The 53,876-nt window shown below is 52.5% G+C and overlaps 1 protein-coding gene, 1 long non-coding RNA gene and 1 pseudogene across 6 annotated transcripts; 2 read left to right on the forward strand and 1 right to left on the reverse strand.

The window, feature by feature from the left end:
- The first annotated feature begins 7,243 nt into the window (after positions 1-7,243).
- Positions 7,244-30,763, forward strand: L1CAM (L1 cell adhesion molecule). Of its 5 annotated transcripts, none has more exons than XM_086389565.1 (28): positions 7,244-7,369; positions 16,460-16,655; positions 19,285-19,299; positions 19,827-19,932; positions 20,114-20,316; positions 21,293-21,415; positions 21,540-21,710; positions 22,141-22,252; positions 22,412-22,596; positions 22,738-22,869; positions 22,974-23,117; positions 23,706-23,817; positions 23,947-24,113; positions 24,225-24,381; positions 24,575-24,699; positions 24,831-24,941; positions 25,086-25,283; positions 25,467-25,537; positions 25,672-25,894; positions 26,474-26,589; positions 26,792-26,993; positions 27,093-27,215; positions 27,311-27,484; positions 27,573-27,692; positions 27,799-27,954; positions 28,527-28,661; positions 28,854-28,926; positions 29,435-30,763. In XM_086389565.1, the coding sequence occupies exons 2-28, from the start codon at positions 16,580-16,582 to the stop codon at positions 29,664-29,666; spliced, it is 3,762 nt and encodes a 1,253-aa protein (XP_086245691.1). In that variant the 5' UTR covers positions 7,244-7,369; positions 16,460-16,579; the 3' UTR covers positions 29,667-30,763. The 5 variants fall into 5 exon arrangements, with proteins under 5 accessions (XP_086245691.1, XP_086245693.1, XP_086245692.1 ...); XM_086389566.1 differs by lacking the exon at positions 7,244-7,369 and adding an exon at positions 7,583-7,600; XM_086389567.1 differs by lacking the exon at positions 19,285-19,299.
- Positions 30,764-33,298: 2,535 nt separating this feature from the next.
- On the forward strand, positions 33,299-40,984 carry LOC147341050 (uncharacterized). The gene is made up of 2 exons (XR_015159801.1): positions 33,299-33,429; positions 40,492-40,984. It is a non-coding gene; the product is annotated as an uncharacterized LOC147341050 (long non-coding RNA).
- Positions 36,505-37,110, reverse strand: LOC147341051 (large ribosomal subunit protein eL21 pseudogene; annotated as a pseudogene).
- Positions 40,985-53,876: the final 12,892 nt, after the last annotated feature.

The raw sequence follows: 53,876 nt of genomic DNA on the forward strand, positions 1-53,876 counted from the left end.
AAGTCTCAGTGGGAGACTTAGGCGGTGGCCTGGAAGGTATCTCTCAGTCCTCCTTATCCTGACTTAGGATCTCAACATCCTTGTCCCTTCGACCTGGGGAGGCTCTCTCTTAGCTCTTTTGCCCCTTACCAGCCACCAACTAGCACTGGAAGGTCTGGAGTGTGGTTTCCCTCAGCCTAGCTGCCCTGTCTGCAAACTTTGTTGGTGAAGGTCATGGCAAAGGGTTGGTGGGTGAATGCAAACTCTATGTCTAAGGTTCCTAGGAATTCAAACTGTCACATCATCCCATACTCAACGTTTAAAAAATTTATCAAAAGTTCCTCTGTTTTCTGCTCACACTAGTGTCTGGCAGCTTCCTTCTCCTCCTGCTGCAGCTGCTGTCCAGGATAAAAGCAGCGATGGGTCTTTTTCCTGGGAAGGACTTGTCATTTTTCAGATTTTGGCCCACTTTTGTTGTTGTGATTTCAGATCCCTGATAGGCTTCAAAGAAAAAAACCTATGACTCTGTTCCCAGACAGCAGCAAAATAGCCATCTATTGACTTTGGAATTTCGGCAACTGCAGAAATCTCTCTTTGGTTCTCTGAATGTTCCTTTTTATGGCTTCTGTTCTCCTCTCATGGATATTCATCTTATTATCTCCCTGAGGAAGTTAAGGAGTTTTTAAGAAAATATTTCTTATTCCTCACAATCCTGTTTCCCATCAGTTGTTTTCCTCTTCGTTTTGATCTTTATTTTTCATGCTTTCATGTTGGAGGCATTCTCAGATGTTTAGTGAGCCTTGGTTGTCGTCTCATATTTAAGGATGGGATACTAAAGAGCTTATTGCAAGAGGCAGGCTTGTCAATATGAGCCCCATGGTAGGGTGAAGTACCTGGGCTGTTTTTGAGGGGAATCCCAATGTTCCTCTCTGGGGTCCCTTTCTTGTGGAATGTTCAAATGGTCCAGAGAAAGACCTTTAGTCTGATAGCTGTGGCTGGTTGTCAGCACTTGAAGAACTGAGTCATTGAGAAGGCCCAGATGACCCCATGTTCAGTAGTAAATAAACAGTCTCCTTGTTTTCAACATGGTAATCGCTCAGCTGTTCCTGGTGTTTTCTAATTGAGACACTCATGCTTTCATCATTCCCAAAGAATGAAGTTATTTTTCTTCTGGGATGGACGATGGCATCCAACTGACTCTTGTACAGTTTCATTCCCCTCCCCACCCCCATTTCTACTGAGTTCTAAGCCTGCGTGAGCTCTGTCCTGTGAATTCAGCTGGTGCTCAGTCGTCCCCACTGCCTTGGCTTTCTTGGATCTGCTACAGTGGTTACTGCTCTGCTATCATAACTTTGTTGCTGCTATTTCATCTCCTATTATTTTTGCCCTTGGAATTTTTGCTTTTAAAAAATCATTTACTGTCATTATCATGGGGCTTCGGCGGGGGGGTGGGGAGAGAAAGTAAATGCATGTGTTTAATCTGTCCCCTTTGTTTCCAAGTCCACAGTATGTGGAAAAAGTCTGGAGGAGCCACTGAATGGAAACAGAGTAAGGTTGGCAGTGGGTGTGTGACAGGGCTATGGTGCCCACCAGCCAGCTTGTTTGGAGCCCGTGAGTCCCTAGTGATCTGTCTACACACTGACTTGGTTTCATCCAGTAGCACTCTCTGCAGCCTGTTGGTGGGGAGCAAAGTCAAATAGGCAATTCTGTTCAAAACCTGGGGGTTTATAGGGAAAACAAGAGACTAGGTGACTTAGGTGTGGTTAGACTGGACAGGCCCAACAAGATGCCTCCAAAGACATAGCTCCCTGCTGTGGGAGCATCTCCAGCCAGTGATTTACACATAGCTGCTGTTTTTGACAACTCTCTTCCTGGCTTGTAAATGGTTGTCTTCTCACTGAGTTCTTACATAGCAGAGAGAGAGAGAGGGCATGGGGACAGGTGACTGTGGGGTCTGATGTGTCATCTTATAAGGACACTAATCCTATCAGATCAGGGCCCCACCCCTATGACCTCATTCAAACTTAATTATTTTCTCAGAGGCCCCATCTCCAAATATAGTCACATGGGAGGCTGGGGGTTCAACATATGAATTGTGGGGGGAGGGGGACACAAAATTCAGTCCATAGCAGATGACCAGACTATATATCAAATAGCCCATCCCAACTTTAGCCTTAGCTGCTTGGATCAGGAGCAAGCACTGGCCAAGAACAACCAGTCTGTATAGACTAGTTAGTTGCCTATCAGGTTACCTGGGATGAAGGTTCTTCCCAAATAAGGATAGTGAGGATTTGGGCCAATAAGCTCCTTTCTTGTAGGTACTTGAACTGCAGTGAGATTAGAAGCCAAAAGACATGCAGAGGAAAGGTCACATGTGACTTTCATGAAGCAGTCGAAGCCAATGGGGAGCAGAAACTAAGATTAGGGAGAAGCAAAGGGATGAAGAAGACAGCCACAGAGCAGAGGTTATATTGTTGGCTGGTGGTGGTAGGAGCTGCAGGTGCTGAGTCACCATAATAGCAGCTCAGGGGTGGGAGGCTAGGCATATAGATCAGAAAACCTGGTCCACAGAGCTGCTTAAAAATCTGGTTCAGATTCCCCAAAGCTCAGGTGTCGGGTTTTGCCTGGGGACCTATCCATATGTCTGAGGTTAACCTCGTCATGGTTAATTTTATGTGTCAACTTGACTGGGCAACGGGATGCCCAGACATGTGGTCAAACATCATTCTGGGCATGTCGGTGAGGGTGTTTGTGCATGAGATCTATATTTGAATAAGTAGATTGAATGAGGTCGATTGCCCTCCATAAGGTGAGTGGACCTCATCCAATCAATTGAAGATCAGAATAGAACAAAGAGGCTGAGCGAGGCGGACTCTCTGGCCAGACTGCAGGAGCTGGGACATGGGTGTTTTCCTGCACATGGGCTGGAATTTACACGGTCAGGCCTCCAGCTTGTCAACTGTAGATTTTGGAACTTCTCAGGCTCCATACTTACAGGAACCAATTCCTTCTAATAAATCTCTTTCCACACACACACACACTCATACACATCCTATTGGTTCTGTTTCTCTAGAAAACCTCTGACTGACACAATGGCCTTCGTCATTCTTACAGGAACCCTCCCTCAAGGCAGAAACTTGAGCGTGAAGAGATCTGCTAAAGAGCTGAGGTGGGATATGGAAGGGAGAAAAAAGTCAAATGGGATCCAATAGATTGGGTGCAGGGGTCAAGTGGAGAAGGCAATGGCACCCCACTCCAGTACTCTTGCCTGGAAAACCCCATGGACGGAGAAGCCTGGTAGGCGGCAGTCCATGGGGTCGCTAAGAGTTGGGCACAACTGAACGACTTCACTTTCACTTTTCACTTTCATGCATTGGAGAAGGAAATGGCAACCCACTCCAGTGCTCTTGCCTGGAGAATCCCAGGGACAGGGGAGCCTGGTGGGCTGCCGTCTATGGGGTCGCACAGAGTCGGACACGACTGAAGCGACTTAGCAGTAGCAGCAGCAGGGGTCAAGGGACTGGAAAACTTGGAGCTCAGCTCAGATGCAGGGGTGGTAGAAGGGTGGAAGCTAGAGAATGAGAAGGGAAGATTGAAGGTCATGCCCAGAGAGGTGGCATTTGGAACTTAACACCTCAGAGCAATTCTGTGGGTGGTGATGAGGCACAACTGTGAGACGGAGAGGCTGAGGTGAGGCCAAGAAGGTCTTTAGAGATAAGGTCAAGAAACTGAGAGGTGGGGATGTCGTATGGGTGAAGGGCAGGTTGGCAGAGTGATAGCACAAGAGGGAGCAGAGGGTGGCCAGGCCCGATGAGGAGAACCTCAAACAACAGGGTGTCTGACTTTCAGACAGAGCAACCCTGGAAGAGAATGGGAAGCAAGAAGCAGTACTTTTCATGACCTGCTCCCCAAAGTTGCCTGTTATCCCTTCTGTCTCTTTCTATTCATTAGAAATGAGTCACCAAGCCCGGCTCACACCTCTTGAAGAGATGAGCTTCAAAGAGCTTGTGGCCACAGGTTAAAATCGCCAGACTAACTTTAGACTTGTTAAGGAGTCATGTTGAAATGGGAACTACAGTGCTTCTAAACAAATAAGAGGGGAGAATGAAAAAAGAGCACATTCAGTCTGTCTAAAAGATGGCCCAGAGCTGAGGGAATGGCTGGGACAGTAGCTGGCGATCAGCTTTCAGGCCCACTTTTTTTTTTTTTCAGTTCAGTGCAGTTCAGTTGCTCAGTCATGTCTGACTCTTTGCAGTCCCGTGGACTGCAGCACGCCAGGCCTCCCTGTCCATCGCCAACTCCCGGAGCTTGCTCAAACTCATGTCCATCGAATCGGTGATGCCATCTAACCATCTCATCCTCTGGCATCCCCTTCTCCTCCCGCCCTCAATCTTTCCCAGCATCAGGGTCTTTTCCAATGAGTCAGTTCTTCACATCAGGTGGCCAAAGTATTGGAGTTTCAGCCTCAGCATCAGTCCTTTCAATGAATATTCAGGGCTGATTTCCCTTGGGTTTGATCTCCTTGCAGGCCAAGGGACTCTCTAGAGTCTTCCCCAACACCACGGTTCAAAAGCATCCATTCTTCGGTGCTCAGCTTTCTTTATAGTCCAACTCTCACATCCATACATGACTACTGGAAAAACCATTGCTTTGACTAGACAGACCTTTGTTGGCAAAGTAATGTCTCTGCTTTTTAATATGCTGTCTAGGTTGGTCATAGTTTTTCTTCCAAAGAGCAAGCGTCTTTTAATTACATTTCCCTTGTGGCTCAGCTGGTAAAGAATCCACCTGCAATGTGGGAAACCTGGGTTGGGAAGATCCCCTGGAGAATACCCACTCCAGTATTCTGGCCTGGAGAATTCCATGGACTGTATATAGTCCATGGGGTTGCAAAGAGTCAGACATGACTGAGCAACTTCCACTTTCTTTTAAGTAATTTATATTGGAGTATTGTTGACTTGGGGCTTCCCTGGTGGCTCAGAGGTAAAGGATCTGCCTGCCGGTGCTTCCCCTGTGACTCGCTCTGCCCACGGTCCTCTCTTATTCCTCCATTTGTGCATATGGCAGTCATACAGAAACAAGTGCAAATCCCAGCTCTACCATTCACCTTCTGGGTGATCTTGTGTCAGTCATTTGACCAGTGTGAAGCTCAGTTTCTTCATTTGGGAAATGGGAGCAATACTGGTGCTGACGTAGAGTGATGTGCTGAAGAGCAGGTGGGTGAATGCAGGCGAACTGCTCCATATAGCACCCCTGGTTGCTCAATTGCCCCCCTGCCCCTTGGGCCCCTCTCTTGGAGAAGGGGGTAACTTGTGGACACAATGAGCTAAAGAGATAAAGACACTCTTCCCAGCCTTGCTTCCTGGACACATTCCTTGAGTTGGTTGATGTGTTCCACAGTTGACCTCACTGGTTGGTGTGAAAAGTAAGTATGCCAAGACTCGACATGTGCTGAGAACAGTGGCAGGTCTGAGGCAATGGTCAGTAAATGGGATGTAGTGGAATAATAGTAATGAATATACTATGAGAAATGGAGACTGAGCCCATGACTCTGAGCTTAGCAGGAGCACACGAAATAGCTCTATCCCCTTCTTACTTCAGTGTGGTCATTCTCATCCCAGGGATCAGCATGGAACCCTAGGGTCCTTAATTGCAGCTGGCCGAAGAGTTTGGGAACTTGGGGGTGGGGGGGAGGGGAGGGTGCTGAGTGAAGGCACAGGCCAGGCCTATCAGAGGTCAGATCAGAGCCGGCAGGAAGCTAAGCCTATCGGAGATCAGATCAGAGCAGAGGCAGGAAGCCAACCGCAGCTCAGTGCCTCATGGAAAATACCCCGTCTTGGGTGCCCATGCCTGCCCTCTGCCCAGCTTCTTCCAAGCCCAGTTCCCAGCCTACTGGCCTAGTGCCCCAGCCAGCCCCAGCCTCCTCACAGCTCCTGAAGGGGCCGGCCGGTTGGCACAAAGGCCCAGCCAGCTCTCCTGCCCTGGGTCTTTTGGAATCGAAGGGTAGGGGGCCACTGGCCACCCTGGGACACACCTTGCCCCAGACTCCCTTGGTTCTCCCTGCCCCAGCCCCCCGCTTCACTCAAGATCCTGAAGAAGCCTGGCAACCTTGCATCCAGACATTCCCTGGGGGCACGAGGGACCACTCAAAGTCTCCCCTTCCAGGGATTGTGAGGTGGGATGGCGAATCGAGGCCCCCTACCACGAAGGCCTCTTGCGACTTGCACGACTTGCCTTAGGAGGCCGAGCTGAGGGACCGAGTATGCTTCACTGGGCCACAGGCATGCCCATAAAAATACCATGGCCACCAGGGCCGCAATCTGCCATCTGGGCCCTAGGCCTTCCTTGCCCTGCGGCTGGGCTCGGCTGGCTCCGGAATAGCTCTGCCCTCCTCGTGGCCTCAGAGGTCATGGCCGCCAGCCCTGGTAGGGGGCGCTGGGGAGGGGATGGTCCCCGGAGGCCTTCCAGAGAGGGGGAGGGCTGGGCCACCAGGAGAGGTCGGGATGAGGCCATTCCCCAGGACAAAGAAATCAGACCCCAGGAAAAGGGACAGAGAGCGGGGGAAGGGGGGGTGGGGGAGTAGTTCTGGGGATGTGTGATGGCAGCTCGACGGGAGACCCTCTCAGCCACCTCTGCACACCCCCCTTTCCTGGGCTCTGCGCTGCTCAGGAGCGCGCGCCCCGCTGTGCCTCCCTGGCGGGCTGAGATCCAGGCCCCAGCGGACAGAGCTCCTAGGAGAGGTTCCAGGAAGAGCTGAGAAACTCGGGAATCCTGCCGGAGGTCGGGGGAGATGAGCGGTCCAAACATCCCCCGGCCAGGGCGCGGCCGAGCCCGCTTGGTGTGTGGGTGCCCGCCGCTCGCCAGCGCCCTCGAAGGCCGGGTGGAGTCTGGGGGTCATCTGTTTCTCCTCCCCCCACCTCGCTCCCCGATTCCTCTCTCCGCCGCCCGGCACTACGCCTCGGGGGGCACACCAGCTCCGAGACTCCTGCCCGGGACCTCCACTGCGGAGCGGATGCCCGGCTGCGGGGCGCCGCCGGGCCAGGGACTCCAGGGCTACGGGTGCGGGTCCGGCGGGACCCGGCGGCCGGGATGCCACTGAGCTCCCGAGGGGGGTCACCGGGGTTCCCCGGCCTGCGCCGGCCTCGGTCGCCGGGTCCCGCTGGGACGAGGGGCACGACGGGGCGGGGCGGGTGGCGGGAAGGTGATCTCACTCCCCCCGCCCCCACGTCCCCCGCCCTCCCCGCGCGCACGCCCGCCCCGCCCCGCCCCCGCCCCCGCCCCGCAGCCGCGGCCGCCGCAGCATCAGCATCGCAGTCTCGCTCGGGCGGCGGGTCCGAGGCCGGCGCGTGTGGAGGCTGGGCGGGCAGCCCGAGCGGCGGCCGCAGCGCAGGTAAGGCGGCCAGGCCAGCCCTCGCGCACGGGCCGCGCGGGCAGCGCCCCGAGCCTCCTGTCCCAGCCCTGCCCTGGGGGGTTGGAGGGGTGGGCGGATGGGCGAGAGCGGGGAGCCCCACCCGGACCAGCCCGCAACCACCAGCGGAGCGGCCAGAGCCCCACCCAGGCCGGGCGCTCGGCTCCGGGCCCCGCGGAGCGCAGCGGGGCAGGGAAGGAGCATCCCCGACAGGTGAAGACTACCTGGGCGGTACCCCCAGTGCCGTCTCTCCGGGGGGAGTCGGGCAGGGTCGGTGCGGGCCGATGGGGGGCCGAAGTTGGCACGTCTCGCCGGGTGTGCGTGCGCGGGTGAGAAGGCGAGAGGGGTGAGACCCAGGGACCCCCACCCAGGCGTCCCCATCAGCCGCCGTGGGGTGTGGCCCTGGGCGTGGCTGCCCCCTTTCCCCGTTCAGGATCCTGTTTGGTGGAACATTCAGCTGCCCCGTGTGCTTTCGAGGCAGGTTGGACTCGGCCGCCCCTGGGAGGGGAGGGAACTGGGCTGGGCGCTGCCCGACTCTCCGCCCCAAGGTAGGAGAGGGGGGCTTTGTTCTCCTGCTTTCTAAACCTCAACCTGGCCTCTCCAGGGTTCTCCTCCCACCTTGTGCCATGACCAGTCTCCTGCCCTGGAGCCCGCAGGTTCTGCGGGCTCTCGGGACCCAAACAGGAAACCCCGAGTGAGGTGGGCCTGGGCACCCACTAGGGTGCCGCTGGGCGCATGGATGTAGACTGTGGCCCATCAGGTGGGGGGGTTGCAGGAAGGGGGGGCCGCGTTGGTCTGGTCGTGACTCGGCCCTGCCCACTGCAGGGCTTGCACCCATGGCTGTCTTCCTTCTGGCTGGCTGGTTATGGGAGGAGACGGCGATTCCTCTTGCCCTTTCCTAGGGTACATTTTCGGAGACTCTTGGTTGGCAGGCCTAGGGCCATCCGGTCCCCCCAAGATGTGGGGGGCCTGACACCCTCTTCCATGGAGGTACCCTACTTCAGTTAACTCCACCCAGAGAGCATGGGCTTCTGGGCAACTGGGTGCCATCTCTGCTGACTCACGTGGCCCTGAGGGTGAATAAGCCAGTCACCCTTCCCTCCCATGAAGTGCCCCGAGTCCCACCTTCCTGGTCCCCTGTGGGGTGGCTGGGGTGGGGTGGGAGGCCTCTTGCCTCTGACCAACGCCTTGCTGCAGGTGATGGAGCTCAGCCCGGCCTGGCCAATCACAGGGCCTCCATGCAACACCCACAGGTGCACCCACGGGCTCCTTAGCTCTCGTGGGGGGCTCTTGGCTAATCTATGGCCACATGGCAAGTCCTTATCAGTGCTGAGGCTGCGACACCCCTCCGCCTGACGTTTGTCTTTGCTACATCCTTTCTTTTCATGTGTGTGTCTCTTTCTCTTCACGTGTGTGTGTGTGTGATCCCCAAAGTAATACATCTTATTGTGGTAGGCTTGAAATATACAAAAAATAGAACAAAAGAAATTAGGGATCTTTGGGGATCTGATCACAGAGAGAGACCCCCGCTCAGCACACCCCAGCCTCAGTCTCCCTGCTTGGCTACAAACCACTCCCAAAAGGCTCCTCCCCCAGCACCCAGCCCCCTGCCACCGGGCAGTTGGGAGCTCCTCCCAGCTCAGGAGCTCTGGGGCCCATGGGGCGCACATTCATTCATGGGGCAGCATGCCCTGCCAGGTGCCGGCCTGAACCAGGCTCAGGCCCGCCCATGGAAAAGCCAGGGACACACTGGACCCGCACCTTCTTTGTCTCCAGATGGGTTTTCTGTTTTCCTTTGTGACTCCCTGCAGGGTAAGAGGAGGCAAGAATTGAGGCAGGGCCTTGTCCCGGGCCTACTCCAGTGGGCAGACGTGCCCAGGCTGTGTGCTCCTGTCAGCCTCCTCCTGTGCTGGGGTGGGTAGCTTCCATGGCATGCACTTGGGCGAGGCCAGCTGGGGAGGCGCCCCTGTGCCACACCCGCCATTCCATGGCCCAGCGATGCAGGCCCCTCTGCCCTTTCCCTTCTGAATCGTGGCGTTCTTGGCTGTCACGTGGGGTTTGGACCCCTTCATCTACAAGGTCCTTTTCAAGGCAGACGGTCCCTGGTGCCCCTCTCGATAGACAGAATGTCTCCTGGGGCACTCTTTCTGTCCAGGGGGCAGGCAGCCTTGCCGTACCTGGCCTGGCGAGCCAGGGCGAAGGTGCGATGGAAGCCTTTCTCCAACCCCTTCTTGGGGGTGAAACAGGAGTGGGTGGGAGCAGCTTCCCAGCGGGTGCTCTGGGTTGAGCAGGGGCCTGTTCTGGGGGAGAACAGAATAACGGGGCCCACTTCCCTCTTCCACCGGGCCCCCCCCACATGGCATCAGTGGCCATCCAGAGCACCGCCCACCCAGGGCTGTGCCCCACCCTGGGATGTGGACCGTGAGGGAGAGAGAGGATCTGAATCCCTGCTCTAGGGTCCCAGGTGGGCTGCTGGCTTGGCCCTGTCCCTCCTCCCCTAATTAGGAAGGCTGGGTTGAGGTCCCTGGGTGGGGCCTTACCTCCCCCGTCTTACCTCCCCCGTCTTTCTCCCTCCTGCTAGCTCTGACCTGGCCATTCCTGGATGCTCCCCCGCCCCCCGCCCCGTACCCTGTTCTCAGCTGTCTCTTTATACCCTCGCCCCCCACCTGTCAGCTTCCTCCTCCCTCTGCTTGCTTCCTGCCCCCTCGCTGTGGGGGGGGGGCATTCCACTGTCCCCCTCTCTTCAGTCCCCAGACGCCCTTGTCCCTTGTCTCCCAATTTCCCCTTTTGTCTGTCTCCCCTCTCAGCATGACCACCTCCCAGCCCGGTCCACTGGGTTGGGCCCCGGCCTCCCATGGAGCTTTGTCTGACCTGCAGGGTGGCCGGGGTGGGGGGTGGGGACGCCTGGTGGCCACCAGCAGAAGACTGGGGGCAATCAGCAAAGGCCAGCCCACCTTCTCCCCAGACATCAACAGGATCTTTGTGGCTTCCTAGAGGCTGTGGTCTGAAAGCGGGAGGGGCCGGGAGGGTGGTGAGTTCCTCTGCAGGGGGAGGGTCTGGATGGACTGCTGGTCTTTCCAGAAGCTTTTCTTTGTCCAGTGCCCCCCACCCAAGGCCTGGGCCTATGCCCCCACCCCCCACCGTGTTCTCCCCAGGTCACACAGCTGGGGGAGGGGGTCACAGACCCTGCCTCTCCCCTGCCACGGGGCAGTCCCTGCCAGCCTCTGGCCCTCAACTTAGCGGGGCCAACGGGGACAACCTCCGGTTGAGAGGAGCAGGAGGGCTGTGGTGTCCTAGGCCTGGCCCTTCCTGCCCTTCTGGTGTGTTCCAGGAGCCAGGCTTTGCTCAGAAGTGTTCAGAGCCAGGCAGCTGGTCTGGAGGTTTGCACCGGGCAGCTTTGTGTGTGTGTGTGTGTGTGTGTGTGTGTGTGTGCAGCTTCCCCATATTCCTATTTGCATGCATGGGCATTAGCCATCTCATTACACGTGTGCAATTGTGTGTGTGTGCGTGTGCTTGGGAGAGCGTATGCACACAGATTGTCCTGTACCCGCGTGGATCCTGTGCTAGGAAGGGGCGGGGCTGATGCTGGAGGTGGCTTCGGAGGAGGCTGTGTGTGTGTGTGTGTGTGTGTGTTTCCCTGCGCCCCTGTGCTGCAGAGGCTTCCTGCTGGGGGGCGGGGTGCCCTCTGGCCCCTCCCCTGGCCGCCTGCATTCATGCCTTAGGAATGCTGAGGCCCAGGGGACAACAGAGCCTCCATTGTCCATCTCCAGGCTTCCGGTGCCCCCTCTGCCCTTTAACCCTTTGGAACAGGGAGCCCTGAGGCAACCAGAGGGGCCGGCTGTGTCTGAGCTGTTTCCAGGAGGCCCCTTCTCGCTTGGGCCAGTTGTCCCGGGGCCAGTGGGGCTGTGCAGCTCCGGGTGGGCCTTGGGCCGGGCCCCTCCTGCCTCTCCTGTTGGCTGGGCACCTTTCCTCTCCCACAGGACCTGCCACCTTCTCTCCTCTGGGGTCCTGGAGTGGATATATGTCGCCCCTTCTTGCCCGGTCCCTGAAGCCCCCAGCCCCCTCTGGTGCCAGGTTCATTTCTCAGGATGGGGGCTTGCGATCTTATTCTGAGCCCACTTTCCAGACCCAGAGGGAGGGCTTAGAGGGGATGAGGGGCCCCATTTTAGGCCGTGGGCATCAGTTTTCCCAACTGGTCACACACCCTGGGAACCTCCCTGCTGCCCAGGAAGGGAGTCCATGCTGCCCCTAAGCTGTATCTGGAGAGAGGGGCCCTCTAGGTAGCCAGGTCTTTGTGAGGGGGGCCCTGGAGCCTTTGGTTTACAGAAAGGGGTCAGAGCATCCCAAGGTTCTGCATGGCCAGGGAGAGAGGAGCCAGAAACCAAGAACTGTCTGCCTTCTCTTGTGCAGAGTCCTGGGGGGGGGGCAGCGGGGAAGGGGGTTGAGGGGTAGGGTGGTTTCTGCTTTGTGCTGAGATGGGATGTGGGTCACCTTCTACTTCCGCGTGGCCCGCTCCCAAGAGTTCCCTCCCAGTTGCCCGCATTTGCCTGCCATCTGCCTAGCAAATAGGCCCTTCCCCAGGGGGCAGGCCGGCTTGGAGCGCATCCCTGTCCAGACCCCTGACCCTCTGCAAATGCAGGCAGGTGCACGCACAAAGATGCCTGAGAGGCCCAGAGGCGAGCTGACCCCCCCGGAGTTGTCTTTGGAGGCTTTGGGGGCCCCCACGCCATCTAGAACCCCATACCTGGTGAGCATGGTGCTCCGGTTCTCTGAGCCTCAGTTTCCTCAATGTATACAATGGAGATAATGATAGTACTGCTCCCCCAGGGTCATTTTCAGGATTCAATGAGTGATGCATGTAAGGGTATTTAGAAGTGTCCCTGGCTTGTGGGACGTGCTAGCCACAAATTCAGTTAATAAAATAGGAAAGGGGGAAATGTCTGACTGCCTTTGGGGAGATTCCCCCCTCTTCCTTTCTCAGTGGAGACCGTCCACTCTCCCCTCTCTCCCACAAAGAGTTAACCTTTGCCCCACCCCTTCCTTACCCTGTAAGGAGAATGGTCCATTACAGGTGAGCTGGTGTTGCCTTGGAGACCGCAGCCTTGAAGGGGCTGAGGGTGTGCTCTCCCTGAGAGTGGGGCGAGGCTGGGATCACCGAGGACTCAGCAGCTTCCTCTAAGACTTCCGGCCGCCCCCACACCCCCACCCTCCACCTCAGTACCTGTGAGGGCTCCCACCCAGGAGCCTCTTTTCTGTAGTATCTAAATTACCCATTAGGCTGCGGCAAGCTTTCCTCCCTTCTTCCCCCATCTTTGCCAGTGGAGCGAGCTGGCTCCCATCTCCATGGAAACCCGCCAGCCATAGCCTGGTGGGGAGGGCGAGGAGGAGCCTTAAAGAAACACAGTGCCTGGGGTGGAGGTGACACACACCCCACCCCATTTGTATACCCATCGACAGCCTGGAAGATTCCCCACCAGCCCTGCTGAGCAGACAGCCCAGGTGTAGGTGCCCCCAAGCACCCCTTCAGGCCTACCAGATCATGGCCCTGGCACTGCCACTCTGGACTATCTTATATACCCAGGCTGAGCCCCCAGCCCTGCCCCCTGCTCAGAACAGACCAGCAGGGGCACCTTCCTGTGGCAGGAGCATTTCTGTCCGATGGGAAGGGCCCGGGAGGAGGCCAGCCAGGAGATTCCCAGGGTGTGTGCAAGGAGAAAAGCAGCCCTCCCAGATCCCAACCTGGCTTCACAGCCTCCCAAGTGTGCCCGCCCCCCCCCCCACACCGCCCCGCCCTGTCCCCATTTAGAGGATGGAGGCTGGAGGAGAGGACTGGCCTGAGGATTCAGGGTGTGGCAGGGTGGGGCTCCTCCAGGGTCTCACTGAGGTACTCCCTGCTGGCTCTTGCATCTCAGAGCCTGCCACACCCTATCTCCCTCCCTGCCTGCCCCTCCTCTTGAGTTTGCAGGAGGCCTCATGGAGGAGGGGTACTCAGCCCGCCCTGGTCTCTCCTCCCCCAGCGTGCGGGCACTCACTGTTGAGCTGGCCCATGGACGCACGGGCACCCCCTCTGCCTGGGGGCGGCTCACTGTGTGCCAGCAGAAATCTTGGAGCGAGGTCCTCTGAGTACTTGTCCCTCCTCCCTTGTGGGACTCCCCACCTGCTTCCTAAGGGTCTGCCAGCAGCGGCTTGTTTCGTCTGTAACCGCCCCCCATCCTACGGCCACAAGTGGTCAGGGCCCTGCTGCTCTGTATCTGTTGTTGCAGGCTTTGTTTGTCTCTGCCTTCTGTTGGTCTCTCCACCATCCAGTCTGCCCTCCGAGCCCAAGAAGCCCCATTCCTGTGATTCGGGTCCATCTCTCCCTCTGTGGCCCTTTCCTGGCACACCCCTGTCTACAAGGATGTGGAAGAGGTGCCCCTGGGCTTGCACACACTCACACATACACTCAAGCACGCACGCACATACACACCCCTCACTCATCTTGCTCTTTTGGCCATTTCTCATCAGTTGCTTTTTGCTTTTTGTCTTGTCCTTTGTGCTCCTCACCCTTCTCCTCCCTTTCCCTGCTGTCCAGGTCTCTGTTTCTGGGTTTCTCCACATGGGTTACTGTGGTGGTCCAGCATCTGTCTTTGTCTCCCATTCCCTGCCCCCCGACCCCCCCAAGCCCTCCTGCTCTGTCTCTCCTGTTCCCTCCTGCCTCTTTCTCGCCCTGTCTGTCACCCTTCAGTCTTCCTCAGCCTGCCCCCCCTCAGCGGCCCCCACCCCGCCTTTGCAGACGTGGCCTTGGCTCCATCTGTACACCAGCTTGTGGAACACTCCCCCGCCTCCTTTGCCCCTGGAGGTGCTGATGGGGGGTGGGGGGCCTGCTGTGCTGACAACCTGAGCTGCTTGCTCTGTAATTGCCTGAGGAATGGGGAGAGATCAGAGACCCAGCCACAGCTGTCAGGGGCCTCCCCACCTTCTGGCTCCTGCCCAGGCTCCAAGGGCCTGGGAAGGTGGTGAGCTGGGTGGCAAAGACCAGGAGACTAAAAGAGTTTGAATGTGAGACTGCGGGGTGTCAGGATGGGGCAGTAAGTGGAGCCCACAGGGATTGGGGCTATCCTGTATCCCCTGCATATACACCAGGGTACACATGCCAAACCCCATTCTGGGGACAAGCAGCCATCCTCTTTCCAGCAAAAGGGAATGCTCCAGCCTCACAGCCCAGAAGGACAGCCTTGGAGATTCTTGCTTGTCTCCCTTCCCTCCCCCTCTGAAGACCAGAGCACTCAGAGCTCCCAAGGCAGCTGTTTGATTGCCTGCCCTCTGATCTGAGTCTCCTACTGCTTCCTACAGGCCTTGAAGCTGAGGCCAAGGTCGCGTGAGGCCCACCCGGCTTGCGTTGACTTGGTGGACTGCCTCCTTTCTGGGACCCAGCTTGGCTCTTGCCCTGGGGAAGTGACCAGGCCATTGCCACTTACTCTCCTGGTCACTCTCTCGGCCATCAGCCTGTCCACATTGACCCACCTGGGTGCTTCCTTCCCCGCCTCCCCCTCCAGCTTTGGGTCTGGGAGTCTGAGAGCTCTAGGCTGGCAGCTATTCGCTACTGTCTATTTTGCCTGCTGGGTCCCAGGGCAGTCTGCTGAATTCACCATACTTCTCAGGTCACCTTCCTCAAAACCAAGCTGTGGCTTCTGGCTGCCTCCTGATTGACTGAGTCTGGATGTCTTGGCATAGCATTCCAGGCCTCCACACCCACTGCTGCTGCCTTCTGAATGAGGCTGGTCCCATGTTGATCAGGTCCTGGCTGGGAGGGAGTTTGCCTGGGATGGACTTGGTGAGCTCAGGCATCACATCCAAGCTCCAGCCCTGAAGCTCTCGGTCACTTTTACTATTGTCTCTTCCTCACACCTCTTCCTGTTTGGGGGTCACAACTCTCTGTCTTCTTGGAAGTGCCCTGGGGAAGTGACCAGGCCATTCTTCTCGTTGTTGGCAGAGAAGCACCCTCCACTGGGCCCTCGGTCACTGGGCCTTCTGGCATGCAGAGGTGGCCTGTGCATATAGCTGATAGACTTGGGCTTGGGGTGGACACATCTATCAGTTGAGCCCTGAAGACTCAGAAAAAAAATCCAGAAGGTGGGCCTGCCAGACACTCTAGATGTAAGAAATGCTGTCCCAGAGCTTTCCCTGAGCCCTGCTCTGAGCCTGGCTTGGAGTATCTGGAAGGGGGGAGGCCACAGTTGCCTCTGTTGGCCCCCTAGGAGCCCAAGGGACAGCTGAGAGGTGCTTTCCTCCTTGACTCCCTCCTGCCACTTCTTGAGGGCAGGCTTCCTTTCCCCTTCTTTCTTCTTTTTCCCTCAACCTGTTCAATGAAATGCAGACTTCTTGGTTCCCTTCCCTTCTTGCCGTGTTCCCACTTCCCTAGTCTCCCTGTCCCCTACCAGGTTTTTAGGCCTGAACAGCACCCAAGGACCAGTTGGTTCCAAAACCCCCAGCAATAAGACTGTGACGAGGGTTCTCTACATATGTGTGTGTGCATGCTGTGTGTGCGCACAGAGATAGCAGACAGGAGTCATCCCCCAGAGACACAGATGCGCAGGAGCACACACCCATACTTCTGTGTGCCTGCAGTCATACACACACCCATTCATGAGTGCCTCCCGGTTGCAGAGAAGAGGGACATGTCCTCCTGTGTGTACGCACATAGTCACACAGCTACTGCACACCCAAATCCACACTCATGCCCACAGGCACCTGCTTATGGGCCCTTGAGTCACACATCGGGAGGATGGGCACAGAGCAGCCTGTGGCATGCCCAGGGGAGCGGATGGGGCAACAAGTTGGTTGTGCTGGGGAGGTAGCTGGTGGAGGAGGCACAGCCAGTAGGAAGGGAATGAAATGCGAACTGGAGGCCCAGCTTCTCCTGGTCTCTTCCAGGTTTTCTTCTCCAAAATGGGGGGGTTGGGGGAGGGAAGAGTGGAGGGGGCGGGGCTGGGGGCGGGGCCAGGAGCCCAGGCTCGCCCAGATGTTAGTCACTAACATCCGTCCGTTCTCTTTCCTCCCTCACCTTGCCCTTCCCCTCCTTCCCTCTCGCAGTGCCCTCACCCCCGGCTCCCTCCCACAGCCACCCACCAGCCACCCTTCCCTCCGGCCGGAGCTTGAGCCAAGCCCGGCCGGCTTTGCCGGCAAAGCCGAGCTGCCGGCGCCGCCGGGAAGATGGCCGTGGCGCTGTGGTACTTGTGGCCTCTCCTCCTCTGCAGCCCTTGCGTGCTCATCCAGATCCCTGAGGAATGTGAGTAATTGGAGGGCGCCGCGGCGCCTCCCTTCCCCGCCACACTGGGCTTTTCTTTATTTTCTGCCTCCTCACCTTCTCTGGGTTCCAGACCCCCCGACCTTCACTCCCTGGGGGCCCGGAGTGCGCAAGAGGTACCCGGAATTTGGATCCCCCTGTAAAGGACCGGGTGGAAGACTCGGGCTGTCTCAGTACCACGGACAGGGACCAGAGACGCGGGAGGGCGGGTGCTGTTTCAGCACCACGGACAGCAGGCCTGACGCCTGACCCGCCCCCTCAGGCCTCAGTGTCGGCCCCAACCCGCCAAGGATGGGGCAAGCGCGAGAATGTCCTCAGCTAGCTAGACCAAGCCTCGCTCTGGCTTCTGACTTGGGTAATCCTATATGGGGCCCTTGGTAGCCCTTTCCATGAACTGAGACAGGAAAAGACCCCTTGCAAAGATCCAGCAGCCTTCTGGATCCTTAAAATGTGATGTGTAGTTACTTAGTGGGGGATTGGGGGTGGGGCTGTTGGAGTAATCCCTTCGAGGGGGGTTTCTGGGGAGGGTGGCTACAGGGCTGTGACTGAACGTGAGTATTTGTGTATGCTTTTGAGCTGGACAGACTATGTAATTTGTCTGGATATATTTTTAGATGTGTATGGTGTGATACATTGACTAAGTGGGGATATTCCAAGTGTGATTTTGATGTCCTGTGTAGGTAAGTTTGTGAGTCACTCTAACCACTACTTACTGGTCAAATTTGTGAAGCTCTGTAGGTATTTGACTGTTGACATTGGATTGTACTAGTGAGTCATACGGGCCTGTGAGTACCTGTCTGTGTGTGGACCGTATGTTACTGTGATGGTGTTTTCTCCTGAGTGTGAGCAGGAGATATAAACACACTGCTATAAGCGGCTTTGGGGCTTGTGTGAGGGACAGTTGACATGGTAGCATTTGTGTATCTTAAATCTGCTCCTTGTTCACTCCAGTCCCCTCCCCCCTCACCTTTCCGCCTTTGTCTCTGAGCCTGCACCGGTTGGAGGCCAGCATCACTGAGAGATGAGCTGTGCGCTGAGGCTGGGGGAGACTGTCCAAGCCAGGAATGGGTCAGGGGCTGAGGGAGGTGACCGTGACCGGCCCCTGACATTGAGGGGTCCTGAGGGTTTGCAGGAGGTGGGGAGGGTCTGATGGGAAGAAAGGTTGGGGCTGTCTCCCTAGATATACACATGGAGCTCTGTGCAGTCACACCCGAAACCCTACCCTAGCTGCAGAGGCACACAGATCAGCCACCTATATCCAGCCAGGCACAGAGACCCCCCAAGAGGACACACGGGGGCACACAGGCACACACAAGTGAGAGGTTGAGATACAAAGGAACACAGCCATCCACACGAACACAGGAGCAGGTAGGCCACACAGAGTCATACAGTAAACACAGGCAGGCACTCACAGCCTTCCAAAATACTCTGGCCAGACACATCCGTATAGAGGCACATGGGTGGATACTCACAACGTCACTGCAGCACTGCCTGGGGTGTGCCCACATGTGCCCAGACTCATACTTTGGCACATTCCCACACATGTGCTCGTCTGCCTCCCCCTTCATCTCTCCCCAGTGACTTTCAGGCCTTACCCTGCTATACCTGCATGCAGAGGGGTGTCGGAGACCCACGGCAGGTCTAAGGGGGCCCTGGGCACTGGCTGGCACTTGTTACTGACCCTGATGCAACGTGGCGAGCAGCCTGGTACCTCCCAGTTGGAAGCTCTCCTCCAGCTCTCTCCCTCCCTGGCCCCTCCAGGCCCCTTTGTCTCCTTCCCTGCTTGCCCCATCCTGTGGTCCCTCTCACTGTCTCTGCCTCTTGGGCTGCCTTCACTGGCCCCTCCCAAGCGCAGAACCCTCTTTGCAGTGTTCCCAGGGAGCCCCGTCCTCTCTCCTGGGGGCCCCTACCCTGAGGTCTTCCACAGAAACAAAAGCTTTCAGAGGCAGCCCACTGCTGTCAGCCACCCCAGCCAGTGCTCTGCTGAAGCCTGCTGGCACTGGGGGCAGAAGCCCCGGCCTCAGCTCCAGGGAGCTCGGTGGCAGGCTGGGAGGAAGAAAGGGGAGAAATTGAGGCCTGGCGCCGGGCCGGCAGGCCCTAGAAACTCAGATTCAGCAGGGCCTTAGGGAGGATTTGGAAGGGAGGGGGCCGCTGGGCCCAGGTAATTGAAAACACTGAGCTGTGCTAATTGGATTAGGAGGGATATGAGCTGGAGCAGGGGAGTGTTCCCGGGCTGCTGTAGGCGGGCTGTCTGCCTCTCTGGCTTCCAAGGTATCCTGGGTGGAGGGCGGGGGGTCAGTTCTGCAGACCCTGCCAGGAGGAGGCAAGGATCTGGCCACAGTGCAGTCTTTGTTAAAGTCATGGATTTCTTTCTCCCTGCCCGCTAGAGCTGAGGCCTACTGGTCCTGGCCATTGCCCCACCCCAGAACTGGCGATCAGGCTGTGTCCTGGAGGTCTTGACCTGCCATAGCTGTAGCGTGGCATGTGTCCCCTTCTTACAGCCTCTCCCAGCCTCCCCCTCCCCCAGGGTTGTCTACTTCTTTCTGCCTAAGCCATGGGGCGACTTGTCAGCCTTTTTCTCATTCTGTCCCTTGCTGCATGGATCTCTCAGATGAAGGACACCATGGTAAGTTGAGGGGAGGGTGGAAATGTTTCCCAGGAGGCCCTGTATGCCTTGTGCCTCATGCAAGCTGCAGTCTTTTCTGCTTCCTGGGTCCTGTGGCACCTGGTGGCGGGGGGAAGGGGGGCGGCTTTGTTCTGTCTCCAGCAGGTGGGTTTCCTCCCTGGCTTTCCACTTGTCTCTGGTGGTCCACCCTTCCCTCTGGTCCTCCTCTCTCCCCGTGAGGGGTTTGCCCTTGTTGGTGCTTCTGCCTTTGGCTTCCCCTGTCTCTCTTTTCTTTCTTTCACATGCTTTGTCTTTCTGTTTGGCTTCTTCTCTCTCTTCTGGTTTCTTTCTCTGTGACTTTTGGTGCCATCTTCTCTCTGTTCTGGTCCCTTCCACCTTTGCCCAGCTGCTTTGGGCTCAACTTGCTCCTCCCCGCCCCACCACTCAATGGCCATGCGGCCTGTCAGGCTCCAGACCTGGCTTCTGTCCCCATGGGACAAGGGTGAGGGCCGAAGTGCTCACTATGTCTGTCCCCCCTCCTGCCCCAGTGATGGAACCCCCCATCATCACGGAGCAGTCTCCCCGGCGTGTGGTCGTCTTCCCCACAGATGACGTCAGCCTCAAGTGTGAGGCCAGCGGCAAACCCGAAGTGCAGTGAGTGACCGTCACCCTCTAAGCCCTGGGGCTGACCACTGACTTGACCCCCCAGCCCTTGTGGTCCCCAGGGCCTTCCCCCTCCTGGGCATCCCTCACCAGCCAGGGTCGTCGCCCTGGCCCAGCCCCTGGCCTGGCTGCCCGGCTTCAGGGCTCCTCTGAGCCTTTTTCTGCCCCACAGGTTTCGCTGGACTCGGGATGGCATCCTCTTCAAACCCAGAGAGGAACTGGGCATGATCGTGAACCAGGTGCCCCATTCTGGCTCCTTCAGCATCACGGGCAACAGCAGCAACTTTGCCCAGAGCTTCCAGGGCACCTATCGCTGCTTTGCCAGCAACAAGCTGGGCACCGCCATGTCCCACGAGATCCAGCTCATGGCCGAGGGTGCGAGGCACTGCAGGGACCAGGGAGGGTCTGGGGCATGTGAGCGGGTCCCCAAACGGATCTGCCGAGCGCGTGTGAGGCTCCAACCCGAGAGCTGACCTCTCTCAGCTGATTATTAAGAGTGCCAAGGGACCGGGCACCGTGCTGGCCTGCAGCCACCTCTTGCCTCCTCCCCCTGTTCTTTTGCCACTCTTTCTGGTCAGCTCCATCCCCCCTTCCCTCTCTTCTGTGCTTTTCCCTTCTTGGCCTTGGGGCTTGCTGCCTGGGGAGTGCCCTGGGAGGGCTTGTTGACTGAATGTGGGCAGGACTGAGCCTGTCTGAGCCTGGGCTTCAGCTTCTACCCCATCCACCCCTCAGTTGCTGTCTGCTCTCCACTTCCCTCCAGTCATCTCCTCCCATGTCCCCTCCATCAGTGTGTCTCCTCTCCCCTCCGTTGTGCACCTCTCACCTGACCTCTCTGGCTTCCCTTCTTACCGCTGTCTGCCTCTGTCTTTATCTGTGTCGCCCTCTCCCTGGGGTTTCCCCCCCCAAGCATTCCATCCTCCTCCATGAGCTTTCCGCCTTCTGAGCTTGCACTCATCTCCTCTCCTCTGCCCCTCCAGTTACCTTGGGAACCGTTGCCATGGTTTCTGTGTCAGGATGATGGAAGGGGCTATGACTCCAGCATCCCACCACGGCTCCCCTCCCCCCATCACTGCACCTCAGCCTTCCCCCACCCGCCCTCATCCCTTCCTCCTGGTGGGAGCTAAGAGTTGTAGAGAGTTAACCCTTCACGGCCATCTGGCCTCCAGCCCATCTCATCTGCATGCTGCGCTGGTCTCAGCCTTGAGCCCAGAGAGGATCCAGAGTCTCTGCCTCCGTCATGTCCTGGCTCGCCAACCTGTGCCCTCGGGTAGCCCTCCTCCTCTCCCCCTGCCCTGCCTTCTCCAGGAAGAGACTGGAAAATCCACGGGGCCGGCCTCTCTGTCCCTTCCAGGTACCCCCAAGTGGCCAAAGGAGACAGTGAAACCTGTTGAGGTCGAGGAAGGGGAGTCGGTGATTCTCCCTTGCCACCCGCCCCCCAGTGCAGAGCCACTCCGGATCTACTGGATGAACAGCAGTGGGTGCCCACGAGGGGCTGCTGCCAGGGGCAAGGGACGGGTCAGTGGGTGTATGTTCCGGGGGAGGGCTCCTGACCTCTGACCTCTGCCTCCTTCCTTCCCGCCCCCCCACCCTGCCCACAGAGATCTTGCACATCAAACAGGATGAGCGGGTGACCATGGGCCAGAATGGCAACCTCTACTTTGCTAATGTGCTCACCTCGGACAACCACTCAGACTACATCTGTCACGCCCACTTCCCTGGCACCCGAACCATCATTCAAAAGGAACCCATTGACCTCCGGGTCAAAGCGAGTGAGTTCCAAAGTCTCTGATACACTGCCCTACTCTTCTCCTACCCTCATGGTGCATCCCATCAGTCTTCTTCAAAGACAGCGTGGCCCACACACCTTCCCTGGGTGGTGAGGGCAGAGATAGGGCCCTCTCTTTAAGAAGAGGAGGATGGAGAAGGAAATGGCAACTCACTCCAGTATTCTTGCCTGGAAAAGTCCATGGACAGAGGAGCCTGGTGGGCTGCAGTCTATGGGGTTACGTGACTGAGCATGTGTGCATGAGGGTGGAGGGAGATGGGTTGGTAGCAATAAACTGGTAGAACTAAAAAAAAAAGAAGATGAAACTGAGCCTCGGAGGGCTCCCTGGGGTGTCCAGAGTCACCCAGCCTGGGAACTTAGTGCGTCGGAGCTGGGGAAGAGTGCGCCATGCTGCCCGCCCTGTCTCCTCACAGCCAACAGCATGATGGACAGAAAACCACACTTGCTCTTCCCCACCAATTCCAGCAGCCACCTGGTGGCCCTGCAGGGGCAGCCCTTGATCTTGGAGTGCATAGCTGAGGGCTTGTGAGTCTGGGTCCCCTGGGAGGGGAGGGGCAGGGGGTGGAGCCTCTGCCGTGGGGCGGAGCATGGGTGGAGCCTCTGCTGTGGGGCAGGGCTGAGCAGCCCGGTCCTCTCTCCCCTCTGCTGTCTCCCTTGGCCTCTGTGCTTGGTGGCCCCGGGCAGCCCCACGCCCACCATCAAGTGGCTGCGCCCAAGCGGCCCCATGCCAGCCGACCGGGTCACCTACCAGAACCACAACAAGACGCTGCAGTTGCTGAACGTGGGTGAGGAGGACGACGGCGAGTACCGCTGCCTGGCTGAGAACTCGCTGGGCAGCGACCGCCACGCCTACTACGTCACCGTGGAGGGTATGGCGCCACTGCGGGCATTCAGGCAGCCAGAATGCCATGCCCACGGTCACGGGGGGTGGTGAGGGTGGGCAGAGTCAGGGCCAGCCCGAGAGCTGGTCACCCGCTGTGAGCTCATATTAGTTCTTCCCTTCCTGGCAGCTGCACCATACTGGCTACACAAGCCCCAGAGCCATCTGTACGGGCCAGGGGAGACTGCCCGCCTAGACTGTCAAGTGCAGGGCAGGCCCCAACCGGAGGTCACCTGGAGAATCAATGGGATCCCTGTGGAGGGTAAGCAGGGCTTTGAGCAGGGATGGGGAGCGAGGCTGGGGGGCCCTGGGGATAGTGACTCACTGCCCTGCCCTGGGCCCATGGCCCACCTGCCATCTGCTCAGAGCTGGGCAAGGACCAGAAATACCGGATCCACCATGGAGCCCTGGTCCTGAGTAATCTGCAGCCCAGTGACACTATGGTGACCCAGTGTGAGGCCCGCAACCGCCACGGGCTCCTGCTGGCCAATGCCTACATCTATGTTGTGGGTGAGTGTCAGCCACCTTGCCTTATAGCCCCCTGGCCCGTCCCTGAAGTCCTGCCCCGGGCAAGGCCACCAGGCCAACTCAGCCACCAGCTGGTCTGTGTGCTGTGGCTGCCCTGCTCCTGTCTGGAGCCTTCCCCATGTCTCCCGCCCATCCTGCCAACAGTGGGGCAGGGTCTTACTGGTATTTCCAGACGAAAAAGCAGCCTCTGAGCGTGGTCCCCGAGCAGAGGCTCACCCTGGCCAGGATGCTTCTGTCCCCAAGCCTCAGGGAAGGTGGGCTTGGGGAGACCCAGAGAGCTTTCAGGAAGAGGCAGGCTGTCTGTGGAGGGGGGGGGGAGCCTCACATAATTGATAGGATATTGGAGACTGAGACAAGAGGCTGAGAGAGGCTCAGCCTGGCAGGGGCCATAGGGAAGCAAGATGGGCAGGGCTCATGGGGGCCTGGTGGAGTCACTGTCAGCTTCCAGAGGCTGCCAGCTCTCCTGGGAGAAGCTGCCCTGGTGATCCCTGCATCTGCCTGCTGACTGCATGTGGGCGCTCGCCCGGCCCTGAGTTCGGCCCTGTGTCCCATTGACTGCTTCTCGCTCAGAGCTGCCAGCCAAGATCCTGACCCCAGACAATGAGACATACATGGCAGTCCAGGGCAGCACCGCCTACCTTCTGTGCAAGGCCTTCGGAGCCCCTGTGCCCAGCGTCCAGTGGTGCGTGCTCTGACCCTGGTGGCAGGGGGTGGGGGGCACCTGGAAGCCATCTTCCAGCCCAGGCAACCAAGGAGGGCCAGGGGTCCCAGCCCACTGGGGTCTGAGCAAGGCCTGCCTTGCTTGTGCCAGGCTGGACAGGGAAGGAAAGACAGTGCTGCAGGACGAGCGCTTCTTCCCCTACACCAACGGGACCCTGGGCATCCGAGACCTCCAGACCAATGACACTGGGCACTACTTCTGCCAGGCTGCCAACGACCAAAGCAACGTGACCATTGTGGCTAACCTGCAGGTCAAAGGTCCGATGCCCCTCCCTGCTGCTGCTGATTGTGGCCAGCAGCCCCTCCCTGAGGGAGGGTCACGGTCTCTGGGGGACCCTGGCATGACCTTCTTCTCGTCCTCATCCCCAGATGCCACTCGGATCATGCAGGGGCCCCGCAGTGCAATCGAGAAGAGAGGCTCCCGAGTGATGTTCACATGCCAGGCCTCCTTTGACCCCTCCCTGCAGCACAGCACCACCTGGCGCAGGGATGCTCTCGACCTGCAGGAGTTGGGGGACAGTGACAAGTGCGGGCCCAGCCCCAACCTGGGCTTGGTGGAGGGAGGGGGCAAAGGGGGGGTAAAGCAGGATGCCCAGACCCCCTGGCCTCATATGTCGGGGCAGGGGCGTGACCTGCTGTTGAGTGGAAGAACCTGGAAGGAGAGGGAGGAGGGAGGAGTAGCTAGGACAAGTGTGCCCCCACTCCCCACCCCCCGCCAGGTACTTCATAGAAGACGAGCGCTTGGTCATCCACAGCCTGGACTACAGTGACCAGGGCAACTACAGCTGCGTGGCCAGCACCAAGCTGGATGTGGTGGAGAGCCGGGCAGAGCTGCTGGTGGTCGGTGAGTCCCCAGAGGGTATCCACCTCGTGGCACAGAGGCGAGCGAGACGCAAGAGCCCAGGCATCCGTCGCAGGGGGAGTGGGCCAGCTGGGTCATGAGTGGGCCCAAGATCCAGCTCCTGTGGCCCCCAGGGAGCCCCGGACCTGTGCCCCAGCTGGAGCTGTCTGATCACCACCTGCTGAAGCAGAGCCAGGTGCGCCTGTCTTGGAGCCCAGCTGATGACCATAACGCCCCCATTGAGAGTAAGAAGACAGCAGCATGGCACTCTGTTTGCCCTCCCTTCTGGCTCCCTGTCCCTTCCTCTGGGAGAGCCAGACTTTGCACGACCCCCCCCTCCCCTACTCACCACCCACCGATGACTCCACTGCTGGTTCACTTCTTGGCAGAGTATGACATTGAATTTGAGGACAAGGAGATGGCACCCGAGAAGTGGTACAGCCTGGGCAAGGTGCCCGGAAACCAGACCTCCACCACCCTCAAGCTGTCGCCTTATGTCCACTATACCTTTCGAGTCACTGCCATCAACAAATATGGCCCTGGGGAGCCCAGCCCGGACTCTGAGACTGTGGTCACGCCGGAGGCAGGTGAGCACCAGGGAAAGTCAGGAAAAGGGATGGTGCCCAAGCTCCCTTGCTGCCAGGGGTTCCCCTGGGGCAGCGACTGCCTCCTGACATCCAGGGTTACAATAGGTCATTTCTTCCTTGGTCTTCTGCCTTCATGGCCTTGGTGGGCGCCCACAGTGTTGATGTGTCTACATTACTTTGCAGCCCCAGAGAAGAACCCCGTGGACGTGAAGGGGGAAGGAAATGAGACCAACAACATGGTCATCACTTGGAAGGTGAGGATCCTGGGCCGAGCTCACCCCTGGACCTCAGATCAGGACTCAGGGGTTTGCTATCCCCCCAAAGTACTGGCTGTCCTAAGGACCGGGGACCTTGACCACCCAGCTTCTTTTCTGCTCTCCCCCTCCAGCCGCTGCGGTGGATGGACTGGAATGCCCCCCAGGTTCAGTATCGAGTGCAGTGGCGCCCCCAGGAGATGCAGGGGGCCTGGCAGGAACAGATCGTCAGTGACCCCTTCCTGGTGGTGTCCAATACATCTACCTTTGTGCCGTATGAGATCAAAGTCCAGACCGTCAACAGCCAGGGCAAGGGCCCTGAGCCCCAGATCACCATCGGCTACTCTGGAGAGGACTGTGAGTATTGGGCTGGCCCTGCCCATACCCAGGGGGTGGGGTGGAGCCCACATGTGCCTCTCTGGCCCACTCTCCGCCACTGACTCAGGGATCCAGCCCGGTGCCAGCTCCTGCCTCTTAATACAGTGCATTCCCTAAGAGTAAGGCTATTTGCTTACGTAACCAAAAAGCTGTCTTGCAAATCCAGAAAGACAGTGACCATCCATAAGTTGGTATCTATAACTTAACTGTCTGTTTTGATAGTAGCCAATATCCCCAGTGTGGGGCCCAAGACTGTCTTTCCCGCAGTCCATGGTCCAAGTCAGAATCTCCTGCATGGCATCCACTTATCCTGCTTCTTCCCTTGCCTCCAATCTAGAACATGACCAAATGTTCAGTTTGATTATGCAGTCAAGATCTTTTCTAGTTCCTCTGTCACATAGTTACTATTTCCTCTCTCTTCGGGGAGAGACTCTGAGACTATGTAAACGCCCTTGCTCATTAAACTGCCCACCTGTTACATTGCATCCAAATCCATCTTCCCACTCTGGGTGGGCAGAGTCCTGGGCTGGCCTCATCCATGTCACTGGCCCTTTGCAGACCCCCAGGCAAGCCCTCTGCTGGAACCCGTCAAGGCCCTCAATTCAAGCACTGTGCTGGTCAGGTGGCAGTCTGTGGACCCAGCCCAGGTCAAAGGCCACCTCCGGGGATACAATGTAAGAGTCCATCACATGGGGGCTGGGGAGATCCCTGGGGTGATGGGTGGGGTGACCAGGAGTGATAGGACTGGGCCTGGGTTTCTGCCAGTTGCTCCCTTGGGAGGGCCATGGGGAACACGCACCCCACACTCCACCCCACCCCGACCCGGGTCACTGCCAGACCCTTTCTGTCCTTCCGGGGTCTCCTGTCTACCTGCAGGTGACGTACTGGTGGGAAGGCAGTCAGAGGAAGCACAACAAGAGGCACGTCCACAAAGGCCACGTGGTGGTGCCAGCCAATGCCACCAGCACCATCCTGGGAGGCCTGCGGCCCTATAGCTCCTACTGGGTAGAGGTTCAGGCCTTTAACGGGAGGGGACTGGGGCCCGCCAGTGGGATGACCTTCAACACCCCTGAGGGAGGTGAGCTCTGTGCCCTGCACCCCTACCTCCACACCCCCTGTCCCTTCCTACATGGGGTGACTGGGGCGAGGACTTGCCGCTGGTCTCTGTGCCCCACAGTACCTGGACACCCTGAGGCGTTGCACCTGGAGTGCCAGTCAGATACCAGCCTGCTGCTGCACTGGCAGCCTCCACTCAGCCATAATGGTGTGCTCACGGGCTACGTGCTCTCCTACCAACCTTGTACGTGTGTCATGGACCCGGCCAGGGGGTGGAGGGGGGAGCCGGGGAGGGGGCTGCACTGGGGGCCGAAGCCCACCGCTCACCTGTCCTTGCAGTGAATGACGGGAGCAAGGAGCAGTTGTCCTTTGACCTCCCGGACCCTGAGCTGCGGACACACAACCTGACCAACCTCAGCCCCCGCCTGCGGTACCGATTCCAGCTGCAGGCCACCACGAGGGAGGGCCCGGGGGAGGCGATCGTACGGGAAGGAGGCACCATGGCCTTGTCCGGTGAGCTGGCGTGGGCTCCGAGCAGGCGGCAAGGGCAGGCCAGGGGGCGGCCTCCAGGTCCCATGACCCTTCTTCTCTCCATTGCCAGGGATGCCGGACTTTGGCAACATCTCCGCCATGGCTGGCGAGAATTACAGTGTGGTCTCCTGGGTCCCCAAAGAGGGCCAGTGCAACTTCGGGTTCCAGATCTGGTTCAAAGCCCTGGGGGGTGAGCCTCAAATGGGGGTTCAGGGCCCAGAGGGGCTGGGGCTGGCATGGACCCAGGGTGCTGCCAGGCCCTCCCTGCTCAGTCGAATTGCCCTCACCCACTACAGACGAGAAGCTGGTGGCTCGTCTCCCACCGCAGTACGTCAGCTACAACCAGAGCTCCTACACACAGTGGGACCTGCAGCCTGACACCGACTATGAGATCCAGCTGCTCAAGGAGCAGGTGCTCCTGCACCAGATGGCAGTGAAGACCAACGGCACCGGTGCGGGGGCTTCGGGCAGGCTTAGTCAGCTTCCCTCCATCCCTGAGCTGCCCACGGCCCCGCCAGAACCTCTGTGCCCCTAGGCTTGTAATGGAGAAAAGTCCAGGTCCCTGAAAAGAGCCCTTTTTTTTTCACATCCTCCACTGGTCCTGTTGCCAGGGAAGCCATTTCTACTGAAGCTCTTCCTCCCTGTTCCCCCAGAGGGACTCCGACTTTCCCCTCCCCATCAGCTCGCCCCTCCCCCGGGCTGTCTGAAGTCCTCAGATGTCCTCAGCTGCTCCTGTGCAGTCCCTGGTGTGGGGGGTCCCTGATGTGGGGATCCCTGGCAGGGGGGTCCCTGGTGTGGGGGATCTCTGGAATTGGGGTCCCTGGCGTGGGGGGGTCCCTGGTGTGGGGGGTTGGCAGGGTTGGGGGTTGGCAGGGGACGGAGCCAGAGGCTTGGAGGGAGGTCCTTGACCAAGGCTGGGGACTGACAGGGTGGGCTCGGGTCCTGCAACTGCAGTGTCCCTGGGGGCCCTCCGCATTCAACCCTGGACTTGGCCTCAGTCTCCTGCCTCCTCTCCCCTCCGCAGGCCGAGTGAGGCTGCCTCCCGCTGGCTTTGCCACTGAGGGCTGGTTCATCGGCTTCATCAGTGCCATCGTTGTCCTGCTTCTTGTCTTACTCATCCTGTGCTTCATTAAGCGCAGCAAGGGTGGCAAGTACTCGGGTACATCCTGGCTGTGGCCCCCCCCCTTGGTCCCTGAGCCCGGGCAGGACAACATGGGCACACTGCGGGTGGCGGGCAGGTAGCCCGAGGGGAGCTGTCAGTGTTGAGCATGTGAAGGACCAGGCCCATGTGCCTGGGGCCAGGCTGGGTGATGGGGCAGGGTGAGCAGCTGGGCCTGCTCTGTGTCTGCAGTGAAGGACAAGGAGGACACCCAGGTGGACTCAGAGGCCCGGCCCATGAAGGACGAAACCTTCGGCGAGTACAGGTGAGCTGGGGGTGGAGCCCATGCCCCCGGGCCACCCAGTTGTGCGCTTTTCGTGTGTGACTGCATCTCTCTGTCTCTCCTTTGTGCTGCGGGGGTGATGGCAGGTCCCTGGAGAGGTAAGGCTGGGCTGTCACGCTTTGGGGGCAGGGACCCTCCTGTGGGTGATTTGTGCCAGGCCTGTACACTCCCCATGCCTCCTGATCCTATAGTTCCCTGGTTCAGGGACCAGCCAACAATGCTGACACTCAGCTCCCAAGCCTCCCTGTCCCTGTCTCTGGGGACGGGCTGGACTGGCACCCCTCCTCAGCCCATCCGGAGATGGGAGCCCCAACACCCCCAGGGTGCAGGCATGTAAGCTGCACGTGTCTGGAGTGAAGGCCTTGTCCCCAGTGTGCTCAGAACACACGGAAGTGGGGCAAACCTGGGCCTTCCGTCTCAGGCCAGCGGCTGCCTGCTCCTGCTGGCTACCGCTGGGCCACCTCCCATGGTCCCCGCCCTCCCCTTGCAGTGACAATGAGGAGAAGGCCTTTGGTAGCAGCCAGCCATCACTCAACGGAGACATCAAGCCCCTGGGCAGCGATGACAGCCTGGCGGACTACGGAGGCAGCGTGGACGTCCAGTTCAATGAGGATGGCTCCTTCATCGGCCAGTACAGTGGCAAGAAGGAGAAGGAGGTGGCAGGGGGCAATGACAGCTCCGGGGCCACATCCCCCATCAACCCCGCCGGGACCCTGGAGTAGCGGGGTCCAGCCAGGCCAGGCAGAGCACCACCCAGGGCCAGGCCACGGGGCTATCAGAGATCACCATGATGGCCCAGCCCAAGGCCTGTGCTGGGTCCCTGACCCTGGGACTGAGGCCCGTCCTTCTCTCCAGTGAGTTCGGGGGCCGAGGAGGGGATCTCGCTGCCTCAACGCCCTCTTCTGACTCCCCAGTCCCCACTTGATTGCCAAAACCCAGCTGCTCTGCTTCTTGGGCACACACTGCTTTTTCACTCCAGCTCGGGGGCCACTCACATGCCAGGAGTCTTCAGGTGCTGCCTCACCAGCCTTTGGGCAGGGCGAGGCTGTGGTTGAGGCGAGGAGGCAGGCACAGCTGTGGAGGGGGTCTCCCAAGGTCCAGGGTTGGCACCTCCAGCCCCAGCCACTCGTTGGCCAGTAGGACTGGGACAGGGGACTGAAGTCGGTGTCCCCGCTGTCTGCCCCATCTTCTCAGCCATCTCTGCTCCAACTGGGATGGGAACTGAACAAGCTGGCCACGGGTACAGAGGGGGCCATCTGAACAGACCAGAGTCCCCCCACCACTGCCTGTGTCAACTTGGCCCACCCCACCCTGCAGCTGGCTTTCAGGAGTTCCAGACACATGCTGCCTTCGGTGCCCACCAGAAAACATCCAAGTGGGCTCCGCTGTCCCTGCCCAGGCCCACCTCCTCCCCCGGCCCCAGGACCCCTTAGCAACCCACCCCCCAACCCCAGTCTGAACTTGTTCAGCCCCTTGCTCAGCGATCCCCCCCAGCGCCCCGCCTTGGAAATGTAAATACACCACGACTTTGCAAGTTTGTGCCCTCGCCCTTTCCCCATATGCCACTAGTGTGTAGGCAGATGTCTGAGTCTGTAGGTGGTTTCTAGGTTTTCTAGCAATTAGCTTTGATGATCCCATCCCAGGAAAAAAGAAAAACAGACAAAAAAAAAAAAAAGGAAAGATCAGTTCTCCCAGCAGCCACCATCGCCCTGAATGCCTTTGCTTGGTCTGTCGATGAGCCCTTTACAAAAAAAAAGTATATATATATATGTACATAAATATCAGAATTATAAAAGGCAAATAAAAACCTGGAAACAAAGAGGTGCTCTTGTCATTTTACCCAGCACTGGGTCCCACACTGTGGTTCCACCTGGCCTGTTCCCCTTACCCTGCTGGCCTTCCAGGGGCGATCTGGGCTCTCAGCCACAGTTGGGCACCTTGTTCCTGAAGCTTCAGGCCCTGGGGGGTAGAGCACCCTGGGCTGCCTGGCCCTCTCAGGCAGTAAAAACCCCCCTCAAATGAATGACAGAAACCTCAAGTGGACCCGCTGGGACAGACGGCCAGCCAGTCCTGCGGATCTGTGTCGGTTTGCCCAACTCCCATATTCAGCGGAGGTCTTGGTGTCTGTCCTCTTTAGCTGAGTCACTACAAAACACCAGTAGAAGGCATCTTTGCCCCCGTTCTCACCATCAAATCTACCCCCTCCACCCCAGCCCCAGCCTGGAACCCTCAGTGAAGTGAGCTGAAATCTGAGGTCACCCTTTCTACCTAGGTACCAGGTCCCACCCCACTGTGGCTCATCAAGGATCATTCTCCTGCTGTATCTTCCTTGTCTTCTCTGCATCTCTCATTTTTGGCTCCTGTTGACTAGTTCTGGGGGCAAACATGCAGTAACCACCTTTCATCCATAAAAACACCAGTGAGTAACACCACACACCTCTGCAGCTCTTGCCCTGCTATTCTGCTCCTATTGATGGATCACCCCTCAAGACTTGTCTACCCTAATCATCCCCTCTTAAATCTCCACCTAAAACAGCATCTGCTTCTTGGCCCCAAGACGTGTCTTCTTGTTCTTACATAACAATAGAATGTCTTCACTGAGCTGAAGATGCATTTCCCAGACTCCTTTGCACCTAGGTGGGGCCACTGGGATGGAAGCACGGGGCTGTGCCCTGAAAGAAGCACAGTGTGTCTTTCCCTGCCTGGCTCCATCTCCTGGCCAGCCTGGGAGAGTGGAAGTTGGCTGTTGACGATGACAGAGCAGCAACATAGAAAAAGCCCAGGGTCCTGATGAGATGCAGCTGCCATGTCAACCCTGGGCTGCCTTTCTGGATGGTTAAAAAAAAACTTACAGACTTTGTTTTCTAGAACACTTTTAGGTTTACAGAAACATTGAGTGGTGAGTAGAGAATTTCAGCGTAGATTTCAGTTCCTCACCAGTTTCCCTCTTTATTCCCCTCTTCCATCTCTTACAACTGATGACCCAATAGTGATTTGTTATCATTAACTGAAGTCCACAGCTGCCATTAGCATTCACTCTTGGTGTTGGATGTTCTGTGAATTTGGACAAATGTACGGTATCATACAGAGTAATTTCACTGCCCTAACATCCCCCCAAAATGTTGTCACTGGGACTTAGCATGCACGACATAAAGTGCGCACCTGAAGTTGGCACTTTTGAATCCACCACTCGCAACACTGGCAACACAGAAAGCCCTATATGCCCCTACCCACTACTTGTTCCAGACACAGCCCCGCTTATGGCATCTTCCCTCCCATGCCCTGCTGGGGAATGGTGTGGACTTCCCACAGTTTACACATCCATGTGCCTATTGGTGGACAAAGGGTTGTTTCCAAGCTCTGGCTGTTCCGGGTAAAGTGGATCTATGCAGTCCTTTCTTGGAGGTGCATGCCCCAGGATGAGCGTGACTAGGCCAGGTATTAAGCTCTTGTCTCTTGAGTGCCAACTGACTTTGCTCTCCTCTGCATCTTGACTCTAGAGCGGAGACTGCAAATCCCATTCCTGCTTGGCTAGCTGGCCCCATCCCAAGCTCTGCTCTCAGAGGCTGTTAGAGGGAGACTGCGAGGCCCAAGGAGGAAGAAAGGGTGTGCTTTCATGGAAGCATCACCCTCACAAGTCCTCCTTCACCCCTCCTCTGGCCTTGAAGACAAGAGGGGCTGTGCTTTGTTGCATCCTCAAACCAAGGCACCCATGCCAGGTGACAAATGCCCCTCTTTTTGGGGCCCCCCTGGGGCTCTTTTCTGAGCCTGAAGACCCCAGCATTGGCTAGGCTCTGCCCCTACCTGGACACTGGTCCTCTCAGGACCCCCATCAATGTGGCTAAGTTTGAGGAGTTGCAATCCTGCTTTTTGTTCCAGCCTTAGGGGCTGTATGAGTTTGTGGGGGCGGCTGTGACCAAGGACTACAAGCTGAGGGGCTTCAACAGTAGAAATGTGTTGTCTCCCAGCTATGGAGGCTGGATGTGCAGGATTGAGGAGTTGGCAAGGCCCTATTCCCTCTGTAGCTCAACTGGTAAAGAATCCGCCTACAATGCGGGAGACCTGGGTTCGATCCCTAGGTTGGGAAGATCCCCTGGAGAAGAGAAAGGCTGCCCATTCCAGTATTCTGGCCTGGAGAATTCCCTAGACTGTATAGTCCACGGAGTTGCAAAGAGTCGGATGCGACCAAGTGACTTTTCATTTATTATTATTATTCCCTCTCAGGAACCCGGGGAAGGACCTGCCTTCGCTTCTGCTTCCTGATTGGTTGAAACTAGACCGATGGAGAAACTGGTAACAAGGGTGGCATCAGGAATCTCATCTTGTGGCTTGAAGGTATCATTTGCTCCTCACCACTCACGGCTCCACCTCTCACATGAAAAACCCAAAGAGGCTGGGATTTAAGTCAACACTGTGATTCTTCAACTTGCACGATCAAACTCTGTGCTTGACTTGCAGCACGTTTCAGCTCCATGGCTACAAAAAGTAAGAGAACTTTTTTTTTTCTTTCTTTCTTTTTTTATTTTATTTAAGAGAACTTTTAGGGCTGTTGTGGAAGCCCTCCAATGCTTTGCAAGGGGATACCCATTCTGCACGAGACCCGTTGGCCATTAGACCTGTGAGGAGGGCCCAGTCTCAGCATTCTCTGGGGGTGTGGGCACAGGGAAGACCCAAGGGGAAACATCTTTAACCCGAAAAGAATAGTAAGATTTTTGCTAGTTATTACTGACAGACATCTGGGAGCATTTGTGTGAGAGTGGATTTTAAGGATGTTATACCAAAAGGGTGGAATGTAATGTTGGATTAGATACAATTTATTGAGCTGGGTGCATTTATTGGAGAGTCTATATTCATGTTAACCCATGTAGCTGGCAGGGACTCTAACTGACTACTTGGTTGGATGACTTCAACTTGGACTCCACTGTGGCCTAAGTTCGATGAGATCAAGATGCCAGCACAACCTTGGCTGCTGCAGGGGCAGGAACACAAAGATGTAATTGCTAGTGGGAATTGCAGGTATTTCTGCCTTGATTTGAAAGTTACGGTTGGGATGACATGGCTCACATCCCCATTTATCTATTTGAGTCTGTGCAGAAGGTGGATGGATCTTGGAGAAAGACTACAGACTGATTTCAACTTCATCAGGCAGTGACTCCAATGATAGCTGCTGTTTCAGATAGAGTTTCTTTCCCAAAGCAGTAATCACACAACCCCTGGTCCCTGCTATGCAGCTATTGGCCTATTGACTATTTTACTCCATACCAATATGCAAAGGGATTCCCTGGTGGCTCAGACAGTAAAGCATCAGCCCCGCAATGCGGGAGACCCAGGTTTGGTCCCTTGGTCAGGAAGATCCCCTGGAGAAGGAAATGGCAACCCACTCCAGTACTCTTGCCTAGAAAATTCCATGGATGGAGGAGCCTGGTGGGCTACAGTCCGTGGGGTCACAAAGAGTTGGACATGACTGAACAACTTCGGAGAAGGCAATGGCACCCCACTCCAGTACTTTTGCCTGGAAAACCCTATGGACAGAAGAGCCTGGTAGGCTGTAGTCCATGGGGTCGCTAGAGTTGGACACGACTGAGCGACTTCACTTTCACTTTTCACTTTCATGCATTGGAGAAGGAAATGGCAACCCACTCCGGTGTTCTTGCCTGGAGAATCCCTGGGATGGGGAAGCCTGGTGGGCTGCCGTTTATGGGGTCGCACAGAGTTGGACATGACTGAAGCGACTTAGCAGCAGCAGCAGCAGCAGAACAACTTCACTTTTTTTCTTTTCTTTTCTAATACATGAAGTCCATCAGAAGCATTTTGTTTCTGGCAGGGCCAATAGCACACTTAAGGGTCAAGTCACCTCTCCTCCTCTCTGACATAATGTACTGCTCAGAGACTCAGGACTATCTCACATTTCTCACAAAATCTACTGGTCCACTGCACTGATGACATCATCCTGATTTAATCTGATGAGCAAGAAGCAGAGAGTACTAGAGATGCTTTGTAAGACATACACAGACTAGAAAGTGGGAGATTTACTCCATTAAAATCTAGGGATGTAAAACCTCACTGAAATTTCTGGAAGCTCAGTGCTGTACAGAATGTAAAGTTACCCTCTTCAAGGTGAAAGACAGCTGCACCTATATCAGCCACCTCTAAAAATGTCTGATTGTACTCTTTGGGATCGTGGAATATATATCACAGGCAAGTGTGCCACGTTGGCCCATCAACTGTGTAACTCGTGAGGCTGCCTGTTTTGTGTGGGGATCTGGGCAGGAGATAACTCTGCAGTGAATCCAGGCTGCTCTCTCACTTCCAACTGGGCCTATGACCCAGCAGATCCAATAATGCTCAAAATGTCTGTGGGAATTGGTGAGGCTGTGTGGAGTCTCTGCCCAGCACTGATAGGGGATCACTGTGCAGAACTCTAGGGTTTTATAGAAAGGCCAGGCCCTCTTTTTTCCGATAACCATTCTCCTCTGGAGAGGCAGCAAAGGAAAATTCTCCAAGTAGGCAGAGCTTGGAGTGGCACAGCTAATTTTTCACAATTTTCCCCCCAACTTTATTGAGAGATCATTGTGTAAGTTGAAGGTGTACAGCATGATTTGGTACATGTATGTGTTGCAAAATGTTGACCACAATAAAGTTAACGAACACATTCTCCACCTCACAGAATTTTCATTTTGTTGTTGTGGTGGTGAGAACGTTTAAAATCTACTCATAGCAACTTTCAAGTGTACACTACGGTAGTATTAACTCTAGTCACCGTGCTTTACCTTAGATCTGAGAACTTATTCATCTTCTAACCAGAAGTCTGTGCCCTTGATCACCAGGTCTTCTTTTACCTCAGCCCCTGAAAAACACCATCCTTCCCATTCTATCTCTTCAGCTTTTTTTGAGTCTACACAGAAATGAAATTACACAGTATTTGTCTTTCTCTGTCTGATTTATTTCATTGAGCATAGTGCCCTCAAGGTATACCCACATTGTCCCAAGTGGCAAGATTTCGTTATTTTTCATAGCTGAGTAATATTCCATTATATATATATTATATACTATATCTTTTTTATCCATTCATCCACCGAAGGACACTCAGCTTGTTTCCATGTCTTGGTTATTGTGAGTAATGCTGCTGTGACATGGATGTGCAGAAAACTCATCAAGATAGTGATTTGATTTCCTTCCAATGTATACCCAGAAATGGAATTGCTGGATCCTATGGCAATTCTATCTTTTTTTAATTATTTTTTTTAACTTTTGGCCACATCATGGGGCTTTCCTGATTGCTCAGATGGTAGAGAATCTGCCTGCAATGCAGGATACCCAGGTTCGATCCTAGGTTGAAAAGATTCCCTGGAGAAGTGAATGGCAACCCACTCCAGTATTCTTGCCTGGAGAATTCCAAGGACAGAGGAGACTGAGGGTTATAGTCCATGGGGTCGCAAAGAGTTGGACATGACTGAGCACCTAGTGTTGTTGCTATCACTGGGGCATTCAGGATCCTAGTTCCCCAACCAAGCTTAGAGCCTTAATCACTGGACCACAAGGGAAGTTCTGGCAACTCTATTTTTTTTTTCATTTGCACAGTCCAGGTCTTTATTTTTACACCCATCAGGCCATGAATTCATAGGGAATGGGCTCCAACAGTTCGGGTTCCTTTCCATTGGTCCTCACAAAGTGTGCTTCTCTGGGTGGAGCAGGCTGGCGCTTCAGCTGAACCCAAGTCCCTTTCTCTTTGGCTTCCTTCTTTTTCTGATCATTTTCCTTCACACGTTTCAAGAAGCTATCTCGGCTCTTAGAGTGCTTAATATGCTCGATACGCACATTAATTCTCTTAGCAAGAATCTTGCCCTTAACTTGTTTGTTTACAATGATGCCAACAGCATGCTGGGTGACATTGTAGACTTTTCCAGTTTTGCCATGGTAACATTTGTGGGGCATTCCTTTTTGAACAGTACCCATTCCCTTGATATCTACAATATCACCCTTCCTGTAGATTCACATGTATGTGGCCAAAGGAACAACTCCATGTTTTCTGAAAGGCCTGGAGAACATGTAGTGGGTGCCCCGCCTCTTTCCCTTTGTGTTGGTCATCTTGGCGAATCAGCCTGAGGGGCCGGGAGAGAGACGAGAGGCGGCAGGAGCTACGCGCTGGCCTGGCAACTCTATTTTTAATTTCTGGAGGAACTTCCATACTGTTTTCCAAAGTAGTTGCACCAATTTACATTCCCACCAGCAGTACAGAAGTCTTCCCTTTTCTCCACATCTGCGCTAACACTTGTTATCTCTTGTCTCTTTGGTGATGGCCTTTATGACAGGTGTGAGGTGATCTTTCATGGTGGCTTTGATTTGCATTTCTCTGATGATTAGTGGTGTGCATCTTTCCATGAACCTGTTGGCTATCTGGATGTCTTTGGAAAAATGTCTATTCGGGTCCTTTGCCCATACTGAAATAGAATTAAATTTTCTGCTTCCTCTCCCTCCCTCTTATTACTTTATATAGCAATCCTTTTGATGCATAACTTTACAATTTAGTCTCTGGATCACAGACTATTCAAGTGGAACTATGACATTTAGAGGAGAAATTAACATTATCAGCACCATGGCTGTCATCAGAGATGATTAAAAAGGCTTTGGGGGGAATTCCCTGGCAGTCCAGTGGTTAGAGTTTGGCACTCTCACTGCTGGAGCCCAGGTTCAATCACTGGTCAGGGAACTCAGATTAAAAAAAAAAAAAAGGCACTTGGGGTTTGGCCTCTCTCCTCCTTGGGGAGAGGGTGGAGCATATTTTTAGGGAGGATGCTGGCATTTGGTCCGGCAGAAACATACAGTCATCACCATTGCTGATGGAAGTTCAAATACATGTAGAAGGGTTCGGACTGAGACTGAGAAGCTGAAAGGCATACAAACCCAGAGCTCGGCCACACTGGGCTTTCAATACTTCCTCCTCTTCTGACTGTCTGTCTGTTGGCTTCCACCAGTAGGCGCCCTAGAGGAAGACTGGAAGGTTGGAGTCCTGTCTGCCTTTGGTTCCTCTGGTTGACCTGACCCTTCCCCCAAGCCTTGGCAACAGCCACTTGGCAATAGCTTGGCGGCACCCTCTCCCTGGGCTCTGATTTCCAACTCTGCAGGGCTCCTTCCCTGAGCTTTGAGGCCTGTATCCAAGCTCTTTCTTGAGTTCTTCCAGCCTTGAAGGTGGCACAGGCTCCCTGTGGCCATTGCCTCCTGCTGCCTGGCTAATCAATTCTCTGTATTATACCCTAAATTAAACCCCCAATGCCGAGAAGCATCAAAAGAAGATGCTCAAGCCCAGCGATTATCAGAGAAATGTATATCACATGAAAACAACAGTGAGATACCATTTCTACCCATTAGACTGGCAAACACACACAAGCACAGATAATATGAAATAAATGCTGGCAGAGATGTAGGGCTACAGGAGCCTTTGTGTACTGCTGCTGGAAATACGGACTGGCACGGTCATTGTGGAGAAGAATTTGTCAGTATCTAGTTCAATTAAGTATGTACACACCTGGCCTAAGACCCTATAATACTGTGTCACCTAAGATCCAAGGTATATGCTGTCATGTGAGACAAAGTTTGCTGTAGCTTTATTTTCAGTGACAGGGAGAAGCAGGTAGGACACTAGGGAGCACTGTGGGCCCAGGGGTTGGGACTCTGTGCTTTTGCTGGGTTCAGTCCCTGGTGGGAGAACTAAGATCCCACAGGCTATAGGGCACAAGCAAAAAAAAAAAAAAAAAAACAACCAACCAAACAAAAGATTTACATGTAGACCCAGTGTCATAAAGAGAGCCTCAAAGCATGAGGCTGAGTGACTTCTGTGGCCAGCAAGGACAGAGTAAGCCATCTGAACCCCAGCTTTCACTGAGAACAACTAGGCAAGCTCAACAACGCATGAAAACATTTGCTGGAAAACGTGCAAGTGATAACAGGTAGTGAAGACTCATGAGGCCAAGGTATGGAAGAGGGAGCAAAGTGAGAGAGACATGAGCTCAGCATTTAAGGATGTTTATCCTCTAAGGCCACCTGCTTGGGTCCCACGGGGTCAGAGAAGCTGAGCAGAGCTGTGGACAGACTTACAGGGCAGAGGGTCCAAACCTGGAGTTCAGGGCCCACCAAAGGTCTAAGAGTGAGTGTAAGGTGGAACTAGAATAGCCCTTGACAAGACTGCAGTCCTGTCCCCTAAGGGACTATACTCAAGATCTGAGCTATTTCAATCCCCAGAAACTGGATTCAGGAAATCCGGGATTTCTCATGTACCAGCTGTCCACCAGATGCAAGTATATATTGTCTCTGGAGGAAAGAGTGGAGTCCTAACCGCAGGACCACCAGGGAATTCCCTATTTGTAGATTTGTTGATGAAGGCCATTCTGACCTATGTGAGAAGATATGTTGTCCCAGTTTTGATTTGCATCTCTCTAAAAGATTCTTTACATAGGACTACAACTTTCCAAGATATTTGCTGAAACTGACTCCTGATGAAAGATCAAAGAGGAATTTCAAAAATACAGCATCACTTGCTTCCTTTTAGATCAAAGAGCAAAATGAATATCTTGATTGTGTGACAATTCCTTTAAAAACCCTTCCTCCACTCTTGACAATATATCGTTGCTCTCTACCATGAGCTTTATTAACATAAAACGTTGAAATAGTCGATATATACATTGTGCCCAGCAAGTAAATTGGCAATCTGACCTAAATTCAACAAGATAAACCAGAAGCAAGATAATTTACCAAATTAAAGCCCTTTAAATATTATTGCATATGGTATTCATTCCATGATGCAAGGGGTAGCGTTTTGTCCTTACTGGAATGGACAGTCAGTGTGGCCTCCTCTGCCATGGAATTGACTGGTGTCACCCTCTAGCGTGAAACAGCTGGCTTGGTGGGTAGGAGGGTGGCAGGCCCTCTTTCAGACTCAGTTGTCATTCCAGCTGGGTGGCGACACCTCTGAGGCAGGGCCAGGGTCTCCAGAAGGCTGTGTATACAAAGCTGTGTACATTTTGACTCAGCATTCGGTGTATGGAGCTGTTTCTCTTGCAGCCAGGATTCGCGGGTGTGGGCATCAGGGGCTGGAAGCTTCCTAATCCCTTGACTTTGTGCTCTGCTGGGCACAGAAAGTTAACCATCAGAGCCACCAACAATAGATGAGAGCTCCGATCTCTCCACAGCCTCTCCAACAATTGTTTTTATCCTGGCCATTCCAGTGAGTGTAAAGTGATATCTCATTCTGGTTTTCAGTGGTGTTTCCTGGGACTTCCCTGGTGGTCCAGTTGCCAAGACTCCACACTCCCAATGCAAGGGATCTGGGTTCAGTCCCCGGTTGGGGAACTATATCCCACATGCTGCAGCTAAAGACTCTACATGCCACAACTAAGACCCGGTGCAGCCAAAGAAATAAAAATTCTGTTGCCTGAGGGATAAATAGGATGCATTGTTTTTCACATGTTTATTATCCACTCATATGTTTTCTTTAGTAAACTGCCAATTTAAATCTTTTTTCTGTTTTTTATATTGTGATTTCACAAATAGGTAGTGACACTGATCCAGCCAAGATACTGAAGGAGGAAACAGACAGAACAGGCTCCATCTTGAAAGCAGGACTCCATCTTGGGCTGGACTGTGGACTTTGAGCTATATGCCCAGTATCTGTGGAAACAACATACCAACTGGAAAACCAGGTCCCTGGAAGAAAGAGCCCCAGGGCTCGTACCTAGACTCTCTGTTGCCTAAAAGAATATCCTAATTATCTGTGTAACCAAATAGAATCATACATTCTATTATGCTTATTGGGGTATGATCACAGGCCTATTGATAATTGTCCACTGTTAACTACCTAAGCTTAAGGCGTATGAATCATGGGTTAACTTTCATTGTATCTTTCTTTTCCTTTGTTCAGACTAGTTTCAGGGAATTTGGGGAGGTGGGTTTGGGCACATACACTTAGGGTATATAAGGTTTTCACAAAAACTGGTCGGGGTCCTTGGCTAAGAGGAGACTCTGTAATAAACTGCACTCCACTATCTGCACTGGCCTTCTGAGTGAGTTTGTTTCCCGGAATGCATGGCTACAACACTACCTTTCCATCACCTCAAGATTCCCTTCTGTCCCTTTTATAATCACACCCCATTTCCTCTGCCTCCAGCCCTTCCATATTCCTTGGTAATCAAGATCTGTTTGGTTTTGTTTTTAGCTGTGCAGCACATAGAATCTTATTTCCTTAACTAGGGACCCGTGCTCACTGCAGTAGACACCTGGAATCTTAACCAATGGCCTGCCAGGGAAGTCCTGGGATTGCTTTTCAACACTGAGCACAATCCTCTGGAGATTCTTCCAAATTATTGAGCGTATCACTAGTTCCTTCCTTTGTATTTCTGAGGGCTCCATAGTGTAGATGGACCACAGTTCTTTAATCATCCATTATTGAAAGACATTGGAGTTCTTCACAATTCTGGGCTATTATAAAGGAGCTACATACTGCTATAAACATTCATGTACAGATTTTTGTGTGAAAGTAAATCTATATTCTCTAGCATAAATGCCCAGGACTACAATTGCTAGGTCATACAGTAGTTGCATGTTTACTTTTATAAGAAACCTGCCAAACTGTTCTCCATAGAGGCTGTACCATTTTGCATTCCCATCAGCACATAGGAGTGATTCAGTTCTCTGTACCCTCACTGACATTTGGTGTTGTCACGATTTTTTTATTTTACTATTCTGACAGGCATGTAGTGATAATCTCATTATGATTTTAGTTTGCCTTCTCCTATTGGACAATGATGCTGAACATCTTTTCATGAGCTTAGTGGCCATCAGTGTACCCTCTTTGGTGAAAGATCTTTTCATATCTTTTGCCCATTTTCTACTTGGATTGATTTACTGTTGGGTTTTGAGTTCTTAATATATTTACAATACTAATCCTTTCTCAGATATATGGTTTGTAAGTATTTTCTCCCAGTCGGTAGTTGGTCTTTTCATGCTCTCACTTAACAGTCTTTCAGAAAGCAAAAGCTTTTAAATTCTAATGAAGCCTGATTTATTAATGTTTTCTTGTATGGATGGTCTTCCCAGGTGGCATGGATCATTCTTTTGGTGTCAAATTAAGAACTCTTAGCCTAGCCCTAGGTCCCAAAGGTTTTCTCTTTTTTTTCCCTTGAAAGTTTTATATTTATGTCCATGATCCATTTTGAGTTAATTTTGAGAATATAGTGTGAAGCTTAGAGACTTAGGTCAAGGATTATTTTATTTTTTAAAACTACTCTGAACGTTTAAAATTTGTTTGTTCTGGCTGTGCTGGGTCTTAGTTGCATCATGCAGGATCTTTTGTTGCATCACAACGGACTCCCTAGTTGTGGTGCTTGGACTTAGTTGCCCAGTGGCAAGTGGGATCTAAGTTTCCTGACCAGGGATCAAACCTGTGCCCCCTGCAGTGGAAGCAGAGAGTCTTAACACTGGACTGCCAGGTAAGTCCCTAAATGATATTGCATTGTAGATTTTGGTGTCCACATGTTTATATTTAGTATATAGAAATACAACTGATTTTTGTGGTATTCTGCAGCCTCGTTAAATTTCCTGTATTAATTCTAGGAGCTTCTTGGTACATACTTTGAGATTTTACACATAGACAACTATGTTACCTACAAATTGGTACAGCTGTATTTCTTCCTTTCTGATCTGTATGCCTTTTATTTCCTTTTCTTGCCTTAATGCACTAGCTAGGACTTCTAGCACTATCTTGAATAAGGGTAGTGAGAGCAGACATCCTTGTTTTGTTCCCTGTAGATCTTAAGGGAAAAACAGTGTTTCACCTTTAAGTATAATGTTAACTGTAGGATTTTTGTTGTTGTTTAGTCGCTCAGTCATGTCCGACTCTTTGCGACTTCATGGACCGCAGAATGCCAGGCTTCCCTGTCCTTCACCATCTATTGGAGGTGATTTTTGTAGATGCTCTTAATCAAATTCAGGAAAGTCCTCCTCTATTCCTATTTTTCTGAGAGTTCTGAATCATGAATAGGTGCTGAATTTTGCCAAATGCTTTTTCTGTATCCATTAACATAATCATGTGAATTTTTCTTCTTTAGGCTGTTCATATGAGCTGCACTGACTAATTTTCAAATATTGGACCAGCCTGTATCTCCGGAATAAGATTCTCCTTGGCCATGATATATGTCTTTCTATATTTTGCTGAATTCCATTCACCAATATTTTGTGAAGCTTTTTTTGTGTCTAGGTTCTTGAGGAATATGGGTTTGTAGTTTTTTCTTTTAAAATTTTCTTTGCCTAGTTTTGGTGTCAGGGTAATACTAGCCTCATAAAATAAATTAAGAAGTACTTCCTCCTCTTCTATTTTCTGGAAGAGATTGTGAAGAATGGATATTAATTCTTCTTTAAATGTTTGCCAGAATTCTCCACTGAGACCATCTGTGAGTAGAAGTTTCTATTTGGAGGAAATTTTTTTTTGAAAGAGGTCCCTCTCAGAAGGTGAGAGCAGCCCTAGGGTATGGGGTTGTTAAAGGGTTTTGTTTTTTTTTTTTTTGCTTTTATTTATTTATTCATATTTATTTGGCTATACTGGGTCTTCGTTGCAACATGTACAATCTTCATTTGTGGCATGTGGGATCGAGTTCCATGATCAAGGATTGAACTTAACGCTGCACTGGGAGCACAGAGTCTTAGCCACAGGACCACCAGGGGAGATTTTAAATCATCAATTCAATTTCCTTAATAGTTATAGAACTATCCAAAGTATTTATTTTATATTGAGTGAGCCTTGGTAGTTCGTGGGTTTGGTCTTGTATTGCTGAGCCAGCTCTTAGTTGTGGCACGTGCGGTCTAGTGGTCTAGTTCCCCAACCAGGGATAGAACCCTGGCCCCTGAACTGGGATGGTGGAGTTACAGTCTTGGCTACTGGACCACCAGGGGAGTCCCAGGAGTTTGTGTTTTTGAAGAATTGATCCATTTCCATTTCTTTTTTTTATTTTAATTTTTGGCTTTGCAGCACATCTTGGACGATCTTAGTTCCCTGACCAGGGATCAAACTAGGGCCCCCTGGTGGAGGTGCAGAGTCCTAACCACTGGACCACCAGGGAAGTCCCTGTCCGTTTCCATTTCTATTTAAATTGTCACATTCACGTAAGTTACTGGTAGAATTCCTGATCCTTTTGATGCCTGAAGGGTCTGTGGTGATATCCCCCATTTCACTCCTGATACTCATCATTTGTTTCTTCTCCTTTTTTTCTCTGTCAATCTTCTAAAGGTTTGTCAATCATACTTATCTTTTCTTTCATTAATTTTTTCATTAGTTTTTCTGCTTCCCCTGTCCTTGATTTCTGGTCCCATGTGTATTGTTTCCTGCCTTTGGCTTGCTTTCGGTTCATTTTGTGTTTCTTTTTCTACTTTCTGGAGGTGGGAGTTCAGGTAATTGATTTGAGACTTCTCTTCTCTGAGGTATGCATTTAGTGCTATAAATTTCCCTCACAGCACTGCTTTAGCTGTGTCCCACACATTTTGCTATGCTGTATTTTCATTTTCATTTTGCTGACAAATGTCTGTCTAGTCAAAGCTACGGTTTTTCCAGTAGTCATATATGGATGTGAAAGTTGGACCGTAAAGAAGGCTGAACACCAAAGAACTGATGGTTTTGAACTGTGGTGCTGGAGAAGACTCTTGAGAGTCCCTTGGACTGCAAGGAGATCCAACCAGTCCATTCTAAAGGAAATCAACCCTGAATAGTCATTGGAAGGACTGATGCTGAAGCTGAAGCTCCAATCCTTTGGCCACTTGATGTGAAGAGCCCACTGGTAAAGATCCTAGTGCTGGGAAAGATTGAGGGCAAAGGGAGAAGGGAGTGGCAGAGGATGAGATGGTTAGTGTAACTGAGTCAATGGACATGAATTTGAGCAAGCACTGGGAGATAGTGAAGGACACAGAAGCCTAGTGTGCTGGAGTCCATGGGTTCACAAAGAGTCACATACAACTGAGTGACTGAACAACAACCACAACAGACCAGTGATCAGTGACAAGGCCCTGGCCCTTTGACTTTGCAAAAAAGAATTCCCACAAAGATGGAAAGCAGTGAAATGAGTAAAGAGTTTATTAGGAGGAAGAGAGTATAATACATGTAGACAGACACACTGAAAAGGAAGAGTTAAAATTTACATAACCTCTTGCTCATCTGCCTCTGTAACTCAGCTTGCTCCTTGCAAAGTCTAGATCACATAGGTCATGCAGTCTCAGAAAGTGGGGACTTACAATAGTAGGAACTGGAGATTATCTCACTCACCCTTGTTCTGCTCTTTGCAACTGCCAGGCCCTTGCAAACCTGCTTAATCATACCTGTCTGTGTAAAAGTCAGACATCCCCCTCCCCATCTTGACTGCTGTTCTCTCGTTTATGAAACCCCTTAGTTTAAATGAGCCTATTAACAGCCAGTGTTGCCCACTACAGTCTGTGTATAAAAACTCTGTAACCCCTTTGGTCTGGGGCTCAGAGCTTGGAGTGTTAACTCCTCTGGGCCCGCCGGCGTAATAAACCTGAATTCTCCAACTCTCCGAGTATGGTGTTTGGTTTCTCGAGTACTGGTTTCTGCAACAACACAGGTGCACTCAGAGAGAGTCTCACCTTCGTGGTAGTTTAAATCACCTTTATGGGTCATTTCTTCTGGATTTCCTTTGGCCAATCATCTTGATTTGCCTGGTTCTGAGTCTGTATATGGCTTATCTCAAGATCCTCCCACGTGTGTGTGCATCTTTCAACCAAGATGGAATCCAGCAAAAAGGACTGTAAATAGCCTTAGCATCACTCCCCTTTTAACCTCCAAGGAGCCTTCTAGTTGGGAAGGTATCCTTGACTTTGAGACTGAGAAATGTGTGGTCTCTTCTCCCTTATCTGGGCAAGGCTTAGCCTCCTTTCTCAATTATCTTGTTATTGATATTTTAGAGTTTCTGTCCACAGGGAATGAATTCAAATTGCTCACCCTGGGGGCGGGGGCCATCTACGTCTTGGTTCACTATGACTATTGATTTGGACTGATGCAAGAAAAAAATGGCCCAAGGGACTGGTTTGTCCTAAGACTGGAAACAAATCTGGCCATGGATTTCAAACTCTGGAGGTTCCATCTGTGCCCTTGAATTGGTGCCTCCTAAGACTTGGATGCTAGATGATGGCCATGAGTGTGTTTGTATTTCATGTCCAAGACATGGTATTTGAGAAGATAGAACAATTACAGAAGAGCTTCAGTTATCATGTAAATGTGATGTTACTTACATATTTGATGAAAATTTAGGAGAAATGTATTGGGCTTTATAAGAACACTCTTAATTAAACATTTAAATTATACAACCCCAGACTTAAGCTACTCTAGACTTGGATTGGACAAGACTTTATGAGGAACTTCAAAATAACACTCAAATAGTTAACTATTAGAAAGCTCGGGTAATAGGTCACAACAGCTAGCAAAATTAATAGAAGACAGGAAAAAAATGTGCGTTGCTTCCCAAGAATCTGATTTAACCCTTTCCCATTGGTATATTTAAAGCTTCTTCTATTTCAAGGCAAATATCAGGCTGCATTGTGAAATTCATCCTATTGTAATTCTGATCATTGTTTTGCTTTGCATTTTTCTTGCTGGCTCTTCAGGCATTGGCAATTTGCCCCTCGCCCAGAAAAAGTTAAAAGGACAGTGGAGATAATGAAGTATTGTAATGTGACGATTTCTTAATAACACAAGGAGGTGGTCCTTGGAAATATTCAAATGAAGAGTAGGAGCCTTCCATCTCCCCGGAGAAGATAAGGTGAGAGACTCCCCCTCCTGGACCTTTTCTTTCAGAATTTCCTCCTCATTCCTTTTAAATATATGCAAATCCTCTCATGACTCAGGAATGTCCCCCTCCTCCAGGGTCGGGGAGCATTGTTTTGCATTGTAATCAAGCTGCAGCCCCCGCAGACCTCCTGGCTTCCTGGGAGAGGTCTCACTATAGCCAACTGGACTCCAAATGGCCAAAGCTACCAGTTAGGGGCGCGGGGGCGGGGGGGTGTCCCCCACCCCTTTGGAGAATCCCCTGGCATCAGCATCCCTCTGGCGGGGTGCTTGTGTTTGCACAGATTATTCTGATTTTTATCTTTTCTGCCTTTGTGGCCAGGTATTCCTGGTTGGGAGATTGTTTTCAGTTCTGTGTCTCCAACACACTTCACAGCCACGGAGAAAGGACACGTTTCCTTCAGTGGAGATGTGTTCCTTAAATATCCATCTGGAGGAAAAAGAAAAGAAAACACTTCTTTCCTCAAGTGTCACCATCAGGCAGAAAAGGGAAAAGTCATCAATGCACTGAGTCTTTTTCCCCTGTGAAAGTGCCTCCCTGCGCCAGGGCCGGGCGTGGGGGCTGGAAGACTGTACCAACCTTAAGTCTCACTGTGGCATGCCAAGTGTTCCTATGCCACCTGTCATCTGAGCCCAAACCTCTGTGTCTTATCAGTGCTTCACAAATGCAACAGGCCTTTGTGGTAGAAAGGTAGAAAAGTTTCCTGTTCTGGTCACTTCTTGGGGTCTTCCTTGAATTGTGAAGGTGGCCAGGTTCACATAAAAGGTTAATCAAGTGTTTGCATTTCTCCTGTGAATGTGTCTTGTGTTAGTTTCATTTCCAGGCCCAGCCGGAGACCCAAAGATGGTAAAGGAGCATTTACCTTCCATGTCCCTTTGGGTCACTCCTGCTCCCCCCAAACAGAGATGTATGTGCAAAGGCTTCTCCAGCAGTGGTGGGAAAGCGGGGAGATGCTGAGGGGACTTGGAAAGAAAGAGGAAAGGAAGGGGCAATGCAAGAAGGGTCCAAGTGAGAGACCCCACACCAGCCCCTCCCCCAGGAACTCAAAAGGTGCATTTCCTCTGGGAAGCAATGGAGATCAGGCCCGGAGAATTTCCACCGGCCCCCTTACAATTTAAAAATGGTCAAGCCCTGATAGGGATAAGTCAATGCTTCCGCCCTCAGAGGGACTTGCATTTCAATGCCCTTGAGTTCCTAGAGGCGGGGAGAGCCTTCCAAGTGTGCGAACCCACAATGGCCCCTCCCCACTGGAGAGGCCTTTATTCCTGGAGGCCATTGTGAGCAGACCCGACGAATTTCTCAGACTTCCCTTAAAACTTAAAAGTGCCCCAAGACCCAAGCTTGGAGAAGCAAATGTCCCGCGGGCAAAGGGACTTGCATCTCAATGCTGTGTCCTTTGAAAGGAAAACAGGATTTTGGCCAGCTTTCCTGAGTTCTTCAAAACAAAGATCTGGAAAACCAAGCTGGATCTCAGGATTAGACCCTACAGAGCGTCTGCAACCTGGAAGTCTTTTTTTTTCCCCCTCTTTTAAGAAATAATAAATAAACCCTGACCGCTGCCGGACACCATGGACAAAAATCAATTCCAGTTGTACTGGAAATGCAAAAGGCAAAATAGTAAAACTTGTAGAAGACGACAGGAGAACACTTTCATGATGTTTGCAGTTGAGAAAGACTTTCTTAAGTGGGATACAAAAAGTACTAACTTGTAGGAGATGTTGATAAATGAGTGTTTTCTGAGCTCCTGGAGCACTGGGTTAGTTTGATATTTTCTGTTCCACACTCCCACCCCCCTGCCCCCATCTCCCCACAGAGTGGCTCCTGGCTTCTCCTTTCTGTTGCTCCAAGCTCCTGCTTTATGGGGAGCAGGTAGGATTACCCCGAGAGGATGAGCCCCTCAGCTACAGAAGTGCACTTTGTTTTGGATGTTTTCTGAGATGTCCTGTCCTTGGCTGCTTTGTTATGCTCTTCATCCTTTAACGATATGTATCCCCTGCTTGGCTTCCGTTCGGTCTCCTCCCGAAGTGCTCTAGATCCTATAGCTCTTGCTGTTGGTAGGGACATTGGGTTACCGTCACAGAGTCAGCTCATGACTTGGATAGAGTGCTCTGATCTCAGGATGGGGCGGCCTCACTGTGGACTCTGCATGCCAATGCTAACTGCCTTGGGGCTGAGATCTGTCTCTTAGGGTTTTTTTTGGCAATTTAATTTTAACATCTTTCCCCGGTTTTCCCAATTTATGCATTCTTTCTGTCTCTTAGTTTTGTTGAAAATGTTTTGTTTTTTTTTTTTTTCTGGGGGGGAGGGGGAGTTCCATGCAACTTATTGCCTTTGTGACATCACTGGAAGAGTCAAAACAGTCTCACTTCCTTGCAGTTTCTTAAAAAAATTATTTTATTGAAATATAGCTGATGTACAATATTGTGTTAATTCCCTTCTCTGATTGTCAACCTGATGCGAAGAACTGACTCATTTGAAAAGACCCTGATGTTGGGAAAGATTGAAGGCGGGAGGAGAAGGGGATGACAGAGGAGGAGATGATTGGATGGCATCACCAACTCAATGGGCAAGAGTTTGGGTAAACTCCGGGAGTTGGTGATGGACAGGGAGGCCTGGAGTGCTGCAGTCCATGGGGTCGCAAAGAGTCGGACATGACTGAGAGATTGAACTGATACTGATACTGATTGTGGTAATTGCCACTGTACAGCAAAGTGACTCAATTATACACATATATGTTCTTTCTCATATTGTTTTCCATTATGGTTTATCACAAGATATTGAACATAGCTCCCTGTACTATGTAGTAGGACCTTGTTTCTTAGCCATCCTATATAAAAGAGTTTGCCTCTGTGAATCCCAAACTTCCAATTCTTCCCTTACCCATCCCCACTCCGCCTTGGCAATCACAGGTCTGATCTCTAAGTCTGTCAGTCTATTTCTTAGATGTTTGTGTCGTATTTTAGATTCCACATATCAGTGATATCATGGGTATTTGTCCTCCTTCTTCTGATTTACTTCACTAGTATAATAATCCCTACCTCATATTCTTTCTTTTTAAGAGTTGTCCAGGCTGTTCTTTTATTTAGTTATTTTTAAAATATTTATTTGGACATGGTATCTTCCATCATCATGGTAGCATGCAGGAAGTTTTTTTTCAGTTGAGGCATGTGGGATCTAGTTCCCTGATCAGGGATGGAACCTAGATCCCACACATTGGGAACCTGGAGTCTTAAGCCACTGGACCACCAAGCAAGTTCCCAGGCCAATCTTTTCTTATGTCTGTTATTCTTAAGGAAAAGATTCCTCTAAGGTAAGCCAAGCTTAGCAACTCATTTTAACTTAGAGCAACTATTTGCTGCTTCACGAGATTCAGCCATCTAACAGGATTCTCCTAAGTCAGCTCTCATTCCAGCTGCTGCTGCTGCTAAGTCACTTCAGTTGTGTCCGACTCTGTGCGACCCCATAGATGGCAGCCCACCAGATTCCCCCATCCCTGGGATTCTCCAGGCAAGAACACTGGAGTGGGTTGCCATTTCCTTCTCCAATGCATGAAAGTGAAAAGTGAAAGTGAAGTCGCTCCGTCGTGTCCGACTCCTAGCGACCCCATGGACTGCAGCCTACCAGGCTCCTCCATCCATGAGACTTTCCAGGCAAGAGTACTGGAGTGGGCTGCCGTTGCCTTCTCTTGCTCATTCCAGCAGTGCTCTGCATACCTGCTTGGGAAGCTCCGAGGGAAGCAGATGAAATTAATTAGGATACAGCCCATCAAAGCCAGGGCAAGTATTTCACCAGCTGTGTACAGAGACCTTCTCACAACCATGGCAAAGGCCACAGAATAAATATTTTTACCACTGAGAGTTTCATAGTCACTGTCCTTTTTGACTCATTCCTCCTCTCTTCAGCTCTCTGTCCTGACAGTCTCAGCCAGTCCACCATGTTTGTTCTCCCAGAGGCATAAGGATTTCTTTTTAGCTTATTTTTGTGGTTTACCCAACTAACCGGGAAATCAAGCCTTTGGGACAGAAGGTAAAATCAAATAAACAATCCTCTGAATGTCTGGGAAACGGCTGCTGGGCCTTCAACTTCAGGAGACACTTGGGCCAGCTGTGCTCTTCTACGTGGGGTCCTCCTCATCCCTCACCACATCGTCGCTGGTTCATATTCTTTTTTAAAGGAATGAGTTTGATCAAATGAGTAATTAGCACCTACTGATGTGATCAAGCTGGTTCCTCTAACTTGCTGAGTAATAATTTCTATGAAAAGATTTCGTCACATTGAATTACCTTTGTATTTTTGGACTAGACCCTACTTGGCCATACATAATATACTGATCTTTTGTTACATTGAGGGAATCCACACAGTTATTCTTTCCATTTGCTTATAAAAAATATAGGCAAGTATCTTTTTGACTTCAGGGTAGGGAAGGACTTCTTAAGCCAAGCATAAAAGGCATTAATCCGTTACAAATTTTGGTATATTTAACTATGTTAGAATTGGGGACTTCTGTTTAGCAAAGACTCAAGAAAGTGAAAAGGCAGGCCACAGACTGAGAAAATATGTGTAACATTTGTAACTGACACAAGATTAGTATCTAGAACATAGAAACAATTCTTACAAATTAGTGGATGGGTAAACAAGGGAAACAGCAACTGACTTTATTTTCTTGGGCTCCAAAATCACTGCAGATGGTGACTGCAGCCATGAAATTAAAAGACACTTGCTCCTTGTGTTGTAGACATGCATTCTGGGAAACAAACTCACTCAGAAAGACAATGCAGATAGTGGAGTGCAGTTTATTACACTCGTGGGCCAAAGGAAGGGTCTCCTCTCAGCCAAGGATCCCAACCAGTTTTTGTGAAAACCTTATATACCCTAAGTGTTTGTGCCCAAACCCACATCCCCAAATTCCCTGAAACTAGTCTGAACAAAGGAAAAGAAAGAAACAAAGTTAACCCATGATTCATTTGCCTTAAGTCTAGGTGGTTAACAGTGGACAATTATCTATAGGCCTGTGGTCATACCCCAATAAGCGTAATAGAATTATGATTCTATTCAGTTACACAGATAATTAGGGTATTCTTTTAGGGAGAGTCTAGGTTCGAGCCCTGGGACTCTTCCTTTTGGGGTCCTGGTTTTCCAGTTGGTATGTCGTTTCCACAGATATTTGGGCCACAGTCCGGCCCAAGATGGAGTCCTGCTTTCAAGATGGAGCCTGTTCTGTTTCCTCCTTCACTTGGAAGAAAAGTTATGACCAACCTAGACAGCATGTTAAAAAGCAGAGACCTTTGCCAACAAAGGTCCATCTAATCAAGGCTATGGTTTTTCCAGTGGTCATGTATGGATGTGAGAGCTGGACTATAAAAAAAGCTGAGCGCTGAAGACTTGATGCTTTTAAACTGTGGTGTTGGAGAAGACTCTTGAGAGTCCCTTGGACTTCAAGGAGATCAAACTAGTCAATCCTAAATAAAATCAATCATGAATACTCATTTGAAGGACTGATGCTGAAGCTGAAGCTCCAATACTTTGGCCACCTGATGTGAAGAACTGACTCATTAGAAAAGACCCTGATGCTGGGAAAGATTGAAGGCAGGAGGAGAAGGGGACGACAGAGGGTGAGACGGCTGGATGGCATCACCGACTCAATGGACACGAGTTTGAGCAAGCTCCAGGAATTGGTGATGGACAGGGAGGCCTGCTGTGCTGCCGTCCATGGGGTTGCAAAGAGTCAGACTCGACTGAGCAACTGAACAACAACAAATCAGTAGGCAAATGGAAAAAGAAAACACTACAAAAAAGGGCAAAAATCAAAACCAGGTGCAACATAAAAGAGAAAATGCAAATGACCAAGAAACTTAGGAAGGAAAGATTTGCCTTGCCAGTGTCAATGAAAATAATCAATAAGCAATCTATAATAGAATAGAAAAGAGTTTTAACTGAGCCAAAGTGAGGACTCTGTGGTGATCCAAGGATGAAAAAGCAGATAAAACCAAGGAGGGCCTTGGAATGCAGGAACAGAAAAACTACACCCTTATCGTCCTTCCCTCCCCCATGTAATATCAGGTCCTCCTGAGCAGGATAACCTGTCTCCCCTCCTTACCCCATAGGGGGAAGGTATTTGCCTTACTCTTCCCTCCACCCTTCCGTTGAGGCTCAGCTGGTAAAGAATCTGCCTGCAATGTGGGAGACCTGGGTTCGATCCCTGGGTTAGGAAGATTCCCGGGAGAAGGGAAAGGCTACCCACTCCAGTATTCTGGCCTGGAGAATTCCACAGTTTACAGTCCATGGGGTCACAAAGAGTCGAACACAACTGAGTGACTTTCACTTCACTTCACTTCCTTCCACCCAGTATACATGCCTCATACAATCAGCAAATGACCCACAAGACCATTATCCCACTTGTACCCCGGGTATAAAAATGTGAGAGTTGAACTATAAAGAAAGCTGAGCGCCAAAGAATGGATGCTTTTGAACTGTGGTGTTGGAGAAGACTCTCGAGAGTCCCTTGGACTGCAAGGAGATCCAACCAGTCCATCCTAAAGGAGATCAGTCCTGAGTGTTCATTGGAGGGACTGATGCTGAAACTGAAACTCCAATACTTTGGCCACCTGATGTGAAGAGCTGACTCATTTGAAAAGACCCTGATGCTGGGAAAGATTGAAGGTGGGAGGAGAAGGGGACGACAGAGGATGAGATGGTTGGATGGCATCACCGACTCAATGGACACGAGTTTGAGTAAACTCTGGGAGTTGATGATGGACAGGGAGGCCTGGAGTGCTGAAGCCCATGGGGTCGAAAAGAGTCGGACACAACTGAGTGACTGAACTGAACTGAAGGACCCCTGCTCAACGTCAGTTCTCCCTTGAGCTGGCCCGCTGGTCTAACAGCTCTCCCACTCTGATAAACTTTATTTCTCTCTCACTCTGCCTCATGTCTGGAAATTCTTTTCCAACCCGTGACCAGACCATGACAGACTCTAGCCTGGAAGACAGCTTCTCAGAGTCAGTCAGAGCCTGAAACAGTGTTCTGGAGATGCATGGTGTTCAGAGCAGTTCCATAAATTGTCAGAACAAAGAACATCAAACAAGTCAAGGATAC

Source organism: Bos grunniens, chromosome X, assembly GCF_055505025.1.
Source record: "Bos grunniens cultivar Pamir isolate PY7600 chromosome X, Bosgru_T2T1.0, whole genome shotgun sequence".
Lineage (NCBI taxonomy): Eukaryota > Metazoa > Chordata > Mammalia > Artiodactyla > Bovidae > Bos > Bos grunniens.

Coding starts and splice junctions, on each gene's coding strand:
- L1CAM (XM_086389564.1), top strand. CDS start 19,322: ATGTTTCCCAGGAGGCCCTGTATGCCTTGTGCCTCATGCAAGCTGCAG. Junction 22,597..22,737: donor CTACTACGTCACCGTGGAGG/GTATGGCGCCAC, acceptor CCTTCCTGGCAG/CTGCACCATACTGGCTACAC. Junction 28,927..29,434: donor GAAACCTTCGGCGAGTACAG/GTGAGCTGGGGG, acceptor CTCCCCTTGCAG/TGACAATGAGGAGAAGGCCT.